Source organism: Vulpes vulpes, chromosome 8 (genome assembly GCF_048418805.1).
Source record: "Vulpes vulpes isolate BD-2025 chromosome 8, VulVul3, whole genome shotgun sequence".
Lineage (NCBI taxonomy): Eukaryota > Metazoa > Chordata > Mammalia > Carnivora > Canidae > Vulpes > Vulpes vulpes.
In genome coordinates, this window is record NC_132787.1 from 49,419,903 (window position 1) to 49,491,991 (window position 72,089).

Sequence of the window (72,089 nt, forward strand, 5' to 3'; positions counted from 1 at the left end):
GTGCGGAGGCCGAGCCCAGCAGCGAGGACCCGGCTGAAACCCGAGTCCACCTTGGCTTCAAGAGTTATTTTGAGTTCCCAGCGGCTTCCTGGGTCTTTCTCGCTGTCGGCGGGTGGCGGGATCCAGGGGGAGCGGGAGGTACCGACGGACGGCGGCGGCAGAGCTCTCCCACCACCAGCCACGGGGCCTCTCAGCAGGGGAGCCCCGCCCTGTGCAGGAAACCCGAGCGCACCTCACCCAGACCCCACAAGTGCGTGAACAGTCATGCCCCAGGCCGATTCCACCAGTCATATGTCCTAATACCCATCATCCTGCACCCACACACAACCCCTTACCCCTCCCCCTTGAAAAAGCCCCCTTGCCCCCACCCCCGTGGGTCACCCCCGTGACCTCCCGGCCGCCACTTCCTGGGGGCCTTGGAACCTCACCCCAGAGCGCAGCCATTAAAAGCTTGGCCACAGCAACTTCTTGCAAGATACATCTATGAAGGCAAGAGAAACAAAAGCAAAACTGAATTATTGGGACTTCATCAAGGTGAGAAGCTTCTGCACAGCAAAGGATACAGTCAACAAAACTAAAAGACAACCTACAGGATGGGAGAAGATATTTGCAAATGACGTATCAGATGAAGGGCTGGTTTCCAAGATCTATAAAGAACTTATTGAAGTCAACAGCAAAGAAACAAACAATCCAATCATGAAATGGGCAAAAGACATGAACAGAAATTTCTCCAAAGAAGACACAGACATGGCCACAAACACATGAGAAAATGCTCCACATCACTGGCCATCAGGGAAATACAAATCAAAAACACGATGAGATCCCACCTCACATCAGTGAGAATGGGGAAAATTAACAAGGCAGGAAACCACAAATGTTGGAGAGGATGTGGAGAAAGGGGAACCCTCCTGCACTGTTGGTGGGAATGTGAACTGGTGCAGCCACTCTGGAAAACTGTGTGGAGGTTCCTCAAAGAGTTAAAAATAGACCTGCCTTATGACCCAGCAATTGCACTGCTGGGGATTTACCCCAAAGATGCAGATGCAATGAAACGCCGGGACACCTGCACCCCGATGTTTCTAGCAGCAATGTCCACAATAGCCAAACTGTGGAAGGGGCCTCGGTGTCCATCGAAAGATGAATGGAAAGAAGATGTGGTCTATGTATCCAATGGAATATTCCTCAGCCATTAGAAACGACAAATACCCACCATTTGCTTCGACGTGGATGGAACTGGAGGGTATTATGCTGAGTGAAGTAAGTCAATCGGAGAAGGACACACATTCTATGGTCTCATTCATTTGGGGAATATAAAATATAGTGAAAGCGAATAAAGGGGAAGGGAGAGAAAATGTGTGGGAAATATCAGAAAGGGAGACAGAACATGAGAGACTCTAACTCTGGGAAATGAACTAGGGGTGGTAGAAAGGGAGGTGGGCGGGGGGTGAGGGTGACTGGGTGACGGGCACTGAGGGGGCCACTTGATGGGATGAGCACTGGGTGTTATGCTCTATGTTGGCAAATTGAACTCCAATACAATTTTTTTTAATTAAAAAAAAAAAAGCCTGTTTCACCAGCTTTTGCCTGGCCTCTCTATTCCATTTCACTTGGATTAAACCTGACACTTGGATTAAACCTGACACTCGCCAGCTTAGAAATGCTCCCCTTCAGTCATTCCCACAAATAGTACAGGTTCTTGAAGTGTTAGCTCCCAGTGTTGCTCCAGCCATGGTGTGCTGGTGAGAGGCTGGTGCGGGAAACAAGGGGAAGGCAGTGCTGTTTGGGCCTGAGAATAGCAACAGTGGCAACAACAACAACAACAACAATAATAATAATCCAATATCTGAGCTTGACCAGACCCTGAGTGTGCTGGGCTTTGCCTCACTCAGCCCTCACCACAACCTCTGAGGCGGCTGTCATCCCATTTTACACATCGTGAAAGGGAACACAGAGGACCCAGAAAGGGGACAGCATGGCAAAGGAGCCCCATTGGGATTAGCCTCGGTCTTCTGGACACCTGAGCCTGGGCCTTGATAAACCCCAGATTCCCGGGGCACGACCACTCATCTAAAGGTACTTGGGAAACCTGTCACTTCTGATTTTGTGTAGAGAGTTGTCTTAGTCCACGTGGGCTGCTGTAACACGGGACCACTGACTGGGGAGCTTGCAAACAGCAGAAATGATTTCTGTCACCTCTGGAGGCTGGGGGTCTGAGTTCAGGCACCATTGTGGTCAGGTCCCTGTGAGGTCCTTGGGCTCTCCTCCGGGTTGCAGACTATCAATCTATTGTATTCTCTCATGGTGAACAAGGGCTGCGGGCACTAATCCCCTTCCCTTTTTAAAAATTTTATTTATTTATTCATGAGAGACTCACAGAGAGAGAGAGGGAGACAGAGAGATGCAGAGACACAGGCCGAGGGAGAAGCAGGCTCCGTGCAAGGAACCCAGCGTGGGACCAGATCCCGGGTCTCCAGGATCCGGCCCTGGGCTGAAGGTGGCGCTAAACTGCTGAGCCACCTGGGCTGCCCCTCTAATCCCCTTCCTGAGGGCTCCACCCTTATGACCCAGTCACCCCCAAAGGCTCCACCTCATAACACCATCATATACAAGGTTAGGGTTTCCACATATGAATTTTGGGGGGACACAACATTCAGTTCCTAGGAAGTGTGTGTATCCAACAAGTAGCTGTTGCAGAGGTTCCTCATTGGGGTCCATGCTCCCTTCTCAGAGGGCTCATGGGCTTTTCTTATACATGATGGAATCAGACTTTAAAGATATGTTTTTCTGGCTAACCTTTCAAAGTGGTGTTTGACCCATTGACCCTTCTGGCTGAGCTAAAGCATTTGAATATAAATACATTTGCTAGGCCATGATGAATCTAAGTGTGGGGTGTGTGTGTGTGTGTGTGTGTGTGTGTGGCAGTTGGGGGTGGGGGTGCTGGTGGTGGTGGGGTGGGTTCTGAATAACCAGAGGGCCTGTTTGTAGATCCCCATGGGGCAAGGTATGCACATGGAAAGGAGATGCTTGCATCTCTAGTGAGTGGGTGATGGGGGGCAGATCCTGTCCAGCAAAGAGGATGGAGACTGGGAGAGCTGCTTCCTGGTCCATAAATGAGGGATTGGTCTAGACTGGGTTTCTCAGGGCCCTGTTGAGTTCCATGAGATGTTCTAAGGCTCTCCTCCCACCACCTAGGGCTTCCAGCCAGCAGCTGTTCCCAGCTTTTGTTAGGGGGGAAGGGAAGAGTCTCTGCTACTTAAAAAAGTAGGGGGATGGGCAAAGACCATGGCAGATCCCAAATGAGGTACATTCTCATAAAACCCGTTCAGCGCTCACAGCCTCCTCCTCAAGGTCATCTAAAACAAGGGAAGTCTGAGAAAGTGTCAGCCAGAAAGACACTAGGGAGACAGGATGACTAAAGGTGACGGGATATTCCCCCCTAAGATCCCAGAACAGAAAAAGGACTATGGGTAAAAACTAAGAAATAAAGTGTGGACATTAGTTAATGATAATATAACAAGATTGGTTCATTTATTGTGACAAATGCACTAATGGAAGATGCTAATAATAGAGGAAGCTAAGGACGGGGAAAATGGAAACTCTGTACTACCTTTGCTGCTTTTCTGTAAACCTAAATCCATTGTAAAATTTAAAGCTTTATTTAAAAAGAGGGAGGGCGCTGCTGTTGAGCTTCCCGACTGACTGACCGACTGACCAACAGACCGATGGATGCTGGCTTTCCCTGGGCAGTGTGTGCAGCAGGCCTGGGTGTGGGCTGGGGAGACAGGCAGCTCCTAGACATTCCGAGCACTGAATCCAGTGCTGTGGGCAGTGCCTGCTGCCCAGGGACTGCAGTGGCATATGATTTCGACTTGATCTTGTGGTCTTGCCTTTGGTGTCCAAGCAGAAAAGAAGCTACCCTACCTCAAGAATTGAGTGTGAGCATTCCATAATCCTAGATGTGATACACGCTTTCATCTCTTTTCTCTTTTCTTGCCACTGAACACCAACCAGCACCTCAAAAGCAATGTATCAGGGCCCCTGGGTGGCTGAGTGGTGGAGCGTCTGCCTTTGGCCCAGGGCGTGATCCTGGGGTCCTGAGATCGAATCCCACATCGGGCTCCCTGCAACGAACCTGCTTCTCCCTCTGCCTGTGTCTCTGCCTCTGTGTGTGTGTGTGTGTGTGTGTCTCTCATGAATAAATAAAAATCTTTAAAAACAAAACAACGTGTCAACACTGAGCTCATGCCCTCCCCCTACCTCCGCACCTGCTCCTCTTCCTGGGTCCTGAGAAGGGCACTTGCTCCCCACTCTTCTGGGGGGGGTGGGGGGTGGAGGGCAGTGAGTCCTCCTAGATGCCTTTCCCCTCCTCACCCTTGCACTGTCGTCATATCCGGAGCTGCCCAAGCCTGGTGTCACTAGTACCTGCACACCGGCCCCATCCTCACTCCTCGTCCGAGCTCAGCCTTGCCCTCCGGGCACCAGTCATTACAACCCTCTGAGGTCTGGGCGCTCAATTTTCCAAAACATTATGATGAAATCTTAGAGGCAAACCAAAGGTGCAGCTAGTAATGTGATGATCCCACTACCAAGTACAAGAAACAAAACCTTAAAGCACAAGTAAAGCTCTCTATGTACCATGTCTGACTCATTGCCTGCCCTTCCGACCCTTCCTTTCCTGCTCTCATATGTTTTGTCATTTGTCTTTGTGCCCACCCAATGCTAGTGTCTCTTGTGTGTCCAGATTTGTTCTTTTGCTGAGGACCCCAGTCAGGTTGGATGAGGGCCCACCCTACCCCTCACTTTAACATGATCACCTCTCTAAAGACTGTATTGCCATATACAATCCCATCCTGGGGGCCTGGGATTTTTCACAGGTGAATTTAGGGGGGATCACAGTTCCGCCTATAACAGTATCTGTTGTGTATTTCCGCCCACCTTGGCTACAGTATGTGCCCAATGTGGTGGTGGTTGGTCTAAAGATTTTTATTAATTTATTCATGAGAGACCCAGAGAGAGAGAGGCAGAGACACAGGCAGAGGGAGAAGCAGGCTCCCTGCAGGGAACCTGATGTGGGACTCGATCCCAGGACCCCAGGGTCATAACCTGAGCCAAAGGCAGATGGTCAACTACTGAACCACCCAAGGGCCCCACCAGTGAATTTTATTAAATAAATAGTTCCAAATTTTGTGCTTAATTATGTGAGGGGAGACCCCGGGTTCATAGTGCTGAGCAACCCAAACACATCCATGGCCCTCTGTAGGATTTTCTGGGGGGCAAGCAGGGCAATTTTTCTGAACGCCCCCTCCTCGAGAGCATCTCTGGATCAGCCTCTAGGTCTGCAGTTCCCAGTGTTTGTGAGGCTGCGACACATCGCGTGCCTTTGGTTTTGCTTCCCTCCCAGAGCTCTAAATGGAACTGTGCGCACAGGAAACTCATCCTAGGGGTGAGGCACCCCAAAGGGCTTCGGAGTTCACAGGGAAGAAAAACCACTTCACCTTTGCCCTGAAGGTTCATTTTAAAAATCAAATTGACTTTCAATTACCTTCGTTGAGACAGTTTCATGACACGCCCCTTGAGATAACATTTACAAATAGCATTGGGAATCCTTGCCCTAAGATGTCAAAACAATTGCTGGCACAAGTTGAAGGTGTGCACACAGGTTGCCAGAGACCAAAAGACAGCCTGGCCTTAAATGGGTGGCACGGAAGCTTCCAGAGTCTCTGCCTTTGGGATGCATTTGGCTGAGAAGCTAGAAAGAGGTGAGGGCCTCCCCTCAGCCGTGCTCACTTCATTGCCCCAATATCCGTCAGCCCTCTCTTTCTTAAACAACCAAGATGATTCCCAACAAAGGTAATTTTCTGCTTCTCTGGTTCAATTCAATTCATCTTTTTAAAAGCAATTAGTATCCCTTTAGAGTATTGCCCTTTAGAGTTCTTTTATGCCTGACTACTTGTGCCTTAGTTCAAAAGTTAAAGCTTCTCTCTATCCATTTAGGCGACTACAGTAAAATCTAATTAAAGTCCAGGCCAGACAAAAATGCATATTTTGGATTACACAGCTTCCTTAGCTTTGTAAGTATGTAAGTTTCCACCAGCGGGGGGGGGGGGGGGGGGGGGTATGAGGGGGGTGTCCCATTTTTATTTTAAGGCATTCCTGAGAAGGATGTATTTCCAATTAACTGATTATCGAAGGAATTGGAAACTAGCACAGCTACAGGAGTTAAATATGCATTAAGAAAAATTCCACTACTCATGTGAAACTAGTTGGGAGGCCCATATGTATCAGAAACACATTGTGTCACTTGTATTTTTCCTTTGTAAACCACACTTCTTGTTTACTCAAGTCCAGTAAGGCAATCTGGGCTCAACAACACGTTGACCCGATTAGACAGATCTTTTTATGATGTAGACGGCTTCAGAGACATTCCAGGTGTTACGGAAAAATAGCTGGCTCTGGTATGCTCCTGGTTTCCATGACAGAGACCAGCTGAAAGAGAGAGAATTTTAGAGTTCAAATAATCTTAGGATAAAGTCATCTATAATTTTGTAAGTCAATAAACTCTGCAGCAAAGGCAGGATCTGAATAGTTGCTCATTTTATTCCCAGTGCATTGGCCTTTCTTTCTTTCTTTCTTTCTTTCTTTCTTTCTTTCTTTCTTTCTTTCTTTCTTTCTTTCTTTCTTTTTTCTTTCTTTTAAGATTTTGTCTTTTTATTCATGAAAGACACAGAGACAGAAGCAGAGACATAGGCAGCACTCAACCCCTGAGCCACCCAGGTGCCCCGCCCCCCCAGCTTATTGGTCTTTCTGCTGGAGCCGTGGTTCTCGACCTTGCAGCACGCTGGGATCGTCAGCCAGTTAAATCAAGTAAGTAAATAAATAAATAAGAATAAAAACAAACAAACAAAGAATAAAAACAAAACCTTCCCCAGAGATAGAGAGATACTTGGTCTGGGCACTTGAAGTTTTAAACACTCCTTTTTCCCACTCTGAGTAGTGGAGGGAAGGAAAAAGGCAACAAGTGGCAAGGCACATGCTACATATCTGCAAGATATTTACCCTAATCCACTGGACCTCACCTTTTAATGGGATGAATTCTTGAATTTTTAAAGAGGCTCTTCTGGAAATTCAACCTTCCTTCTTTTTCGATTTACAACATATAGCATTCTTTTCTTCTTCAAGTAGAGAGGGCCTGGAACAGATTTCCACTTGGCTCCTGGGCTGGTGTATTCATTGGGTAAACAGAGGATGGTATGCAGAATTCTGGAGACTGTGGAAGCCAAAAGAATCATCTCATCTCCTGGGAATCAATTAGGGTTCCTGAATGGCAAACCTCTTGTGTGGGTTTTTTTTTCTTTTTGTTTTTGTTTTTAAATAAAAATCACAAAGCATTCCGAAGAGGCACACTCAGAATTACTCTGGAACTTTCCACTGAAGAGACAAGCGAGGGAGGCTCTGGGCCAGTTTGGCAGAATGTTGGGCAGCAGTTAGACGCAAAGCAATGAGGAGAGGAGATGGGGTGACCACCAAAATCCAATACCATGATGTAACCCATGGCAGGCACACACACACAAACATGATGTATTGATTTTGGCAATGGTTCCCCATTAATTTTTTATATCAGAAACCAGCCAAGTTGAAAAACCATTGGCAACCGAGGTCTAGAGCTGGATAGAGAGCTGGCAGGTCGTACATCTTGCTTTAATTCTGTTGCCTTGCACCTGTCCTGGTGGGGGGTGGGGGGTGGTCTAACACCCAGTTGAGAGGGATGATAGAGCCATGAAACTGAAGCCCCAGCTTCCAAACCTTTCTCAACAAATCCAAGTGAACATTCATCTGATGAAGTTGAAAGTTTTCTCTGTTCAACTGAGTGGTGAGAAATAAAAAGAAACTCCATCAACTTGCCCAACTGGTTCTGGGCTGGAAACCTGTCCTGCTCCTTTATGTAATATATAACCTGGATGCTAGTCTCAGCTCCACTCAGCTCTTTATTCACAGCAACACCCCCAACTCTGCCATCTTCCCAGATAGATTGGACCTTCGTTAACAAATCCTAAAGATTTTAGCCTGGCACATTTTTCGTCGGAGTCCAGGGCAAAGCAAATACTTTTAAAAGAAGCACTTGGTAGCAACAGAGAATTGGGAAGAGTGCCAAAGTGAATGACAATCATAGAAATAGTCAATTAACTGGTAACTTCCCGTTGTCTGCAGGCTGAACTAGGAAGAATGTAGAAGGAGGAAAAGCAGCTGCATCCCAATTAAACTCAGTAGCTCAGGTGCCCAGGAGGATTCTCACTTCTGGTTTACCCAAACAGATCTGCTTTCTTAGTGATCTTAGGGGACTGCTGTGCAGAAGCATGGGCTCTGCAGATTTCCTTCTTTATGGCTGTTGATAACTGAGCTAAAAAAAAATATATATATATTTATATATATATACATATATATGCAAATCAAGAGGATAGATGGGTCACAAGCCTCAGAAATCATGTTTTTCTTGGCTTGTGGGTAGAAGACAAAGGGAGACTGCTAGACCTTGAAGCGAGATTGAAGACGTGGTGGGCAGGCATAGCCCCACAGCTGGTGGAGAGAAAAAGGCAGAATCAACACCCACTTGAAAGCCTTTGGGGATCCAGCCGATCCTTCGACTAATGAATCTGGAGAATCCAGAATACCCTGTTATGAAATGGGCTCTGAAATAATAATTATGTAACCCTGATAGTTGGGTGCTTTGGTCAAGGCCCATGAAGTACTTCTGTGCCAGGTCTTATCACGTTTGATCTTTTCCATATGGAAAGAATTTTCCAACTTCAATTTCTGATCAAAAAATAGTTTTCATTTTAAAAATAGATATGTTTTTAAAGATTTTATTTATTTATTTGACAGAGACAGAGTAAGAAAGAGAGCACAAGCAGGAGGAGCAGGAGAGGGAGAAGCGGGTTTCCTGCTGAGCAGGAAGCCTGATGTGGGGCTTGATCTCAGGACGCTGGGATCGTGACCTGAGCCAAAGGCAGATGCACAATGGACTGAGCTGCCCAGGTTCCCCCAATGTATATTTTTAAAGATTTATTTATTTGAGAGAGAGTGTGAGGGGTGCAGAGGGCGAGGGAGTGAGAAACCCAAGCAGACTCGACACTCCGTGTTCAGCACAGAGCCTAAAGCAGGGCTCGATTTTGTGACCCTAAAATCTACGACTTGAGCTAAAACTAAGAGTCATACACTCAACCAACTGTGTCACCCAGGTGCCTCTAGTCTTCATTTTAAATCAATAAATACTTATTGAGGGTTTGTTCACTACTTAGAGCAGAGCTGTACTAGGGCAGATTCTTTCAGTCTGGTCCTGGACTAGTTGAGTCAGAATCCTCTGAGCTGCTTGTTTAAAAGATGCCCAATCTAGGATCAAAATCTCCTGAGTACCCCATTTTTAAAAATCAAAAGTTGTTTTTCATTTACTGTGAATATTTTTAAACATACGACATAAGAGAGAATGGCATGATGGACCCCATGTATCCATCACTCAGCTTCAATAATTTGTCAACATCTTGTTATTCTTGTTTCAGTTCTACCCATCTATACCAACTTTTTGGGAGGAGGTGAGGCTTAAATATTGTAAATGAATCCCAGACATCTTATCCTTTTTCTCATGGGCTCTTCAGTATGTTTCTGCAACAGATAAAGACTATTTTGTTTTGTTTTTTAACATAATCACAATGCCATCGTCACAGCCAACAACATTAACTTCTTGGAATCCAATCCCTAGTCCATGTTCGGCTTTCCATAATAGCCTCCAAAATATCTTTCTGCGTTTGATGTGTTTGCATTCAGTCCAAAAAGATTCACATGCTATGTTTGTGGTATGTCTCTTTCAACTCATGACAGCCTCTTTCCATTTTTGTAACATCCTTTATTTGCTGGGGAAACAGTATCATTTGTTCTGTAGAATTTCCCACATTCTAGAATTGACTAAGTGTATCCTCACAGTGCTGCTTTTAACACGTTCCCCCCTCTCCCATATTCTTCCTTAAGCTGATGGTTAGAGGCTTGATTAAATTAAATATTTTGAGTGGAAGAACTTCCTATCTAGCTATTCCACTTTTAGTTAAGATTGATCGGTGAGTTCAAGTGGTGTTCTCCTGACCCACCCATTATAACGTTCTCCATCAGCATTTCACGGAAGGGCTTCAGCAGACTATTGCCTCATTCTACTATTTCACTAGGGCTTACAAAATGGTGATTTTTAAGTTATATTTTTCTTCCCACATTTATTAGCTGTGATTCTTCTCTACAGAAGAAATTTCCTTCATAAACTATTTGGTTTAGAAATACAGTCTGTGGGGAAAAGTCAAGATAAAAACTTTATTCCTTCCCTTTATTAATCACATATATATGTATTAGCATGATCGACATCCTAGTATTCCCAAAAGATGACAATGAAGTTCCTTTCTGGGTGTGGGGAAAAAGAAGGCACATGTGATGGGCTCTAAATTTCTATGTATTTGATGGGTTTTATTTCACTGTAGTTGTGACTTTTTCTTTTTTTTTTTTCTTTTATTTACTTGTTTGTTTGTAGCAATTACTCTTTTTCATGTTCAGACTGTTCCATCTTTGGCCAATGGGAGCCATTCCAAGTTGGCTTCTGTGTTTTTTTTCGTTTGCTTTTTTGTCTCCATCATTCCCTTGCTTTGGGCAGAATGAGACACTCCAGGCTCATCTACCTCAGACCTGTAATGAGCCATTCCTCCAAGGAATCCTGATTCTGTTTAGTGGGAAAGGGTATTTAGAGATTACAGTCTGGGCTTTCAGGGTGCTCACTGCTGTTCAATCCTGGCATTTTTAGTGGACAGAGCTAGGAAATATGCATTCTTTAGAAAAAGTCAATTATGAATTAATACTAATGTTGGCTTTGTTTAGTGATATAGATTCCTTTCTCTTTATTTTTTGTATAACTATTACTGGTTTTTGACTTGTAGTTACCATTAGAGGTATATATGACCTCTTTTGCATATAGCAGTCTATCTTAAGTTGATGGTTGTTTAAGTTTGAATTTATTCCTTACTCCTCACCTCACGTTTTAGGTATTTGGTATCATGCTTTACTTCCTTTTATTTTGTGAGTCCCTTGAATGATTTTTACAGATTTACTTATTTTTATTGATTTTGTGCTTCCTACTTGTCTTATTCTTACTATTATAGTCTTTCAACTTACAGAGTCCATTTTAATATTTCTTGTAGGGCTGGTTTAGTGGTCATTTTTTTTTCTAGGAAACTATCTTTCCTTCTATTCTGAATGGTAGACTCGCTACATAGAATATTTTTGGCGGCAGACTTTTTTCCTTTTAGCACTTTGAATATATCATGCCACTTTATTATGGCCTTCAAAATTTCTGTTGAAAAATCCACTGACAGCATTATTGGGTTTTCCTTGTATGTAGCTGTTTTCTTTTCTCTTGCTGCTTTTAAAATTCTTTCTTTCTCACTGCTTTTTGTCATTTTAATTACTATGTGTCTTGGTGGGCACCTCCTTGGGTTCATTTTGTTGAGGTAACTCTTTGCCTTCTGGGTATGATTTTTTTTCCCTTTCCCAAATTTGGGAAGTTTTCAGCTATTATTTCTTCAAACAAACTTTCTTCTCCCTTTTTTCTCTCTTCTTCTTCTGGGATTTCTATAATGTGAATATTATTATACTTGATGGAATTACTGAGTTCCCTAAATCTATTCTCATTTTGCATAGTTGTTCTCTCCTCACAGTTGCCCAATTTGATTATTTTCCATTACTCTGCCTTCCAGTTTGCTGATTCATTCTTCTGTTTATTCTAGCCTGCTTTTTATTCTATCTAGTGTATTTTTTATTTCAGTTATTGTTGATTGTTTTTTTTTAATCTGTGTTGAGGATCTTAATGATGTACTCCATTCTTTTCTCAAGTCCAGTGAGTATCTTTTTGATCATTATTTTAAATTGTCTACTGTCTCTTACTGTGGTGTGGTCCTGTTCTTTCATTTGAGACTTATTCCTCTGTTTCTTCATTTTGCCTAACTCTCTGTCTGTTTCTGTGTTAGGAATGGTAGGTACCTTTCTTGTTCTTGAAAGCAGTGGGGAGGCGTGCACTTTAGCAAGGTGGCACTGGTCCTTTTCTACAAGTTATGTGCAGCTGCTGCCAAGACCAAGGCTGGTCTGGCTATTTTGCAAAAAGCATATGGGCAGGGGGAGCAATTTTAACAAGGTGTCCATGTCTTCCCTGAGAAGTGACCAGCCACTGTCACTGGGACCAAGTTCCTGGAAAATGGGAATCACAGTGTTGGCAAGGTTTATGACAGTCTTCTGGGGGAGGGGACCCACAGCACCAGAACTGAGGCAAGTGTGACTGGAAAGGGTGGATCTATCTAGTAAAGTGCAGGTGTATGTCTGGGGGGCTTGGTGTAAGCAAATTGTAGCAAGTTGTAGCAAGTGTCAGCTGCACGGGTTCCCACAAGTGGCTGTGTGTTCATGCTGGGGGGCAGTGGAGGGGAATGCTGTCTGCTAACTTCTTTGTTCCTTGAGAAGTCCCTCGGTGAACTCTGGTTAGTAAAGAACTCTACCTTTTGTAGGCCTCAGGCATTTTTTTCAAACTGCTGCTTCTATACTGTAGCTCCATGGGCTGGGCTGTTTGTCCTTTGTCTCTTTCAGAGTGGGGACTCAGCTTCCTGTCACCCTCCAGGCTCTCCTAGAGCCAAGCCGATTGATTTTGTAAGGTTTTTAGGCTTTATGTCCTGCTGGTTTTTAAGAACTCATGAAATTTGGCCCCTTTACTTTTCAAAGCCAAATGCTGTGGGGATTCATCTTCCCTGTGCAGGCTCCCTGGTGTGATAGTCTGTTTCTTGCTCTTCTCTGCACCTGCAACTCCATCCTTCCAGTAGCCAGTCCCACAGGCTTTAGCTCCCCACTGCATCTTTGACCTTTCTACCTTCTTTGATGTGGCATCTTCTCTCCTTTTAGTTGTGGAGTTTGTTCTACCAGTCTTTGGGTCATTTTCTGTATTATTTACACTGATGTGTTATGCGGTTGTATTCATGAGATGAAGTGAATTAGGGTCCTTCTACTCTGCCATCTTCCCAGACTTTCCTTGTTTTTGATAACCTTTGATAATTTTGAGGAGTACTGGCCGGGTATTATGTTGCATGTCTCTCAATTGGGATTTGTCTGATATTTTTCTCATTATGAGACTAGGGTTACATGTTTGGGGGAGGAAGACCTCAGAGGTAAAGTACTATTCTCATCACATCATATCAAGGGTACATACTATCAACATTCCTTAATCACTATGATGTTAACTTTGATCATCTGGCTTAGGTGGTGTATGTTAAGTTTCTCCATTATAAAATTCTTTTTGCCCTCTTTCCATACTGTACTCCTTGGAAGAAAGTTGGTATGCGAAGCCTTCATGTAAGGAGTGGGAATTATCCTTCATCTCCTAATGGGTAGATATTTACATAAATTACTTGGAATTCTTTTGCATGGGTGATTTATGTCTTCTCTCCTGGTTGATTGATTGGTTCAATCATTTCTTTGTATCAGTGTGAATGAATGCATAGAGATTTATTTCATACTTTGAGTTATAATTCAGTTCTACTTTATTTATTTATTTTTTGGTTCAAATTGGTTTCTTGTTTTTGTCATTGGGAACTCTTCAGCTGGCTTTTGTGTCTTTTGACATGACCTCACGATTTTTTTAAACTGCTTCCTTACTTTGTGGCATTATGAGATGCTCCAGGCTTATCTTGTATATTTCCTGCCCCAGTTCCAGTATTGGACATTTCTTTTGGGAGCCCTGGTTCCTTTTGTTAAAAAATGGTATTAGAAATCAGTATCTTGGTGTTCAGCATGCTTGTTACTATTGGGCTAGTCATTGCTTCTGGGCCCTTTCAGCTGACAGACCTAGAAATACATGCATGTGTACCAACCTGTGTATGTACACATATCTATAAATATTTTTCTGTGTAACCATATATATCTATATTGCTCAATATGCTATAGCTAATATTAAGATAACCATGAATTCATGCTAATGTCTCCAGCTCTCATTCATTATGACATACATCATTCTAGCTTCCTCCTCTTACTTGTCTACAATATCCCACTCCAACAGAGAGAAGCCTGGTTATCATCCATTCCCTTACTTGTTCAATTCTTGTGTATAACTATTTCAGTTTGTTTCTAATATTTACTTTTGGTTTAGTTTTGTTTTTGAATTATATGGATACTTGGTTCCAAAGTCAAAATTGTAAAGCAAGGTACATTCAGGCATATCTGTCTTCATCCCAGTTTCTTTCCCACTGGTTTCTCCCCTTCACAGATAATTTTAATTATTTTTCCATTTATTCTTCCATTGTTTTCTTTTGAAAAAATAAGCACATATAGAAATAGTCCTATTCCTATCTTTCTTAACACAAACTGTAGCACACTGTACACATTTTTCTTGTCTTTGCTTTGTTCACTTAACAATAGATCCTGGACATCATCCAAACCAGTCTGTAGCAATCCTTCTTCCCACCCAGGAATCTTTTATATGGAGGTACTACAGTTATCCAACCAGGCCTCTATTGATTGACACTGGGTTCTCCCCCCAGTCTTTTGCTTTAACAAAGAGTACTACAACGAAAAGCTTTGAACATACAGCAGTTCAGATTTTTGCCAGTGTATAGTTAGGATAGGTTCTCAAAAGTGGGATTATTGGGTCAAAAGGAATGTACATGTAATCTTGCTAGACTTGCCAAATTCCTGTCTATGAGAGTTTTATCTTTTCACATTTTCACTAGCAATGTATGAGAGATCCTATTTCCCTACAGCCTTGACATCAGAATATGTTATGCCACTTTTGGATTTTTGTCTATCTGAGAGGTGATAAATAGTAACTCAGTGACACTTTGCATGTCTCTTATTATAATGAGGTCCAGCATCTTTTCATATATTTAAGTGTCATTTACATTTCTTATTCTGTGAACTGTCTGTTGATATCTTTCTGTACTAAAGTTGGCGAACCACTGCCGTGGGGAATACAAGTATAGCATGGAACACAGACAGGCCTTACCCTTGAAGGAACTTCTAGGGGCTTACCCAAATGACATGCTCAACATGATAATAGGGAAACAAACAGCAAAGTTCAAATTTTAAAGTCCTTGACATGGACTAAATGTTTTGGGAGTTCAGAGAATAGAGATAACTGTGAAGTAATCAGGGAAAGCTTCACACAAGAGGAGGACTTTGAGCTGGTATTTGAAGATATCTGGGATGGCATAAGCAGAGGAGAGGAGGGTAGGGGGACATGCCAAAAATAGATTGAGAGCAAAGAATATATGTATGTGGAGAGAAGACACAGTATGTGTAGCTGTTTGGATTGGGAGCTCTGGAGTCAGACTGCTTGGGTTTTAATCACAGCTTCACCATTTATTAGTGGTTTCAGATTCTTCATCTGTAAAATGGGATAATAATAACACCTACTTCAAGAGGTTATTATGAGGCATAAATGATACAATGCTTAGTACAACTAGCATGTTATAAATATTGGCTGTTATTACAAAATACAAAGGAGCACCTGACTTAAGTCAAATGTTCTATTTGGAATTATGGGAAGTTTAGTTGAAAAATATATGTGAGACAGGTAATAGAGGACATCAAACTCTATGCTTATGTTTGGATTTCATCTAAAAGGCAAGAGAGGGGGATTGAAGGGAACTCTTAAAGCAAGAGAATGACAAAGCAAAAGGCTATTTCATCTGTGTATAATCACAGTGTTGAACAGGAAGGCTTCTTAAAATGTTATCAGAAAGAGACTATTTTGAACTTCTGCTGTGTCTTAAAAATGGGGCAGGTTCTTCTCTTGCTCACCCTTAGAGTTTCCTTAAATAATAATCACAGTTTTAATACAATAATTAACAGTGTGCAGGACCATGTAATAATCAACATTTCAAAGCTGATCCTCCTCCCATTTCCCAGCTAGGTCCTCCCATGGGAAGGAGAGGAGGGATGTGGGCTCTCCCTGGCTCATCTACTGCTTCCACCTCTCCTCACCCTTTTCACTAAGTGCCATTTCTGGCTTCTTTATGGTTGAGGGGGAATGGGAGATGACAGCTAGAGAAGGCACGAAAGTTCTCATTCAACTGGTACCTTTCTAATCGGGCTTCACTATTTAATAGGGGACCCATTTTAGGGCTCTTTCCTGGGCCTTTTTGTAGATTCTTGGAAGGCTTCATCGGAAGATTCAACAGCATTTCCTGTGACACAGGTGGTGCATTTCCCTCCAAACGACACTGTCCTCGGCCCCGGTTTCCTGGCAACCGTCTCTCCACAGACCTCCAGGTGGTCCTCTTGGGCAGAACTCAAAATGGCTCCAAGCCAGCTCTCATCTGCACATGAGCCACATGAGTTCCATAAGAAATATCCTCACATTTGTTGCCCCCGCACACTCTGTATGGGCAAGCTGCCAGTGCAGCCACTGCTTCTCCCTTGGCCATCAGAACAACTAGCCAGCCCTTCTTTACCTTTTAGATTTGCTAGTCTGCGATGCCCCCCTCACACTGGTATTACACATCAAGCTTACCAAATGATCCCCTAAAGCCCTCTGCCCCTGACCTGTGGTAAAAGGGGAGAAGCCCTCCTCCAACCCTTGGGAGGAATGAGATTCACAGCCAGGTCCTACATCATCCTTTGCACGAATCTCTTGATCTCCATTCTCAACTCACGTATTAGAGATGCAGACAAAAGGGTTTAAGGATCATCTCGGCTGCTAACTTTGAAATTCTTGCATGGTGGTGTTTTTAAGAGATAGCACCTATTATCTTCTTGCCTTAGGAAAACTGAGATAGAAGAATCTAATTTTAGAACCTATTATATATATTTTCCCAGGATAGTGCCTACATCTTGGTGGTTGGTAACTGGCATGTCAAGGAGATGGCTATAGCTGAAGTTGGCAGGATAGGCTAGTATGAGGTAGAAGGAAGACTAATTTGAATCTGTAGTGAATCCTGGGAATAAGGAAACAAAGGTTGGTAATTTAGGAACATTTAGCTCAGAGAAGAAAAAACGTAGACGGCCATAGTAATTCTCCTATACACAAGGTATAGAAAAGGACTGTCCTATAGGAAAGAGGAAAGACTTGATTCATTTTGTTGGAGGAGAAGAATTGGGATAAGAGAATACATTTATAGGGAAACAGATTTGGACTCTGTGCAAGACTTTTCAAATATCAGTGGCATGATAGCTTGTCCCTGCAGAGAGTTCCCAGTGTCATGAGTGTGCAAGAAGATATGTGATTCTGTCCACCCACATTTTCCCACTCCATGAAGTGACATCACTGTCCACCCAAGGCTGGAGCCCAAACCTAGGTGTCAGCCTCAATTCATCCCTTCCTCTTATCCCCACATCCCAGTCCATCCACAAGCCCTATCATTTCTGTCTCCAAAGTATTTTTGACATATCTTTGTCCACTGGTCTCCACACACACAGTTCTCACCCAGCCCAGGCCACATTATCTGGCAGCAGGACTCCTGAGACTGCCTCTGAACTGCCCTTCCTCTCCTGAGCCTGACAACCCATTCTCCATACAGTAAGTAAGGTAGCCAGCATGACCCCCTGAAAAAGCAAAACAGGACATCACTGCCTTGCTTAAAACCCTACTCTGGCTTCACCTCAAACTTAGGATGAAGCTCCAACTTCCCAGCCTGGCCTGAAAAGCCCTGAATATCCTGACCATAGCCACCTTTCAAGGCTCATCTTATATGGTTCTCCTCTTAGGCCACTGCACTAAGCCACACCAGTCTTTTCATGGTTTCCCAAACAAGGCAGGGTTCTTCCCAAGGGCCTTGATGCTGGTAAAGATGTGCCCTGCCTAGAACCCCTAGAACTCAATATGATTGTCTCCTTCTGGTCAGTTGGGTATAACTGAAATGTCATTATTTTGGGGGGACCCTGGGTGGCTCAGGGGTTGAGCATCTGCTTTTGGCTCAGGTCGTGATCCCAGGATCCTGGGGTCGAATCCTGCATCAGGCTCCCCACAGGGAGCCTGCCTCTCCCTCTGCCTGTGTCTCTGCCTCTCTCTGTGTGTCTCTCATGAATAAATAAATAAAATCCTTAAAAAAAAAAGAATGGGGTACAGAACACTTAGATGCTGAAGCTTAGTTTCCAAAAGGAGAAAGGTTTCCCACCAGAGCTGGGCCATCTGTGCTGCCAAGATCCTGGTTCTTGTCCCAAGGCGGGGCTCTCCTGCTCTTTTCACACATTCCAAACCTTCTCTTCTCTCTTCAGATCCCCTTTCCTGACCGCGCCTGTCTTGGCACAGGACAGTGCTTTTCACTTCACTGAGGTAAATGAAAGCCTCAGACTCTTCCCTTTGACTCTTTCTCTCTGCTTACACACAGCCAGCCTTACCCATGGCTTCAGTGGGCTGGGGCCTTGGTACCCATTTCCCCTTTCCACAACATTGCTACTACTGCCTCTGTCACTGTCTTCATTCAAGGCCACCAGTCTCCTCAATGGCAAGATGGAATAGGAATCAGTGAATTCATTAACAAATTAAAAATAAGATCAGTCTCCCCATCTCCCCAAAAACCCAACCTTTAAAAACTTAAATCAGACTGTATAACTGTCCTGCCTATAACATGCCACAGCTTCCATCTAGACTGGCGGGGGTGGCAGGGGGAGCCTCCTTATCATAGCTAGAGAGCTCCACATGCTTGGGTCCTGGCTCCATCTCCAGCCTCATGCCCCGCTCCACCCCCCCGACGCCCCCGCAACTTGCTGGGAATGCTCCAGCCACACCAGCCTTCCTGCTGCTCCTCCAACTCATCAAGCTTATTCCAACCTGAGGCCTTAGCACTTCAAGCTTCCTCTGCTTGGGGTGCTGACACCCACATCTCTTCTTTCATATTGCTGCTCATCTGTCCCCTTCTCAGAGGGCAGGGCCAGCCACATAATTTATAGGGTCCAGTATACCATGAAAATGCAGGGCAGGGCACCTTGTTCAAAAAGCAAGAAGAAAAGCTTTTTCCTTTCTCTTGTGGTCTTTCACAATCTGTCAAGGTTCATCTTATTTGCCATATGATGTCATGCTCCTTTGGGTACAAGGATACTTATGGGCTCATGGGGTAAGTGCAGACCTTCATAGGTGCCCCTCCCTGTGCCCACTCTGCTTCTCCCTGTGCCTGAGCCCAGGCCTCCACTAAGGTAGAGGGTGGCTGTGGTTGCTTGGGGTCTAGGGGAGCAGGCAGCCAAGAACCCAAGAGAGGTGGCAGGAGGTGGCCAGAGGTGGGAGGAGGTGGGAGGTGGTAGGAGCTAAGGCTTCAAGCCCCGCACACATATGCCCCATTGTCCCATGATATTTCATTTACAAATTACAGATGCAAATCTAACACTTTAACTCTTAAACAATTTAAGATGGCAACTGCAGAGAATTAAAGCCCAAGCACAGAGTCCCCTGTGCGGGGCTTGTGCAGCTGCCCCAGGCATACATCCATGAACCCAGCCCTGCAGAGGGGTCTTTCTTGACCACTATGTCCTGCCAGGCTCTCTTGTCCTCCTTCCTATCTTTCTTCATCACCTGAATCCTCTCCTGCTTCTTCCATCACTTTGGTCCACTTGGAGTTCTATTTGCTTATCATCTCTCTCTCCTGCTAGAATGCCAAGCTTCAGGAGGTCAGGGGCCCTGTCTGCCCAGCATGTAATAGATACTCATTAAATAGTTATCAGCGGAATGAATGAGAAGTTGCAGAATCAACTCGCACATGTGGCCTACTTTCAGGCACATGCAGCCTCACCTCATAAAACCATCATGCCTTTCTCACAATGTTCACCATCGCACCTTTTGCTGTATGTGAGCTAGAGGAGGGTGATGTTTAATTTTTCGGATCTCAGACATGTTGTCTCTCTGCCAGGTCCTCATTTTCATCTTTCAAAGGAAAGATTAGAACCTGAAGTACTTCTCCAGGTGAAGAAAGCATGCTAAGGACTATTCATATTCTGTTCTGTTTGTTAAGCATCAGCAGGACAAGCCAGGAAGAACAGTTTCTCTCTCCTGTTCTTATTCCATGGTGGCCACTGAGCCAGAGGTTCAGGGTCTGTGGAAATCCATCCATGGTCTCACAGCACATGATGCCTACAATTTGTACAGGATCAGAACTACTCATTCATGTTTCAGGCTCCGTGGTCTACTGGGAGCTTTTGGAGAGGAAGAGCAGACTACAGTCCCCTTCCTGACATGCCTTCTTCCTCACTTAGCTACCTCCTGGGTTCTCTGTGTAAACATCACCTTCCCTAAGCACTCAGACCTTCCAACGTTTTCCACAATCTCAGCCAATCACTTAGTCATGTGATGATTTGTGAAATGACTGTCCCCCTTGCCAGGCTATAAGCTCCATGCAAGAAAGTGGTATAGACTGAACATTGTGTCCCCTCAAAGTTCATCTGCTGAAGTTCTAACTCCCACTGCGATGGTGAAGGTGGTGAGGCCTTTGAGTAGGACGTAAGGGTGCAGCCCTCATGAATAGAATTGGTGCCCTTGCAAAAGAGACCCTAGAGTGCTCCCTCATCCAGTCAGCAGCATGAGAATGCAAAGAAAACATAGTTGTCTATGAGCCAGGAAGCTTGGCTCAGCACCCAATTTTCAACCTCCAGAATTATGAGAGGTAAATTTCTGTAGACTCTAAGCTACCCAATCCATGGTAGTTTTGTCATAGCAGCCTGAACAGACTCAGAAGGGATTGTGTGACTAATCGCAGTGCCCCCAGCACCTAGCCTTCTGCCTGGCAAAGAGTGGGCACTCGGTACATATTCGATAAATGAACCTGGACCCCCTCAAGCTTAGCAATGGTGTTTGACAGAAGCTCTATAGATGTTTGTTGAATTATACTGGAAAAATACGTTTTTATCTCACCAGTTATGACTTGCTTAGAATGAGCCATATTCCTCAGGTCATGATCCCAGGATCCTGGGATCCAGCCCCATGTCAGCAGGGAGTCTGCTTCTCCTTCTGGCCCTGTCCACACTCGTGCTTTCTCTCTCTCTCTCTTTCATGCTGTCTCTCAAATAAATAAATAAGATCTTAAAAAACAAAAAAAAAAAAGGAATGAGCCATTTCTCCTTGTAATCACAATAAAAGAGTGGCTCGCGGAGCCCATTCCCAAAGAATGATCTTTCCTGCCCGGAAGACCTGGCTGTTAAACCAAGTGGGCGCAAGAGACATGCATCTCCTCGGAAACACGCCAGCTCCGGGGGGCACTCAGGCCAGGGCACTTCTTCTCTTCTCTCCCTGCTGCTGGATCCCCCGCTTCTGCTTCCAGGCCAGCGGCTGGGGTGCTGGGTGTAGACTATTCTCTCAGGCCCAGCTTTGTGGCCCTCAAAATCGTCACACTCCAGCTTGGGGAAAAGTAAAAATAAAATCTTTAAAAAAGAGAGAGAGAGAGAGAGAGAGACATATCCAATTGCAATATGTAGTTCTTTTTTGGATCCTGATTCAAATTCTAAAATCGTGTGACGTTTGTGAGGTGCTACAAATACAAACACGGGCTGGATGGCCAATGCCCTTAAGAACTACAGGGTTTTGCAGGGATGGTATTTGCAGTTCTATTTCCAAAATAATGAGTCCTTCTCTTTAAGAGATTCAAACAAAATATTTAGAGGTAAGTAATCAGAGGCCGACTCCTGAGAGGAAAGCCGAATTCATTCCTTCGTGGTCAAAGACCCTAGAGGGGAGGATTCAGATGAGACTGAAGGTGCAAATTGTTTTGTGCCGAGGATGGATCATTCCTTGTCAGGGCAGAGGCGCTCCCAGTCTGTCTCTGGCCGGATCAAGGTGACCCTCGGCGAGGCTGGAAACTAATGCTCGGCCCCGGCGGCGGGGCTGTGTGCTGGGTCCCAGGGGAAGGTCCCCTTTACTTGGATCGATCGTCCTTTCTGCAGCTCTCGTACGTTTGAAGGTGTCGGTTCTCTATTTAGTAACAGTGGGACCGGGCAGGGGGAAGCAGCTCAGTCAGCAGCCACATCCTGGGCATGCGTTAATGCTCTTCTGACGTCTTGGGGAGTTTCCTTTGTGTGTGTCTTGCTGGTGCGGGCCGTGGCCGGGGGCGCGGGCAGGTCGCTGTCCGCGCGGGCCCAGCGCAGCCGCCGCCACCTGCCTTCCATCGCCTTCACCCTCCGCGCCTTCCCCAGTGGGACGGTAATCGCAGCGAGCCTTGCCGGGTGGCCCTGGGGCGAGACCACCTCTACCAAGTGTGACTTATGGCCTCGGGACCGTTAGCCACGTGGCAACGGGTTGGGCAGCACCCGAAGGGGACTCCGGTGTGCACGCCCCAGTGAAACAACTTACTCTCACGTTCCCATTTTTATCAAGGTGAAATGAATCACTCTCCTCATCAAATGCAGCTGTGTCCTGGTTGGGTTTTTAACCCCCCTAAGACATAGGACCAAGTTTCCTTTCCTCTAAAAGGCTCATTTAACAAGTTTCCTCTGGTTCAATATCTGGTGAATGGAGCCACAACCCAAAAGTTCAAGGACCTTGGAGGTGGTGGTTGGTGGCGAGAGAGACTGACTCTGAGCTCAAATCATCCTGTTGTGAGCAAGCACTGAAAGACCTTAGTAAACATCCTTGCTCCTGCTTCAGCTACTCCCCAGAGGTGACAGCCGAGACCGTAGACAATAAGGATGTAACACAGTTCGGGTTGGAACAGGATCTGAAATAAACAGCTCGAGGTGAAAGCAGACGGTGTTAAGTCCTACTTAGGAATCCAGTTCCTGCTGAAAGAACCCTCTTCCCTGCTGTAATGGCCTCAGCCGGCGACATGTCCTTGAAGACTTGGCTGGGATACCACTTCACTGAGACAAGGGACTGTCAGTCCTTCCACTATCGTACAATCCTCATTAGCACTCACCGTCTAGAAATGTACTTATTTGCTTTTACAATCTCTCTGCTTCTACCGGCCTTTGAGCTCTGGAGAGGAGCAGCCTCTTTCCTTACCGCCATGTCCTTAAAGCCTAACACAGTGGCTGGTACACAAGGTACTCCAATAAAGCCACGTGCTTCTCTGACGAGCAGGTAAGTACCTTGGAAGGGTTATCTTGGAGATTTAGTCTTCTTTTTATTTTTTCCTTGTTAAAAAAGTTTTATTATGGAGAATTTTGAAGATACACGTTAATAGGTAAGCTAGGATAATCACACCAATTCACACATCTTGGCGATGTGTGTGTTTTTTGTTTTTGTTTTTGTTTTTTTTTAAAACACCAGCTGGGGGATCCCTGGGTGGCGCAGCGGTTTGGCGCCTGCCTTTGACCCAGGGCGCGATCCTGGAGACCCCGGATCGAATCCCACGTCGGGCTCCCGGTGCATGGAGCCTGCTTCTCCCTCTGCCTGTGTCTCTGCCTCTCTCTCTCTCTCTCTGTGACTATCATAAATAAATAAAAATTAAAAAAAATTAAAAAAAAATAATAAAACACCAGCTGGTTTAAGTGTTGAGAGGAAATAAGACCACAAAAGGCAAACTAGAGTGTGTGGCACGAGAGCAGTTTACGGGGGGGGGGGGGGGGGGGGTTCTTGGAGGTGACATCACAGGACCAGAGGAGGTAAAAGAGGGTGCCAAGAGAACACCAGGGGAAGAGCCACCCGGGCAGAGGGAATGGCACATCCAAAGCCCTGGGGTAGTACCGGGCCTGGGGTGTGGGAGGAACAACCAGGAGGCCTCTGTGGCTGAAGGAAAGCCAGCGAGGTGCCCACGGGGGTGTGGACAGGAGGCAGGTCTGGCAAGGCCTTGTGGCCGCCACAGCTTTGTTTCTACCCTGAGAGCCATGGAGGTCCACAGGAGGACTGGGACCCTCCACCTGCTCTTGGACCAACTGTCCACTTAGCTTCTTCCCTACTCATGTTGAAGTACATACAGATACTATATGATTTCACCTCTAAATATTTTGTTTGAATCTCTAAAAGAGAAGGACTCATTATTTTGGAAATAGAACTGCAAATACCATCCCTGCAAAACCCTGTAGTTCTTAAGGGCATTGGCCATCCAGCCCGTGTTTGTATTTGTAGTACCTCACAAACGTCACACGTTTTTAGAATTTGAATCAGGATCCAAGTGGATCCTGCAATCCAATCAGGATCCAATTGGATCCTGCAATCCATATTGCAATTGGATATGTCTCTCTCTCTCTCTCTTTTAAAGATTTTATTTTTAAATAATCTCTACACCGCATGTGGGGCTTGAACTCATAACCCCGAGATCAAGAGTTGCATGCTCCACTGATGGAGCCAACCAAGTGCTCCAGATGATTGGTCTCTTATGTCTCATTTAATTTATAGGTTCCTGTACATTTTAAAATTTTTTTAACTCTTAATTTTGAGATAATTGGAGACTCACATGCAGTTGCAAAAAGTAATGCAGAGATATCCCTATTCCCCTCACCCACTTTCTCTCAATGTCAGTATCTTATGTGACTACAGTACAACATCACAACCAGGAAGTAGACATTGGTACTCTATACCAGCCTTACTCAGATTTCACGTTTTACACACACTCATTTGTGTGTGTGAGTGTATGTATGTATGTACTTGGTTCTATGCATTTTTATCATATGTGTAGATTTGTTATATTCACTACTAGAGTTAAGACACAATGGTTCTGTCACAAGGATTGCTTGTGCCACCCTCTCATGGGCACAGCCACATCTCTCCTTCCTCTTCTCCCTTCTCCCTAACCAAGGGCAACCATTCATCTCTTACCCTATCTTTATAATTTTGTCATTTCAAGAACGCCATATAAATAGAATCGTACCATAGGTAACCTTTTAAGATTAGCTGTCTTTCCACTCAGCCTAACTCCCTTAAAATACAGCCAAGTTGTGTGCATCCAGAGTTTGTACGTTTTTGTTGCTGAGTAGTGGTCCATGGAATGGATGTACCACAGTTTATTTAACCATCTGCTCAATGGAGGGCATCTGGGTTATTTTCAGGTTTTGTCGATTACAAACAAAGGAATCCTAGGTTTCTGGGTGAAGTTATTACTTCTCTAAGATAAATGCTCACAAGTGTAGGTTCTGGGTCTTTGGTAAGCACATGTTTTGTAAGAAACTGCCATACTCTTTTTCAAGTCAATACACCATTTTACATTCCCACCGGTGATGTAGGAGTGATCCAGCTTCTCTGCATCCTCTCCAGTATCTGGTATTATCATTTTTATTTAAAAGCCATTTGATAGTTATATGGTGATGTTTCATAGTTCTTCTTAAATCTTTAATCTCAGTAAAAAAGCCCATTTTGCCCTAGTACAAAAGCTTATTATGAAAAATGTAAGAAACAAGGCAATTATAAAATTATAAAAAAGGAAATAAAAATCACCCAAAATACTTCCACCCAGATAGAACTATAGTTAACATTGGTGTATGTCCATGTGGGTATTTTCTTTACAAGTATTTATCTGGCTATCTATATTTTACAAAACTGGAAACATATGACAAATAGAATTTTACACCTTAGTCTTTTTGATGACATTATATGAGAAATCTTTTCCTATGTATCCCATGGAATACTCTTTGAAAACATGTTTTTTTTATCTTTCTTGAGGTTTTTGGAAAAAACATGTTTTTAACAGCTATATGATATTCCATCATATGGAGATTATTTTTATTTTTACTTATTTTTAAGCTTCCGGGGTAATTACCACATACTGTTATATTAGTTTCAAGTGTACAATATTGTGATTCAACAATTCTACACATTACTCAGTGCTCATTTTGATAAGTGTCCTCATAGCCCCCTTCAGCTCTTTTACCCATCCCCTTACCCACCCCCCCTCTGGTAACCATCTGTTCTCTATAGTTAAGGTCTGGGTATTTTTTTGTCTCTTATATACTTTGTTCACTTTTGTTTCTTTCATTCCACATATGAGTGAAATTATATGGTATTTTTCTTTCTCTGGCTGGCTTATCTTATGTAGCATTATACCCTCAGATCATCCATATTATTGCAAATGGCAAGATTATTTCTTTTTTTATGGCTGAGTACCAGTCATAGTAATTGTATATATATATATACCACCTCTTCTTTTTTAAATTAAGTTTTTATTTTAATTCCAGTATAGTGAAAATACAGTGCTATATTAGTTTCAGGCGTACAATATAGTGATTCAATAATCCCATACTTTTACCCAGTGCTCATCATAAGTACATTCCTTAATTCCTATCGCCTATATCCTTACCCACCTCCGCACCTACCTCCCCTCCGGTAACCATAAGTTTGTTCTCTATAGGTAAGAGTCTGTTTCTTGGTTTTCCTCTTTCTCTCTTTTTTTCCCCCTTAGATTTCGCATAAGTGTGAAATCATATGGTACTTTTCTTTCCCTGACTAACTTTGCTTAACATTATACTCTTTATACTCTTATCCATGTTGTTGAGAATGGTAAGATTTCATTCTTTTTTTATGGCTGAATAATAGTCCTGTGTGTGTGTGGTGTGTGTGTGTATGTGTGTGTGTACCGTATATAATATATACCACATCTTCTTTATTCATCTATCAAAGAACACTTGAATTGCTTCCATAATCTGGCTATCATAAATAATGCTGCAATAAACGTAGGGATACATGTATCTTTTTGAATTAGTGTTTTCATATTCTTTGGATAAATACCCAGGAATGGAATTATGGGGGTCATACGGTAATTCTATTTTTAACTTTTTGAGGATCCTCCATACTGTTTTCCATGGTGTCTGCATGAGCTTGTATTCCCAACAGTGCACGAGGGTTCCATTTCTCCACTTCCTTGCCAACACTTGTTGTTTCTTGTGTTTTTTATTTTAGCCATTCTGACAGGTGTGAGGTGATATCTCATTACCATTTTGATTTGTATTTCCCTGATGATGAGTGATGTTGAGCATTTTTTCATGTGTCTTTTGGCAAGCTGTATGTCTTCTTAGAGAAATGTCTGTGCATGTCTTCTGTTCAATATTTAATTGGATTATTTGGGGTTTTTTGGTGTTGAGTTGTATAAGTTCTTTATAGATTTTGGATACTAACCCTTTATCTGATATGTCATTTGCAAATATCTTCTCCCGTTTAGCAGGTTATCTTTTTGTTTTGTTGGTGATTTCCTTTGCTGTGCAGAAGCTTTTGATTTTGATGTAGTCCTAGTAGTTTATTTTTGCTTTTGTTTCTCTTGCCTCAGGAGACACATGAAAATGTTGCCACACCTGATGTCAAAGACATTGCCGCCTGTGTTCTCTCTGAGGGTTTTTATGGTTTCAGGCCTCACCTTTAGATCTTTAATCCATTTTTAATTTATTTTTGTGTATGCTGTAAGAAAGTGGTCTGGGTTCATTGTTTTGCATGTAGCTCTCCAGTTTCCCTAACACCATTTATTGAAGAGACTGTCTTTTTCCCACTGCATATTTTTTTGCCTCCTATGTCAGAGATTTACTGAGCATATAATCATGGATTTATTTCTGGGATCTCTGTTATGTTCCATTGATGTGTCTATTTTTGGGTCAGTACCATGCTGTTTTGATGAGTAAAGTGTTATAGTATATCTTGAAATCTGGGATTATTATACCTTCAGCTTTGTTCTTTCTCAAGACTATTTTGGCTATTTGGGGTCTTTTGTGGCTCAATACAAATTTTAGGATTATTTGTGCTAGCTCTGTGAAAAATGCTCTTGGTATTTTGATAGTGATTGCATTAATTCTGTAGACTGCTTTGGGTAATATGAACATTTTAATGATATTTGTTCTCCTAATCCATGACCTTAGAATATCTTCTCATGGTTTGCATCATCTTCAATTTCTTTCATCAGTGTTTTCAGAGTACAAGTCTTTCACCTCCTTGGTTATGTTTCTTTCTAGGTATTTTGTTATTTGGGATGTAATTGTAGAAGGCACTATTTTCTTAATTTCTCTTTCTGCTACTTCATTATTAATGTATAAAAATAAATTGATTTCTGTATATTGGTTTTGTATCCTGCAACCTTACTGAATTCATTTATCACTTCTAGCAGTTTTTAGGTGGAGTCTTTAGGGTTTTCTATATAGAGTATTATGTCATCTGCAAATAGTGAAAGTTTCACTATTTCCTTATCAGTTTGGATGCATTTTATCTCTTTTTCTTGTCTGATTGCTAAAGCTAAGACTTCCAGTACTATGTTGAATAAAACTGAGAGTGGACATCCATGGCTTATTCCTGAACTTAGGGGAAAAGCTCTTGGTTTTTCACCACTGAATATGATGTTAGGTGTGGAATTTTCATAGATGCCTTTTATTACATTGAGGTATGTTCCCTTTAAACCTACTTTGTTGAGGGTTTTTTTTTTTTTTACAATGAATGGATGTTGTACTTTGTCAAATGCTTTTTCAGCATCTGTTGAAATGATCTTATGGTTTTTATCCTTTCTCTTATTCATGTATTGTGTCACATTAATTGACTTATATTGAACCACCCTAGCATCCAGTAATAAATTCCACTTGATTATGGTGAATGATGCTCTTAATGTATCATTGGATTCAGTTTGCTAATATTTTGTTGAGGATTTTTGCATTTATGTTCATCAGAGATATTGGCCTTTTTAAAAAAAATAGTGTAGTTTTTAAGATTTTATTTATTTATTCATGAGAGACACAGAGAGAGAGAGGGAGAGATATAGGCAGAGGGAGAAGCAGGCTTGCTGCAGGAAGCCCAATGTGGGACTTGATCCCAGAACTCCGGGATTATACCCTGAGCCAAAGGCAGATACTCAACTGCTGAGCCACCCAGGCATCGCTCTTTGTTTGGCCTCACAGAATGAATTTGCAAGTTTTCTTTCCTCTTATGTTTTTGGAATAGTGTGAAAAAGTGTGAAAAAAATGGTTATTGATTTTTTTCTTTAAGCTTTATTTACTTGAGAGAGAAGGAGAGAAAGTACATGAGTGGGATGGAGGGACAGAGTGAGAGGGAGAGAGAGAGTGCCAAGCCGACTCCTCACTGAGCAATTAAATTAAGTCCAACACAGGGCTTAATTCTCTAATCCCAGGATCATGACCTGAGTTGAAACCAAGAGTCGAGACTCTGAACCAACTGATCCAGCCAGACACCCCATAGTTTCTTTCTTTATTTTTTTTAAAGATTTTATTTATTTATTCATGATAGACACACACAGAGAGAGAGGCAGAGACGCAGAGAGAGAGAGAAGCAGGCTCCATGCAGGGAGCCCGATGTGGGACTCGATCCTGACTCCAGGATCACGCCCCGAGCCAAAGGCAGATGCTCAACCACTGAGCCACGCAGGTGTCCCAATTTCTTTCTTTAAATGTTTGGTAGAATTTATCTGTGAAGACTTCTAGTTCTGGACTTTGTTTATTGGAAGTTTATTGGAAGTTTTTTTTTTATTACTAATTCAATCTCACTGCTGGTAATCAGTCTGTTCAAATTTTCTATTTCTTTCTGATTGAGTTTTGATAGGTTATATTTTTGTAGGAATTTATCCATTTCTTCTAGGTTGTCCAATTTGTTGGCATATTTTCGTAATATTCTCTTATACCCTTTTATTTCCGTGGTGTCAATTGCTATTTCTCCTCTTTCATTTCTGATCTTGTTTATTTCATTTGAGTTTTTCTCATTTCTTTTCAATGAGTCTACCTAAAGGTTTATCAATTTTGTTATCTTTTCAAAGAACAAGCTCCTGGTTTCATTGATCTGTTTTGTTTTGCTTTTTTAGGTTCTATTTTGTTTATTTCTGCTCTAATCTTTATTTCCTTCCTTCTACTGGTTTTAGGCCATATATATATATATATATATATATATATATATATATATGTATGTATATATATATATATATATACACACACACACATATAATACATATATATCTATATGTGTATTAGCTCTTTTAGGTGTAATATATATGTGCATATATATATTAGCTCCTTTAGATGTAAGATTAGGTTGTTTATTATGGAGATAATTTTTTAAACTCTTATTTTTTTTAAACTCTTATTTTTGGACATTTATGTTATTTTCAAATTTTTGATATTATAAATATTTCTTTGAATGTCATCCTTACATATAGATTTTTATTGCATTTCTAATTATTTCTTTATAATAGATGCCTAAAAGAATTACTAGGACAAACTATGTAAACCATTTTTAAGAGTTTTGGTATATACATATGCATATCTGAAGTGTTTCCCAGAAAGATTACTTTTCATACTCACCAGAGTGCCTATCTCACTAGACCCTCAACTCCACGAAAATTCATGTTTTTATCTTCACTAAGTTAATAGAGGAAAAAATTATCTCATTGTTTAATTTGCATCTCCTTGGTAATAATGAAGTTGGAAAATGTTCATAAGTTCTATATGCTATCTGTATTTCTTCCTTAATTAATTGTCATCGTTTGTCCTTTGCCTGCTTTTCTCTTATGTTTGTATTTATCTTATTATTTGAAAAATATCTTTATATGTTAGGGATGGTAATCATTTCTTTTCAGTACTTGTTGAAAACTTCCCTTTTCTTTTTGACTGTGTTTTTTTCAGTCATTCCTTCATTCTGTAAACCTATATTGGATATATATTTTATAAACCAAAGAGTGTGCTAGTAATGGAATGTTTTTTAAAAATTGAATATCAGATTCCATGTCCTCAAGAAATTGAGAGTTTAGTGAAAAGCACACACATTCAAATGAATGTTTGCTCTATGCCAATTTGATAAGGATAGAGTTAAGGAAAATAATCCATGGATCTCTGGCTTCTTAGAGGAGGCAGTGTTTGAGTTGGACCTGCAATGGTGAGTAAGAACTGCCTAGGTGCAGAGACGGGACAGGTGATGCCAGGCAGAACAAGTGTGGATATAAAGACACTCATAGTCACAAAGGTACATGGTGTTTGCAGAATGGTGTGGTGTGACAGTGTCACTGGAGCACAGATAGAAGTGAGGTGATGAAAATGCATCTTGTTTCTGAAAACACAGAAACTAAAAAAATTGGGGCAACACAGTAAGTGATTCTACATCAATGACATAATCAGAGTCTGTTTTTCATCATCAGTTGTACAGTGGTGTAACAACTACAAGGAGACTAGTACCCAAGACCAACCCACTCTTGCATTCACCCCCACACCCCATCTTGGCCAAGGAGGACCAAGGCTGCAGAACCCCCCGAGGGATCATGCTAAAATCATGGCAACAGACTCTGCTGCAGAGTCTTCTGTTTCTCTTAGATGGTTAAGGATTTGGGACACATGGAAGTAAGAGAATGAGAAGGTGAAATGGTCTGGCTGTGGGTTGTTTCTCTATCCTTGTCCTTCCTCTTGACTTTCCATCTCATTTAAGTCAGGCTGACGAACCCAAAAGGTTGCTGATCTTCATAGATGTAGTGAATGGCAGGTATGCTCTCTCTGAGGTGATAGCCAGACTTCAGGAGCTGAGCTGTCACAGTCTTCACTCCATGAAGTATCCTGGAGACAGGACATCTGAAGTGTGTGGCATTGCATTACATAGCCTCCCTTGATTGATTTTTCTCTCCTTCCTGCTTACACCCTGTAACTTTAACAGGTGGGGTGATACTAGCGAAGTCAGCACTTGGTCTTCCCTCTGAAATTAATACTTTTATAAATCAAGCTGCAGCAGGTTCACATTTGGCAAAATTAGTTATGGCCCAACACTGAGGGTATATGCAAACTATAAAATGTACACCTATCTTTGCTTATCAGTTCATCTCCTTGTCCTCTATACCAAAAGATGCCAATGCCAATGGTGTTCATGATGTCATTGAAAAGAGTCAGGAAAGGAGAGGAGAGACCAGTGATTCCATGCTGCTTTCACTTGAGTGACTCCCACAAGCCAGGCACTACAATCCATAATCCATCCCAACATTCATATCCCACTGTCCTTACCACTTCCAGGACTCACCCAATTCACCATCCCTAATTTGAAGTCCATTTTTTTTTTGAAGTTTAATTTTTAAGGTGTTCTTTTGTGCTTTTTAGAAATCCAGGTAGCTATAACTGTAAATCTTGGTGATGTTTTCCTGCAGCAGTGGTCAGGCATTGATAGATTGGCCCATGAATGGGTGGAGAACCCAGTGATATTTACCTGATTCCAACATCTTTTGTATATGCATCTCTTGGGAGCCTGGAACTTGGTGTCTGTGCCAATGAAATAGGGGAATGGAGACACCTTTGTAATCTCTAAATTCCCCTATCCTGCACCCCTAGTCCTAACCATTTTAGGTACCTGTGGATCTCAGTGAGGACTTTTGGTTGGGATTTGTTGGGAACACAAGCTACCTCCCCAAAACCCTACAGGAATGCCAACTTGGGCTCTGTCACTTCAAAATAGTGAAGTGAAGAGGGCTTCAGTCATTTTGACAAAAGATACAGTCTGAAGAGCACATACCTGGCAGTCCCAGGCTTTTCCCTTTTATTGTGGGTTATGTTTTCAGAGAGCCTTCATTCTCAGGAATTTAATAACAGGATGTCAGTTGCAAGACAGTGGCATAGAAAGACAGCTGCATTGAGATCTGGGATTTAAAAAATAATCTAGGGCATGCACATGCACGTGTGTGTGTGTGTGTGTGTGTGTGTGTGTGTTCTACTTGACTTTCTCCTTGAAACAACCTTGGCTGAAACAGTCTCCTTCCTGGAATGCTGTTTCAGAGTAGGAATGAGCTCTTAGATTCTCCAGTGAAAACATGGAAAGTACATAGAGCAGCCCCAACAGTTTAGAATTGAAAACAATAATCTAGCATATTGGCATTTAAGAAGCTTCTGAAAAAAGCCAGTCTGGGCTGAAGGAAGAAGAGACATCGGGTGAAAGTAATTGTAAAAAGACAGAGAGGAACTATATGCCATACCAATTATATCAACACTTCATACCAATGACTTCAGTTTCTCCTCATAGTATCCTAGGAGGAAGGAATGATGCCCATCTCACAGAAGAAGAAGCAAGTTTCCATAAGTAAAGTAATTTGCTCAGCATCACACAGCTTGACAGTTGAGGCCACCCTGAGACTTGGCCTACGCCACGCCACCGCCTCTTTCCACTTACTCCTCTCCATTGTCTGTTTTCAACAACACCACTCCTAGAACTCTGATCTGAGGGAAGCCGATTTATGTGTATATGGCTCCTGGCTCTAGGCTCACTTTGAGTTCAGATTATCCTGCAGGGTGTGGGGTCAGAGAAGTGGAGACTCACTACAAATACTTGCATCCTTTTTTATTTTTCTTTGGATTTCCTCATTCTCCTGATGGAGACCAACTATTTCCTCTCCGTTTCTCTCAACAAAATTCTGAAAAGCTTGGAAACAGGGTGACATCATTTGTCTTTGCCCAGCTGCAATGTCTGAGTAATGTCAGGGAAAGTTACCTATCAAAGCCAAACCACCTTCATTTGCCCCCAGCTATTCTGGGACATATGATTTGTTACATCTTAACTTCAACCTGTGCTTCTTAAAAGAGAACTGACCTGTATTTATAATCTTCTTTTCATCTTCAAAGCACTCTACAGTATTAACTAATTAAACCTCAGCAACACCCTTGATTAACTCCTTTTTATAGATGTGGGAAAAGAGGCATGGAAATAATAAAAAATGCCCTTGGCCATGATGGAATCAGCATTCCAAGGTAGGATTAGAATTTGAAATGTCCCGTCTCCACCTCTCATAAAACCACCAGTCCCGTCTCCTACCTTGGTGCCTGAGTGGAAGGATATGATCTAGCCATCTCATTTCTTGCATTCCTTTGACAATAGAGCCTTCTCAAGAGTCTGTCCTTTCTCCAGTGCTCTTTACTATTCATTCTCTGTGGCATTATGCCATGAATTTATTCACTTCTTAAGTCAGAGGAGTTATGGGGAAAAAGTGAACAAAATGCCCAATTCTTATAGTTCCACTCAGCTCTCCTGCATCTCCCTTTGGAGTCTATTCTTAGACATACCATCCGTTCAGGAATCCAAGGTAAGCCAGCTTTATCTGGCAGCGTTCCCCAAAGAGTTCTTCTTTCCATATGTCCAGACAGAAAGCTAAGCAGTAATTCAAAGACAGAAAGGGGTCAGCAATAATCATTTTCCCAGCTACCAGGCAGAAACTCATTGTCGATTTCATCCTCAACACAATTTCCCAATCTTTATAATGTTGGAGGAATCACTTGAAATGTGAGATTTATGGGCAGCCGTGCCAGCTGGGTGAGATTCCTGCTGACAGGTATCAGACTGTTATTAGCAATCTGTGTTATAAATGAAAGGAGAAAGCCTGTCTCTGACGATGTACCAGAACCTTGCAAGGTTGGTAGGTGGAAGTGGGCATTAGACAACCTAAGCAAACAGACCACTTGGTGGAGACTTCATCACCTTTAAGGACCCCCTTCTCTAAGAATTGATTACTCTGCTGGATTGACGGCTTTGGTATAGTTCACATAGGATTGTCACTGAGACAATAAGGACCTTACATTAAAACCCAATCCTGATACTTGGTGGTGCTTGGAGGTTGTGTGACTGGCCTCCTGCAGCTCTCACCCACCCCACCCCACCCCACCCCATGCCCTGTCCTGCCTTCCGCCCCACCCCCACTCATTTAAATCATGGGATTTGGCACAGAAAATCCAGATTTCAGCTTTGGCTCTGCTACCTATTAGGTATGTGATACTAACTTTACTGACTTATTTTTTTCACTCGAAAATGGGATAATAATATTATTATTTACCTTGCATAACTAATAAATAATTTCTAAAAAATTTTTTCTCTATTTTCGCTATTAATGATAATAGCCAATACTTATTGAGCCCTTACCAGGTGCCAGACATGGTGTTTTGGGGACTTTTACATATAATTATTTCATTTATCTTCCCAAGAACCCAATGAGGTCAGCACTATAATTGTATCCATCTTACACATGAGAAAACTGAGACCTCAGATCACCCTTCTAATAAGTAATGTGACAAGGATCCAAACCCAGTCCAGCTAGACCTATGCTCTCGGCCATACCACACAATATTGTCTTTAATCTCCAGCTCCCTGCTGGGCACTTCTTTTGAGGGACCCCACAGTTCTCTCACACGTAACAAGTCTCAAACAAAAAAATCCACGATCTCCTGTCAAATTACAGCCCTTGCACTAACAATCCCATTTGTCAAAGTTACTGTTTGGGGGCTTGAAATTTCTGGGCCATCTATCTTTTCCTTTCTAGTAAGGAGTCACTCTAGCCATTCACTTCTGTCCCCAGATAGCTCTCTAATTCCTTTTGTCACGACCACGGGCAAGGCCTCCTTCCCTCAGAACTGGATTGTGAAAGAGCCTCTGAACTTGTTTTTCTGACTCGAGTCATACCATTGTCCAGCACATCACCCGCTAATTGATCCTAGCGTATCATTTTCCACACTTACTCCCTCGGCCAAGATCGTTCAGTTGCCTGCTGGACGGGGTCCATGCCCTTGAGCCTGCTGCTCCTGGGCCTTCAGAGCCTGGTCCCACCCCTCTGGCCCCTTCTTCCCCTTCCGGCCCTGAGCATGCCCTGTGCTTTCTTGCTTTTGTACCTTGGCTCATGTTTCTCTTTCCCTTTCGTCCTGAGTCTCCTTGCTCCCTACCCACTGAATGGCAGCTTCCCAAGACCCAAATCCAGTCCTTCCTTGACTTCCATTCTCAAACCGTGTTTCCTTTCTCCCAAGTCAGGAAGAGTGCACCACTCAGCAACCTCTGTTTAGACTCATCCACCGCTGGTTAGTGCTCCCCGTGTACACTTTATTGCACCTTTCGGGGGAGGGCGGTGGCTAGAGCTCACCCTGTACTTCACCTAGAGGAGGAAGCCTTTGCGTCAGGCAGCTCCCGGCTGGTGGCCTAGGTCACCACGTAAACAAGCATCACAAGCATCACCCTAGGGTATGGAATGGGCTGGACTCACGGATTCTGGATTCTGGGAGCTGGCGGGGTGGGGGTGGGGGGGTGGGGTGGGCACCGATTCTCCAGAGAAGCCAGGGCAGGCCTCACAGAGTGACCCGTGAGCTAACTCTTGAATCCAGGGTGAGTAGCAAACACAAGCCCCTCCAAGGAGAGAAGACAGAGGAAGCCTTTTGAGGAACAGGCAGCCCCACGTCCAGACCCCACGTGGCCCGGAGCGGGGAGGTGGGAGGCTCCCTGCGCCCAGGGGCCCCAGGCCAGGAGGCCGGAAGTAGGGAGCGGCCAGGTGGGAGGAGCTGGTGGTGGCAGGGAGCGAGGGGGAGCAGGAGCGCATCGGGGAGGGAGGGAGGAGGCCAGGGGAGGCTCTCGCTCACCAGGCGACACCATCTATGGGAACTGCAGAAAATTAACTCTGAGGGCAGCGCATGAATGAAGTCTAGCTGGAGACGCCTGGGGAAGAGATGCCAGGAGCTTTTAAGGGCCTGGGCAACGGCTGGGTGAGGGCCAGGGTGGTCAGATGATAAGAGGCAGCATAAGGAGGATGTGGCCGACCGTAGCATCTGGTGAGCAAGGAACTGAGAATGATGACTGAGGGGCTTTTGGTTTTTGGTTTTTAAAGATTTCATTTATTTATTCATAAATAATGTGAGAGATACAGAGAGGCAGAGACACAGGCAGAGGGAGAAGCAGGCTCCCCGCGGGAGCCCGATGCGGGACTCGATCCCGGGACCCCGGGATCACGCCCTGGGCGAAAAGCAGATGCTCCACGGGTGAGCCACCCAGGGGCCTCTGATGACTGAGGCTTTCCCTTGAGGGGCCCAATAAAGCAGGGAGACAGGAGGGCCGGTCGCTGTGGCTCTGGCTGCCGCTGTCATCCGGGCTGTTGGGTCCAGTAGGTACGACGTTTCATGTGACAGGTGCTTGTTGGGCACGGATAAGGAGAGGCGGAGTGGCAGGTAACTACCTCCAGTGCATCTCTCAGTGCCCTGCACCTGGTGGGTTCTCAGCAGGTGGCCACGTGGCCGTGGAGAAACTGAGCATAGAGCAGGCAGGAAGCAGGACATGAATGAGCCCATGCCCAAGGAGGACCGGGCCCCTACCCTCGGTGTGGAGGTCCCCGGTGTGTCCTGATGCCCCTAGGGACGACAGATAGCACAGAGCACATGCCAAGGGCCCTCAGGTAGGTCAGCCTGGGTGTCCTCTACACTGAGTCTGCTCTGATGTCATCCGAGGGCCTGTAGGCCTGGGGGGACTCAGACCCCTGCTCTTGGGTGTGACCCTGAGGACACAGCACCAGGCCGGTGAGGTTGCCCTCCAAAACGATGAATACTAGGGATTTCCAGGCCAAGATATGCAGACCTCACATGATTATTCTAAACAAGACATGTGTATTTAGTACATTTGGGTTTCTTTACCCCAAGAAGCATGAAATACGCCCCGACAAACCCTAACCGGCACCATTTGTACAAACTTTTTCTGATATCTCCTGAACAACATTCTCAATTAATCCCAGAAACCTGGGGTTGAGGAAAGGGAGAGGGCAGAAGGAGGGAGGGAGACAGTAGGAAGAAATAAAAATCCAACTGAGGGAACCTGGAGCCCTGGTCTGACCCCCCAGCAGGCCCAGCCCTCACAGCTCGGTCAGCAGCTGAGTGATGTCCTGTGACATGAACTTTAAATATTAGCGGATGTGTTTCAGCAGCACAGCCCAGAGCCATTCATTTCCTTGGCGTTTTTTCGTACTTCGTTGCTGCCAAGCATTCCCAGGACTTTCACAGTAATAGAAAATTGGCAGGACAAGATTTTAGGCCTGCGTGACTCTAGTTACAGACAGTGTCGGGCAATATTTATAAAGGTATAGACCCCATGCACACAGGTCCAACAGATGCTATTTGAAAGATGAGAACGCAGTTTGCTCACTTTCACTGTTTTTTTCTGTGGCTAGATTCTTTTTTTTTTTTAATAATAAATTTATTTTTATTGGTGTTCAATTTACCAACATACAGAATAACACCCAGTGCTCATCCCGTCAAGTGACCCCCTCAGTGCCCGTCACCCATTCACCCCCACCCCCTGCCCTCCTCCCCTTCCATCACCCCTAGTTCGTTTCCCAGAGTTAGGAGTCTTCATGTTCTGTCTCCCTTCCTGATATTTCCCACTCATTTCTTCTCCCTTCCCTTATATTCCCTTTCACTATTATTTATATTCCCCAAATGAATGAGAACATACACTGTTTGTCCTTCTCCGATTGACTTACTTCACTCAGCATAATACCCTCCAGTTCCATCCACGTTGAAGCAAATGGTGGGTGTTTGTCATTTCTAATGTGCGGCTAGATTCTAATCACCGTGGCAATAGTGTGCTCAAGGGGCACGTTTCCAACTGTGATGTAAATGGCATTCCGTGTGATGTATGCATTTACCCTCCACAGTGATGCAGAGAGGAAGAAATAACATATACTTAGAGTACGATGGGCACTTTATAAATTTTATTGAACTGATTACAAGTATGGGATGCAGTTTATCTGGAAATACCTGTTTTGCTTTGGAATATTATAAGGCTTCTCCTCTTAAAGCCAAGGTTTTTCTCTTAAAGCCAAGATGATACATAAGCTGCTGATAGATATCACCCTCTAACAGAATTCCTCTATTTTATAGATTAAAAATCTGATAAGTGATGCATAGTTAGTACTTTCTTGGTTGTGAGTGACATAAGATCTAATATAAAGTGACATAAGCAAAAATGGGATTTGTTGGCTTCTAGAAATGAAACCTCCATGGGGCAAGCATGGTTTCAGAGGTGTCTGGATTCAGATCTCTCTCTCTCTCTCTCTCTCTCTCTCTCTTTCTCTTTTTAGGATTTTATTTATTCATGAGAGACACACACACACAGAGACACAGGCAGAAGGAGAAGCAGGCTCTTTGCGGGGGGTCTAATGTGGGACTTGATCTCAGGACCCCAGGATCATGACCTGAACCAAAGGCAGATGCTTACCCACGAGCCCCTGGGTGCCCCTAGATTCAGACCTCAGGGGTGCACCTTACGTGGCTGCCTGCCATGAGGGCACATTGGGGAAAATGGCAGGGCACACCCCAACCCCAAAGTCTTATGGCATTTCACTGACTGTACCAGGGTCACATGACCATCCTTGCAGCTAGAAGGTACCTGTGGCTTAACCTAGGTCATGTGCCTGAGCCACGGAGCCAAGCGTGGGAGCCAGCGCATCACTCCAAGTACAAGGCCTGTGTGGAGAGGAGAGGCAGCTGCCTCGAGCACGGCTGAGGTGTGATGTGCAAAGCAGGGGGACTAAATCCTGAGTGGGGGTGGGGAAGGGGGAACAGTAAGTGGCCTTGCTACCATTTGTGTGTAGTCTTTGAATTAAAATTTTAAAATAGCCTGTGGACCCCCCTAGGTAAAACCTGCCCCCACTTGGAGGAGTTGTCCCTGGTAGAAAAAAACGTAATTAGACTTGGCAGTGGTTTGAGGAAAGGTGAAGGATGCCTTGTGTTTCCCCATTGGTGCCCCGGTCTCCTTCCTTACTACTGGCGTCACACTCAGACCCTCGCAGTGTCTTCTTCAGAACAAAGTATTTAACAAAGATTTCTTTCTGGTTCCTGTGAGGAGGTTAATGGAGCCTTAGCTTCCCCAGTGAATCCTGAAAAGTCTTATTTACTTCCCCACCTCGCTCACCCACCTTCCTGACAATTTTGGTGCTACCTTAACCTGAGAACACAGCTGCTTTCCCACATTGCTTGTGTTTCTTGTTTGAGACACTTGTCCTGTTGTTTATTTTTCATCTGGATGTCCGGCCAGAACCACATGCAAGTCAGACACTTTACTACCTCTCTGTTCCGAATACATTCTATTTCTTTTGCCTTTCATCATTATCATCATTATTTTGCATCCTTCGGACCCTTGGTGTTAATTTCCCACTTGCCTCCTGGTCATCAATAGAGATAATGCATCCATACCCCTCAACCATATCCCCGGATTTGACTCAACCACTCAATGACATCCATTTGTCAGCTGAAAATCAATGTTCCTCAAAAACTGTTGGAAATGCCTGTGTGACCATGCATGTTGACTGTCAGGGGCAAGAATCAGTGCTGCGACACACAGCGCGATGTCACAGTTACTCCCAGGAGCACAGCATGTCCTCCTGGCCAGCAAATCTCCCTCCTGCCATTCAGAAATTCTCACTTTGTTCAGTTAAGGTTCTGTCACCGTACTTTTTGAAAAATTACATGGACCCACTTCTATTCTCATTCATCCAGAATCAACTAGAATGGTTAAGTGAACTCCCTGGATTTGCCATTTATGAGTCACATTCTTTTGTCACCTAGTAAGATGCTTTATTCTCTCTTGCCTTGGCTAGAAACACAGAAAAGAGGACAAAAATGTCTGCCACCTTATTTATAAATTTTAATGTGTTGTATTAGTTATCTCTTGCCTTAACAAGCCATGCCAGCATCTAGTGGCTTGAAACAACCACCAATTTATTTGTTCATTGTTCTGCAAGTTGGCAATTAGGGCTGGTCTCAGCTGGTCTCTGCTAGTCTCTTCTGAGGCTTCTTTTGCCTGGGGCTGTTCATGTGGCTGCAATCAACGGGCATCTCAGGTAGGATCTGATAGTCTAAGAAGCACCACTCATATGTATGGAGGTTGTGCTGGCTGTGGGCTAAGTCACTGTCTCCAGCAGGCCAGCCTAGGTTTCCTCACATGGTACAGGGAGAGTTCCCAGCAGCAAGAGAGTCAAGCCTACCCTGCTTCAGTCATCTGCTTGTATCAAATTTGCTAATATTCCCTTGGCCAAGCAAGTCATATGACCAAATCCAGGGTCAGTATTGGAGGGTACCATCCAAAGGCCTGAGTGTGGGGAGGCAGGATCCTTCAAGGACCCTTACTGTAAAAATTTATCACATGAGTTAAACATCTAGATCATATCTTTAACTGAAAAACGAAGTTTACCTGGGAAAGTATCAGGGCCAACCAGGGCAAACCATTACCAGGAAGAAAATCTGTCAGAGATTTATAGATACAGAGCAGAGATATCAACCTCTTTTTTTTTTTTTAAGATTTATTTATTTATTTATTTATTTATTCATGAGAGACACACACAGAGAGGCAGAGACACAGGCAGAGGGAGAAGCAGGCTCTATACAGGGAGCCTGACGCAGAACTCAATCCCAGGACCCCGGGATCATGATCTGATCCTAAAGCAGATGCTCAACCACTGAGCCACTCAGATGCCCCAGATATCAACCTCCTATAAATCTGTTAGTACCAAAGGAGCGTTGTCTGTGCATTGAAGCACTACCCCAGTTGTAAAACCAAGCACACTTCAAAAATGAGTCTAGGCCTGTATCTGTAATCTGCTCAGATATTTGACCTGTGAATACATCTAAGGCCCTTCCAAAGAACTTGTATAGGAGAAGGAGAGGCATTTCCTGGTTAGGTGAGCCAGGTTGGTCATCCTGGTCCTGATAAGTAAGGAGGGAATAAGGTGACCAATAGTTAACACTTGCTAAGCTCCAAATTTCAGTCATTACGTGTGATTGATTGCCTTTAAACCTTGAACCACTGTGTGAGACGGGTAGCAATCTCATGTCCATTTATCAAAAGAAAAACAGTAGCTTACCGTCCCCAAGCTCAATAGGTTCAAACAGAAGAGTTGGGTCTTGAACCCCTGTCTGTTTCTAGAGCCTCAGTTATTTATGCTAAGTCCTGCTACTTGTTTCATCGCATGGGACAAACAGATGGGCTCCATGAAATGCTGTCTCTCCCAGGTCCCACCATCCAGACGTGTAGTCCTGTTGCAGGCTTCTCCTCCTTCGGTCAGTTTCCTTCCCTGGGACCTCACAGCCATTAATAGGAAATCCAGGAGGGCCTTTGGGATGACGATGTCTTCTACAGTTCTTACAACATAAGAATTGTTGATGATGGGATTGATTACTTCCTAACAGAGCTCTGGGACCTTTTTCAAGGTCCCCAAAATCTCTGACAGATTTTCTTCCTGGTAATGGTTTACCCTGGTTGGCCCTGATACTTTCCCAGGTAAACTTCATTTTTCAGTTAAAGATATGATCTAGATGTTTAACTCATGTGATTTAAATTTTAAATTACTCCTGCAGAGAGAACTTTCAGATTGCTGCAGCTCTTGCTTGAGAGAAGTCAAACCTATTTCTCATTTTGCCCAGCTCTAAGGCAATGTTATGTTTCTCAGCAAAATGGCTGATAAGCCCAGCATATCCAGTCTTCAGGGTATAAAAATCCTCTGTTTATACCAGTGCCTTCCCATCAAGCAGTGTAATTGAAGCTCAGAGATTTAGAATGACTGCCCTCCAACACATCTTCGTAATAGAGTTCTTCCAGTAATACCAGTAGGTAGTGATGATGATTACAATGTGATGAAGGGAAGGAATTCTGGAAGTAAGTCCATTTCTCCCACAAACGTTAAGAAAAAAACAACAACTCATAGGCATATAAGTGAATATAGTCCCCACACATCGGTGTTCAGTCCCAAGTCCCTGCCTCCACCTCCAGGAAACTTGGGTGATCCTCCAGCACACCTTGAGCATCAACCAGATGTTAAGTTAGGTTTTTTACAAATAAGGTCCCACTGATTTTTTGTCGTCATCCAGTCATGTGTGTTTTGGCAAAGAGGGGCAAAGAAGCGACAGCACGTTTCAGGCAAGTGTTCTTACATCTGTCCTCGCAGAAGGATTGATTGAATGGAAGAGAAGGCAGTGTTTAACTAATTTTGAGGAAGAATAAATGTGTTAGATGGTATTCAGTAAAGCACGATCTGCATAGCATGTAAATTGCACAGAATTGTAATGCAGAAAACCTTATGGTGAATGGGTTTAATTTATAGCATTTCTAGAGACTACAACATTCCATAAGAGTAATTGGAAGGTTTATTTTCCATTTGATAATTTATTTAAAAATGCAAATAGGCTAGGGCCTTTTTTTAAGTAAACCTCTTGACTCATAAATTGATTTAAAAAACATAATATGTTAATTTTTTTCTAATTCTATACTGAAGATGTACACACATCACCCAGATCCATTTGCAAGACCTCAGTTCATATTTCTGTATTTATAAAATTTGCTGTTCTCCAAAGTGGAAGACATCTTAGAAAAATTAATTATTTAATGAGTTGCAATATTCAGATTTGTGGTAGTTTGCTTAGAAATAGCATATAAATTTGGAGGCACATTGAAAATTTAACCATGGCTTGATGCAAATTAATATCCACATGGGCAATGTGCAGCCAGATAAAAAGAGGATGAAAAGAATGTCTTCAAAGAAGATGGGACATAGAGTCTTTTTCACCATGAAGCTTGTTGTTTTGATTCAGTGGCATAATGAAGGTACATGGTAGGAAGGAGGCCTAGATTCTGATGCCAAATCCAGCCTTTAAAGTGTTGCTCAGCACAGAAATGGGAAGAGGGTATCTGGGATTCTATTCAACTAAGATATGCAGGGCGTGGAATGTTTACCAGGTATCCTCAGATTATGTGCATGAGGCAGACACAGACGGTGGCCTCAAGAAATGAAGCATCCAGTGTAGGGGATAAACATCTACCAAATATAAGATAAGATCGTGCCATACGTTGGGCACTTGATAGCGGTGGTGGTTGTGCAGCATTGCGAATGTACTAAATGCCATTGAATTGCACACTTTACAATGGTCACTTTTATGTGATGTGAATTTTGCCTCAGTTTTTTAAAGCTGTTCTGGGAAGAGACACACAAGGAACAAGGAGGAACCCCACATCCTTGGGAATCTTTGCGCATCATCTTTGGAGCCAAGAAGGCTAATGCTTAGAAAGGAAGGAGCATTTGGGGGCCCAACACACTTGTGTGAGTATCTCAGCTATGTTTTGTTTGGCCAGTGCACATCTGGTATTTTGAAGTCTCTACCTTTCTCTAGCCATTCTAGATTAGGACACAAGTCCTGTGAAGACTGGAGAGGTGTTTGTCTACCTTGTGAGAGCTGGGAACCAAAATACCAGTATGCTGGGGCAGGGGGGTTGGGGAGGAGGACAGTAGATTCAAGACCACTATGCCCCAACTAACTGTGTGGCTGTAGGCAAGTTAATTAACCACTCTGAAATTCTGTTTCCTCACTAGCAAATTGAGGATCATAAAAACTATCTCACATGGTTTTGGAAAAGATTATTACCATAGGCAAAACGTCTGGCAGAGAGGAGACACTAATAAATGATAATAGTCTGCTGCCCTGGCCCACCTCCCAGCACCCTCACCTTGCTCCCCTGACTTGGCTAGAACTTCTCATCGTAGAAGTCATTTCCTACAATGTAGCAACAGCAGTGGCCTCATTAGGTCACAGTTACATTGGTATATAGCCTTGGCATGAGGGCCTTAGAAGGAATGGAGTCTGGGGCCAGAAATAAAGAAAGACCCTCTTTTTCTAAGCCCCCTTCCTTAGCACAATGAGGAATGTCGAGAGCATTACCACAGAACCAAAAAATATTGGAATTGACTCTTGAAGGTCATTTAATCTTACCTTCTCATTTTATAGATGAGGAGCTGGGGCCCTTGAGAAGAAGGGATAATCCTGTGAACCATACTTCCTTACCATCCCTCCAGTTGGTTCCTGTTAGAGAACATGCTGGATGTTCTCCATTTGTCCGTATAGATCCACTCACCATCCTTCCCCAGCCTCCTCCCTGGCCTGGAAGCTCACCTCCAGGTGTATGGATTATATCAACTGGCTCCCTTGCCCTTTGGTTTCCAATTGCATTTGACTGATGGGAAGCACCAGAAGTGGATCAAAGTGCAGGAGTCTGAAGTCAGAATATTGATAACCTGAGACCTCTTCCTACCAGGTGACCACAGGTTTTACGAGGCCCCCCACCAAATGGCTATGGCTTCTGCCCAGACCTCTCCAGTATGGCTAGCCTCTCTGGGTCTGCTCTATACCCTTTCCTTTGCCAACTCATGACTTGGGTTGGGAAGTAGTAGCAATTCTTGATGTTGCCACTCCTGGGTGTATCCTTATTAGTTTCCCAAACCCTGCTCACACTTTTGTGAATCATCCCGTTTTTAAGTTTTCCTCGGGTACACAGTTTGAAGATGTCACTTGCAGAGACCCTGACTAATATAAGAGTAAACTCCTTTTCCCTGCCAATGTATTTTCTTGCAGAAGGACCTCCTCTGGAGTAAGGGTCAGAAAGCCAAATCCAGCCCAAGAGCTGGGAATGATTTTTAACATTCTTTAAAATGGTTGAAAATAAATCAGATGAAAAATATTTTGTGACACATGAAAATTCAAGATTCGGGGTCCAAAAAAAGTTTTATTGAAACACAGCCATATTAATTTGTTTATGTATTGCCCGTGGCTACTTTCATACTCTCCTGGCAGAATCGAGGCATTGCAAGAGAAACCAAACACCCTGCAAAGTGTAAAATATTTACCCTCTGGCCCTGTAGAGGAAAAATGTGTGATCTCCGCACTACATATTGTTCCTGGCCTTTCTCTCAAACTCCTGGTTTACAGCTGAATCTCTTGGTTGGGTAGAGCCAATCCATTAAAGACTATAGGATTTCTTCCCCTTTTCTTGCTTCTCTCTCCGAAGGCCCAAGGTGCAGAGGCTGGGAGAGTGAGAATAGAAGAGTCTTGAGAGTTTGAGAAAGCTCTTCTGGTAGCAGATTTAAAACCACATTCTCTGATGGGCTCCCTCTGGTTTGACCTGCATGTCCATCTCTCAATTGGTTCTGAACTCAGGAGGGAAGAGGGTATGATTTCTTGACTCCCAGAAATCCCTTTCTCCCTTAACTTAGCTTAGCGCCTTAGTTTGAACACCCATCATCTCCCACAGGATCACTAACACATCCTTCTATCTGGCCTCCTTGCCTCTAGCATCAGCTTCTTCCAATCCATACAGCCAATGTGATCTTTCTAAAATACAAATCTGACCTTATACCTTCTTCAGCGTGAAGACTGACTTCATACCTCTCTATACCCACACCCCCAGATAGTACCTTCCCACACTAACTCTAGGCCTTGGCATGTGACTTGCTTTGGGCCAAGGGGATAATAACAACCTTGATACAAGCAGAGACTTGAAAAAGTACTTGCATGTTACCTCCTCTCTTGGACCCCTGCTAGTGTCACAAGAGCATGCCCACACTAGCCTGCTGGAGGACATGGGAAACACATGTACAAAAGCCTAGTTGTCCTAGGCAGGGCCATCTTTAGATGAGACAGGCCCCAGCCAACCTGCCAGTTCCCTGTGAATGCATAGTGAGCCCAGCCCAGACCAGTGGAACCACCTCACCGGTGAATAGACTTGTGTAAAACAATCAAAAGTTGTTTTAAGTCTCTAAGCTTTGGGGTGCTTTGTTATTCAGCAGTAGCTAACTGATACATCTATTTAAAACACTTCAATGCCTCTAATCACCTCTGCAACAGAGCCGGGATTCCTTAATTTAATAACACATAAGGGGATCCCTGGGTGGCGCAGTGGTTTAGCGCCTGCCTTTGGCCCAGGGCGCGATCCTGGAGACCCAGGATCGAATCCCACGTCGGGCTCCCGGTGCATGGGCCTGCTTCTCCCTCTGCCTGTGTCTTTGCCTCTCTCTCTCTCTCTCTGTGTGACTATCATAAATAAAAAAAAAAATTAAAAAAAAAAAAATAACACATAAGACCTCATACCATCTCCCTGAGTTCCACTGAGGTTAACTGACTCACTCTTATGCTGTGCAGCTATAACTAATAAAAGTTGGTTCCCAACACCCTTGCTGGCCTCACCACCAATATCTTGAACTCTGTGCCATGCTCTCTCTTTCCTGATAAGTTCCTATTTGCTCTGTTCTGGTTGCACCCCAAGCTGAGCAACCCTAACTTCCCTCTTTGTGACTTATACTTGCCCCTTAGTGCTCTCAAAACCTTGAGTCATGACCCACTGGTCAGAAGTTGAGAGAATCATGACTAGCATTTTTAAAGGGGGAGTAGGAAAGATGTTGGGACAGGATAAATTGTGCATAATAAGAGTATATTTTCAGTGTCTATGTATTGGTTTGTTATGTAAAAACCATATTTTTTCTATGAGACATAGGCAAAAAAAAGTGTGAAAATGTGCTGTATTAAAACCAATCTTCTTCTGACCACTCTGAGTGAATCCTGGCCCAAACCCATCTGGTCCTCACACTATCCCAGGACTTGAATCCTTCCCCAAGGACTTGCCCATTCTGTCTTGACCTTGTTCACCTCCCCACATCCACTGCCCCCACTCTTTGGTATGTCCCCCACCCATGCTTTTGCAATTTGGTATTTCCTCCACCAACAACCATCTTCCTTTCCTTAGTTTTCTAGAAAGTTTTGATTTTTTAGGGGGTGTTATAAATACATCCTGCATCACTGAATGTTCAGTGTGCACATTATTCCAGGTGCTCACCTCCAGAGAGCATCTCCTTCCCCTTCCCTGCCTCCAGTTCGTTCCACTTCCACACCAGACTTTCTGATACGTCACCGCTTAGGAGCACTCTTTCTAGAACCTAACTTCTGTTTCCCACATTTCCACTGGAGAATGGTCTGTGCTTCTACCTGCCTCCGGAGCCCCCACCTGTCCCTGGAGCCCAGGCGTGTAGCTGTTACAACCCTTGGCGAACGCTGCCTCATAGTTGATGGGCCCATGTATGTACTTCCCATACAAGGTCAGAGCTCCTTGAGACTGAGGCCAGAGTCCTGTTGACCTTTGGATCACCAGCACCCACAGCAGGCCTTTGGCATCAGAGCGAGGTGGCACCCAGGTCAAGTTGCAACTGTCCCCTGAGTGTAGTTTGGGGTGCACCACTGTGCTGGCGGCATGTGAGAGGGGGCCGCTGGGTGTCTGGGGGCCAAGGAGACAAGTTGGAGGCAAGCCCCCATTGTGCTGGAGGGAAGCAGGAAAGCCCAAACCAGGCGACTGAGGGCGGGGATAACCCCACGCTGTGTCTTCAGGAGGGCTTTGTGTGCCACCACACATGAGACAAAGAAAAGGGTCTGGGAAGGAAGCAGAGGTAAGGAGAAGCTGGTGAAAGGCCCGAAACCCTCAGGGCCAGGGGAAGGGGGCCCCTTCTTGGACCATCAAGGGGGAGGATGGAGATCAGAGCCGAAGCTGCCAGTGACCCAAGGATGGGTGGCCCGGGAGCGGGGACAAAGATGAAGCACATTCGTTCCTCGCGGCGTCCATGAAGGCACAGAAGGCCCAACTGCTGAGGCCCCCGGTCGCCCCTTCTGGGGGTGCTTGTAGACACGGTCAGCCGCTAGCACAGGGCCTGGCACATTCGGAGGACAAAACCCCTGAAGAGGAAGCAGTGAATCATTTGTATGGCGCTCGCTCTCTCTCTCTCTCTCTCTCTCTCTCTCTCTCCCTTTTGAAAGCAACCAAATCATTTTGGCCTGTAAGAATAGCACATCCCGAAATAGCCGGGTGCTGACCTGGCCCCGGGAGACAGGGGGTGGGAAGGACAAGGGGCCATAGGGTGGGGGGGGCAGGGATGTGTCCCCCATCCAGGCCATATTCCCACCAATTTCAAGGAGAAACTTCTCTACGTGAGGGTTTCTCAGACAGCAGCTCACCCGGTCAGGTCCGGAGGAGAAAGAGAGCAGGTGAGACCTGGGGCAGGAAGGGTGCAAGCGGGTTTGGACCCAGACTTCGCAGGGAAGTGAGTCTGGGGGCACCTGTCCTCAGGGTGGCAGCGGAGCCAGCCTCCTGCTTCTCTAATGGCTCATCATCCACTTGGGAAATGCGGGAATTTGAACCAGATGAGGAGTCAGTGAGCTCTGTGAGCTACAGCACCCAAACCCCAGGAGCGTCAGGAACCAGCAACAAGAAGAAGATCCGTGGAGCATCTTCTGAGAAGCAGGCTGAGCGGACCAGGGGCAGGTGGGTCCCTCCCCGCTCAAATCCCCCAATGGCTCCCCTGAGACAGGTCCCCCTACCACTATGAGGCACCGTAATAAAATTAGGGTAGGACGTAGTGGGGAGAGGGGTGCCTGGGGGCTCAGCCTTGGGCTCAGGTCGGACCCCAGGGGCCTGGGATCCAGTCCCCCACCGGCTCCCTGCTCAGTGTGGCGTCTGCTTCACCCTCTGCCTCTGCATGCTGCTCTCCCTGCTGTGTTCTCTCTCTCTCTCTGTCAAATAAATAAATTCTTTAAAAAAATAAAAATAAAAAATAAAATAAAATAAAGCTCAAGTAATAAGCGTGCTGTAAACAGCACAGGACTATTAGAGGACAGTGATTGAAAATCTTTATTTTAAGACAGCACCTACTAAGAGATCTTTAGATTCTGAGTCATAGTGTGTGTGCCCTGAACAGTTTGATATGTAAAATCAAACGGGAGTTATATTGCTACATGAACAAGTTGTATTGCTAGAGGAAGTATGTAGAAGCGGGTACCAGTGCTCTGCAGGCTGTACTTGACTGTTCCTCACTCTGCTGTTGGTCCCTATCCAGTTAGTTAGCCATCCAGGTAAGCTAGGCCCTTACTTTTGTTAATCTGACCAGTCCTGACCTCAGACAGGAGGCATTTCGGGAGCTACAATCCAGCTTCATGGAGCAAACCATCAGGTCATCTGACTTTAAGTCCAGCCTTGGCCTTGGCCCTCACTTGGATGACTAGCATTCTCTATTATTTAAAACACCCAGCATCTCCTCAGCTTGCTAATGAGTTTCTACCTTAAGAACTCTCTGCCTGAGACATTGTTTAGATCACCTGCCTGGTACTTTAGCTTTTGTAGGTCTGGAGTCCAATAAGCCCTACTCACTGCCTTCTGTCCCAACCCCAAACAGGCATGGAGTGCAAGGCATCACAGTTCTCAGCAACCAGGCAGGGAATCAGTAAGGAGGTAAAACCAAGCAACAGCTACCAGACACTCCCTCACCAGGGTGAGAAGGGCCTGGACAGAGGACCAAGGGGAGTATGTAGCCTCTTAGCCTCATTTCAGAAATCACAGGGAATGCAGTGGGAAGAGCAATGTAGAGGAAGTAGATAGAGAGGTGGCCATTCTTTACTCACATACAACCAGTACCCCAGAAAGCAGGCTGGGGTCTCCAAGAGAAGACCTAGTCCCAGAGAGGAGGCCTGGCAGCAGCTATACAAAGTCTCAATCACTTGGATTCTTGTCCTAGGAAGAAAAGCTAAAATCCGTGCGTTTGCACACCAAGACCTGTAAATCAGGAAATGTCTCATGGAGAAGATACCGGAAAGATCTATGAGGCTAAGTAGGGGGGGCAGTCGTCTCATAGACTCTCCCCTGCTCCCAATCTTGCCCTTCTCCGGTTGGCCTTGTCTCTCATATCCAGACCTGCTTTTCTCAAATATAGTTTTTGTGAGGTCACTCTCTGGTCAGGCTCTTGGTCAAATGCTTGGTTATAACTAGGTATTTGTATCTTCAGCTGTCCAATCTAGCAGCCATCACAAAGCCTTCCAGGACAGGATAGCATGGTGCCACCGAAGCCAAGGTCCAGGGTACTGCAGAGCGGTTTACGGGATGAAAACTGAAAATTGAAAATAGTTTTATTTTGTGCCTGGAAGGCTGTTGGAGACTTTTAAGTGAAGCTTTATTTATTTATTTATTTATTTATTTTTTTAAGTGAAGCTTTTTTTAAAGAAAAAAATTATTTATTTGTTTGACAGAGAAAGAGAGAGGGAGAGAGAGTTCACGTGCACAAGCAGGAGGAGCAGCAGAGGAAGAGGGAGAAACAAGTTCCCCCTGAGCACGGAGTCTGATGCAGGGCTCAACCCCAGGACCCTGAGATCATGACCTGAGCCAAAGGCAGACGCTTACCTGACTGAGCCACCCAGGAGCCCCTAAGTGAAGCATTTTTATAGTAGTTTTGAGAATGGATGACAAATTATGAGATGCTGATAGAAAGAGAGGAGGGGCAGGGTTTTGATTAGCTGAAGAGTAAAGAATGAATGCTTAGTGTGTGATGGAGTTACATGTGACTAATATTTTTCACACCCTAATTTATCTATCCAATACTTATTCACTTATTTTACACATATTTGTGGAGTATCTCCTATGTGCCAGGCTCCATTCAAGGTAGAGAGGACACAATGGTAAATAAGACATAGATGGTTCTACCTTTAGGCAATTACAAAGGAATGATGAGTGTGACATATAGCTTGCTACAGGAGCACATGCAAAGGACATCTAACCTTGGCCCTGGGGTCCCCTATGTCTCCCCTGCCATTGGTCTCTCTAGCCAGAGTTTCTTCCCATTTCCCTCCATGCGTCCCACATATTCCTGACTTCAGGTATGGGATTATATTCTCACCGAGCCTACTGAAGGTCTATCAGTTCTTTAAGGTCTATCTTGTGTCTCAAATCTCGTCTGAGACTTCTAGTGAAAGTGGCATGTGAGTTAACACTTTTCAGTCCATACCCTGTCCCAGGGCTCCGAACGCATTACAGTAGGAGACAAAAATATTTTAAAGGAAACCCAAATACAAATGGCCATGCTCAAAAACTAAATAAAATTTTTTATTGACCAAACATAATACTATAAGGCTGAAGCAATTGGCTGCTAAGTGTGAAAGTAGGCACAGGTGGTGAATTATTAATATCCAGCATGATGACATGGACCCAATGTATCCTGTGAGAGGCTGGGAACAGAGCCAGTTTTACCAAGTGAATCCAGTGCTTTTGTGGAGACTTTGCCACCCGTGAGAGGAAGATGAAGAAAGGATTTGTTGGACCCTTACCTGGAATGTGGAGGCTATGAAGCTGAGCATCTTGAAAGGTTGGAAATAAAGGATCTTACTTTGAAGCAAGAACAGGAGTCAAGCAGCCCCCGTGTGTTGGTAACAAAATCTTTTCAATGGGATAAGCACTTCTGAACTGCTAGGAAGAAGGACGGATGGAAGGAAGCCAGGGAGGAACGAAGGAAAAAAAGAAATCTACACTGGGACCTAAGGGGCCTGGAAACAGGAACCACAACATTGTCAGAGCCTGGGGGAATAAAGAGAAAGAAACAACAAAACCTCCTAACCACGATGAGCCTTCAAACTGAAATTCCAAAACACATGGAGAAAACTCAGACAAAAGATATAAATAATTAGGAGATAAACTGACTCCAGGTGAAATGGAATGGAAATAAGAGATTAATATGAAAATGTCTTCTAAAAGGTATGTTTAAAATCCTCAAAGAGATGAAGAGAAGAAAAGCATTCATTAAAAACAACAACAACAACAACAACAAGAAATGCTGAAACAAAACAACTAGATGAGAAGGAACAGGTAACTATTGGAAATCCTGGGAATAATAAATGCATTCCTTGAAATAAAAATCAGAATGAATGGGGCAAACCCTAGATTGGACATAGATGAACAGATGATTAAAGAACTAGAGAATACTATTGAGAAACTCACCAGAACACAGCATGGGATGATAAAGAGATTAAAACCATGAGATGCCAAGGAAAACCAAGAAATAGACTCTTAACTCCAGAGAACACGCTGATGGTTACCAGAGGGGAGGGGGTGAGAGTCGGGTGAAACAGATGATGGGGAGTGAGAAGGGCACTTGTGATGGGCACCAGGTGTTGTTTGGAAATGTGGAATCACTATCTTGACCATATTGTACACCTGAAACTAATGTCACACTGTATGTTAATTAGCCATAATTTAAATTAAAACTCCCCCCCCAAAAAACCCCAAAATCCTATGAGATGCCAGTTAGAAAACACAGTAGATGGAAAGATTCCAGCACGGCCCTCAGAAGAATTCTAGAAAAAGAGAATAGAGAGTGGGAGATGAGACATATTTGTGGAGACTATAGCTGAGAATCTTCTGGACTTGAAAACAGATAAAGGCCTACCACTAATGCTGAAAGGAATAGATTTTTTTGAAACATCTTCTGAGCCCTAGCTCCTTACCAGCTCTATGGCCTCATCTCTTACTGCTTTCTTCCACTGGCCTTGCTCATCTGTGAACAAACAAGCCCACTCCAACCTTAGAGCCTCTGAAATGCTTTGCCCCCAAGATAATCTGTATGGCTCCTTCTCTCATTGGCCTTAGATTTCCCTTCAAATGTTACCGTGTCAGAGAGACCTTCCCTGATAGAACCAAATAGACATTTGCTTAGGAAATGAATGACTGAGTGGGTAGGTGGATGAATACAGCCCTTTCTCTATTGCCACCTGACCCACCCACAGGTATGTGGTACTTAGTACAATGCTGGGTCCAGTTTAGTTTTGATTAAAAATATCCAGGTAAAGCCCTATGTCCCCAAGTCTGACATCACTGTGTGTGCATATGAATTAATATTTAATGACAGATATGTTTGATCTATTTTTGCCTAAAAGTTTCATATTTTTTTAATAGAGCAATTAAATCATGGAATTACAAAGTTTAAAGGGGGTTTAGAGCTCGGCTGAAACTTCCATATTTTATGTGTGAAACAATGGTGGCCAAGAGAGATGAAATGGACTGTCAAGCAATTTAACAGAACCAGAACTAGAAATCAGCCCCTTGAGTCATAATCCAGTGTCCTTTTTACCATGCTACATGTCTGCTTTATCCTCCCTGCATCCAGAGAAACTGGGTCATATATAATCCTATTCCTCAACAAACATCTTAATCTCTATGAACACATGTGTTGTTTCCAGGTAACAATAGATTACCCCTACCTGCTTTGGAGAAGTTGGGGCTTCCAGGTGCCACTTCATTAAAAATGTAATTTTAATGTGTTTTTATTTCTACAGCTTCTTGTCATTAACAGCCTATAATTAAAATAATTAGGAAAAGAATATTGCCTGTTAATCAGTCTACATTTCAATAAAACATTTTAAAATTCACAGTCCAAAGCTGTTACCTTATTATTTAAGCATGAGTTCTATTATATAAATTGTCACCACAGCACAGCCAACCAGTTATTTATAGAAAAAAATCTGTTAGCTTTTCCTTGGTAAACCAATGTCACTCTATGCTGAAGTTATTGAAGAAATTATAGGGAGATGGAAGATGGGTGGGTTGGCATCCCCCCAGTGTAACTGGGCTCTGGAAGATTTCCAAAGCCTCTTTTGGATGGAGTGTACGTCAGGAGGGTTGAGAAGAAACACAGTTTTGCAGCAGCAGTGAGAATTCATGGTGCTAAATTTTGGGTGTCATGCATACATATATATACACACAGACATATGTATGTGATGATAGTGATGAAAAGATTTTTTAAGCTGCTATAATTCAGGAAGGCTTGATTCCAATGGTACAACTGGGTAAGAGACACTAAAAAGCAATGATAATTATAATTGCTATAACCGATTTCTCATTGTATGTATTCTGTTCTCTATTTACTGTTAGCCTACACCTTTAGTCCTCCAGAGGCCTTGTGCTAGAGCATTTTTGTGGGACTACTCTACTTGCATTGCTCACAGAGGTGAGCTTTGCATGACCTAGCAGGGTCTGGGCTGGAAGGCTGCTAGAGTTCACTCGGAGGGTTCAGAACTGATGCTATATATTTGTTATGAAGTAAAGAGACCCTCATGAGACCCTGCTAACCCCACTAAACACACTCTTCCCTGGGATCCCATGAGCCATGAGCTTCTTTCCAGAAGCAAGATGCAATTAATAAAAATTAAATTCCATGTCTTAAGAGATAAATAATGATATTTTTGAACAACCAGCATGAGACGAACATCCCAGTTGGGATTTTAAGACATTTTAAATAAATTATAAATCTTTCTGTAGTTTTGGATGAGGAGATTTATGACAAATTTGTGGAGTTGGTGGAGATATAAAGGAAAATATGGAACATTTGACATCTTTCTGTGGCTGATAGGCTCTAGATATACACCCCTACACCTCCTATTCTCCACATCCTTGTTGAGCCCATTCCCTTTGAGTGTTAGCAGGACCTGTGACTTGCTTCTAAGCAACAGAATAGGCAAAGGTGGTGGACTGTCACTATTGTGATTACATTATATTTATATAAGATTATATTATATTATTATATAAGATTGTAACTTCCATCTCACTGGCAGACTTTCAGTGGCTTTGATCAAGTATGCTACCACAGGAGAGGCCCACGTAGCAGGAAACTAAGGACAGCCTCTGGTTGATAGAGGACCTCAGGAATTGAGGCCCTCAGTCCAACAACCTGTGAGTAATGAATGCTTCTAGCATCTATGTGAGCTCGGATGCAGACCCTTCCCCAGTCAAGCCCCAGCTGCAACGCCAGCCCTGGCTGATGCCCTGATTGCAATCTTATTGGAAACTTTGAAGTGGTTGATCCAGCTAAGTCATGGCCAGATTCCTGACTCACAGATAATATATGTGTTGTTTTCAAACACTAAGTTTGTAGTAATTTGTTCAATAGCAATAGACAACTAGTGCATGCCTCAATGATAGAAGAATGGTGGGGGAGGGCATTTTACATTCTGAAGAAAGAAGATGTAGAAAATTGAAAAGAGTCTGGGCATAGATACCAGAGGGGCCTGGATTTGAGTTCCTGCTGTACCATTAGCATCTATGTGACCTGGAATTATTTCCATGTCTTCTCTAAACCTCAGTTTCTATATCTCTAATATGAAGAAAATATTTTCTACCTCATGGCGCTATTTATGGGAGTAAACCAGATATAATCTGTGTGTGTGTGTGTGTGTGTGTGTGTGTGTGTGTGTGTGTTATCTGGCAGATGAAATGTTTAGTATGTGCTACTTATTGCCATAGACTGCCTCTACTGGAACAGTTACGACATGATACAGTGAGCCAGGTTGGTTTTGCTAGTTTTTTTTGCTCCCTCTGGTTGGGACTTTATGTTTCAGAGAGGCTAAGTGGCCTTCCATTCAGTCCTGAAAAGGTTTTACTCTCATGGGTATTGTAAATGTTTTCTTCTCAGTATGTGACATGATTATCTAATTCCTTTTTGTCTGAAGCAAAACTAGGGAGATATGGGAATTATGGGGCATTAAGAATCCTTTTTCAAATAAAGAAACAGATGACATTCCCTCAGTGACATGAATATCTGACCCCAGCTCTGGTACATGAGGTGGCTCTGCATGCAGGAGAGACTTCATTAGCTGGCTAAGAGCACTGAGCTGTCAGTCACAAATTTCCAGCAGCCTTTTGCTTTCTTCATTGGCATTAACATATTAGAAATTGAGAAATTTTTATCCTCTACTCAAATGGTGTGAATAAATGCAATAGTGAAATACTTCAATCTGCAATGCAAAGATTTCTTAGACTCTGCTCGGGCTATACCTTATCTATGAAAAAGTAACTGTAATTTTGTTTGAGCGCCCTATCTTGGTGACTTACAATCAGTGGAACTTGATACCTAAAAGTAGTCCATTTGGGAAACCCAGGAAAGAAGAGATCTGCTCTGTAACCACGTAGTGGATATCTGGACTATAGGAGGGCTGGGTTGGCCCTTATCAAGTTGAACCCATCCTTTGCCCACATGGAGAATTACAATAAGGTGCTCTTTTCCATGTTTCTCCCCTACTGCCCTCCCCCAAACTTGTCTTTCCTTTTCTTAACAACAAAATAAAACAGAACAAAAATGTATCCCTGCCCTCAGTCTGTGTATGAACTGATTAGTTGAAAGACCTGGATTCAAATCTTGGCTCCGTTGTTTAATTTTGTGCTCTTGGGCAAATCACTTCGTCTCTCAAGGACTTGTTTTCCTTATACTAAAATGGAGAGCGCAGCTAGAGTCTCCAAGGATTAGTGTGAAGTTGCAATGAGGTAGGACATGTGAAAAGGCCAAAACCAAGCATCGTTTTCTGCGTACACATGCAAGGGTGCAGAATCAGTTTCAGGAAAAACATTTTAATGCTTCTCTTTTCCTCTATCTGCTCCATTTCTCTCCTGTCCAAGCAATAAGCCATCTAGGACAGTGTTCAGAAATGTCCCCTTTGAGCCAAGCACATTGTAATTCAAAAGATTGCCTTATGATGCCTATTAATGGAGATAATAAACCTAATGTTTCATTGAGCACTGGCTATCGGCAAGTGCTTCACATATATTCATTCGCTCAATCCTCACTAACTCCAGGAAAAACTGAAGCCTGGAGAGGTTATATAACTTGCTAAGGGCTGTGCAGCTCAGTGGAGTTAGGAATCAAACACAGTTATCTGCATTCAGAGTCCACATGACAACCGCCCATGAGGCACTGCCATGTATCTTCTGCAGAAGCTTGTTTATTGGTTACTACTAATCCTCTAAAGCAGTGACCAAGGAAACGGGGAGCAAAAAGTCTTGCAAGTGGGTCATGCAACTGCATGTACAACTGCAGCTGGAAGTGCACTCATTCACGCCTTGGTTCCCAGAGACACATGTGCTGACTTTGGGGAAAGGAGCCCTAGGTATTGATCCCTGGTGGGCACATGCAGTAAATGTAATGCTGAGCTCTTTGCTCTTGTGTCCTGACTGGAACCTTCCAAGGTGAGTGCGTTCTTAGTAGAAAGTGATAACTTTAACTCCCATTTATTATAAATATATTCTTATGAGAAATAGTTTACCAACTATAAAAGAAACCATTTAAATGGCAGCGCTGCTGACTAACTGTCCCTCCACCGGCTTCTGAAAAATTACATGACCCACGTGAGCAGCCTCGTCAATAAGCAGCTTTAATATAGTTTTTATTTTCTTATTTTCCTTGCGAATTGCTGTGATCCATGAGCCTTCCAAAACCTAATCTATCCTAAGCATCAGCAATAAATCATAAATATTTATAGCGTTTAATCATGAAGCAGCCAAAGAACTAAAGAAATGTTACATTATTCAGCAGTTCATTAAGCACCCAGCTTGCTTATAACCCAATGCTGAGGTCTGTGAGTGGTGCCTTCTGCCACCAGTCATCTTCCCTCTCTTCTGCAGGAAAAAAAAAAATCGCAAATGCTCACATATGCTTACGTTGTAGCAGGTGTAGACGGAAGTCAATTAGACCACACCGTCTCTGATGTCTTAGAAATATATAATTTAACAGAACATACCAATGTATCCTCCCTGCCATCCTGTTACAGAGGGAAGAAGGGAATGGGGGGGTGGGGTGGAGGTAGGGGAGGTAGGGAGGAAGACAAACAATTACTGAGCCCTCCTGCCAGCTAGGCAATAATAGTCGGAACATCACATTTACATTATTAATGATTCTATTTGACTTCAATTCCCACATTCCCTTTGTCTTATTATTCCTGAAGAGAAAATACCAGATATATTACTCAGTATACGAGAAGAGCAAAGAATAAGATCCATTCAAATGTGGAGTGGGGGCTCCCTTGGGAGAAAAGAGCCTCATCACTGGCGGTGTTCAAGCAGAGGTGGAGTGCCCCACTGTTGGGGGTTTTGAAGAGGGGATTTCCTATCAGAAAAGATGACCAGGATCGCTTCCATAGCAAAGATACAAACCTCCTTTTCCTTCTCAACAAGAGAGGCTGGACCACTGCTTTTCCACCCTCCGTTGACAATAGGAGGGGCCAGGGGACCCAGTTCTGGCTTGAGATGTTTGCATAAGGGGAGGGGTTGGGGGAGGCTTCTGAGATAAGGTTTTCTGAGAGAAAGACTCACCGGAACTCTCATACACTGCTGGTGAGAACGTAAAATGGTGCAGCCACTTTGAAAACAGTGTGGCAGTTTCTCAAAAAGCTAAGACACCAGGGGGCCTGAGTGGCTCAGTGGGTTAAGCATCTGCCTGTGGCTCAAGTCATGATCCCAGAGTCCTGAGATGGAGCCTGGCATCAGACTCCCTGCTCAGGGGGGAGTCTTCTTCTCCCTCTCCCCCTCACCCCCACTTGTGCTCTCTCTCAAATAAATAAATAAAATCTTCAATTTATATAAATCTTTATATAAATAAAATATTTTATTTATATAAAATAAAAACACAGAGTTACCATGTGTTTACATAAAAATGTGTACACAAATATTCATAACATTATTCATAATAGCTCAAAGTGGAAACAACCCAAATGTCTATTTAACCCTGTGTTATATCCATACAGTGGAATATTATTCAGTGATTTTTTTTTAAAAAAATGGAGTAGTGATTCTTCCCTTCGGTGGATGAACCTTGTAAAAATTATGCTCAGTGAAAGAAACCAGGCACAAAAGGCCACATGCCGTATAGTCCCACTTATATGAAATGTCCAGAAGAGGCACAGAGAAAGAAAGGGCACAGTGGTGGCCAGAGGCCAGGGGAAGGAGGTGGAGGGTATGTGGATCAGCTGCTAATGGTACAGGGTTTTTTTTTGAAATGATGGAAAGGTTCTGACTTAGATAGTGGTGATGATTGCACAATCTTCCGAATATATGAAAAACCACTGTTTTAAACACTTTAAAGGGATAAAGTTTAAAGGGGTAAAGTTTATGGCATGTGAATTAAACATCTTTCAAAAAAGAAACAGAGGGGTGCCTGGGTGTATCAGTTGGTTAAGTGTCCGACTCTTGATTTCGGCTCAGGTCATGATCTCAGGGTTATGAGATCGAGCCCTGCATTGGGCCCCTTGCTCACCAGGGAGTCTGCTTGAGATTCTCTCTCTCCTTCTGCCCTCCCAAACTGCTTATGCACATGCTCTCTCTGAAAAAAAGAAAGAAAGAAAGAAAGAAAGAAAGAAAGAAAGAAAGAAAGAAAGGAAGGAAGGAAGAAATGGGAAGGGAAGAGAAGAGAAAGAAAGAGAAAGAGAGAAAAAGAAAAAAAGAAAGACTCAGCTGTTGCCCTCTTGCCTGTGGTCCTTTCCCCCATCCCTCTCTTCCATCCTGGAATGAAAATGGTAAGCCTGATGTGCAGCAGCTACATGATGATAATGAAGACAAAGGCCATTTGCTGAAGAGGATGAAGAGAAGGGGTCAGGGCCCAGTGAAGGCCCTATTGGTTTAAGCCACTGTGTCAAGTTCGCTGCTGCTGGTAGCTGAACGCAACCCTTCCAATTAATAGACCTCCCAACTTTAAGATTTCATGAAATGCCAATTACGATTAAAACAAAAAGGAATTGAGTTATGAAAGGTGATGTGTAGAGAGATGTAGAAAAATAGTTCTTCGTGAGGTGCTGTTTAAAGAGGATTTCCCGTTTTATAGAGACATTTTGTACTTGTGCTACAACAAGGGTTTCAGTTTATGATGGTACGTTGCAACACAGAGTAATGGAATGTGAAATATGCATTTAAAGCATTTCTAGAAAAATAAAATAAAATAAAATAAAGCATTTTTAGGAAAATACAATAAAAATAAATAATTGCCAGTGTAACCATTCCATGAAGACATGCTATGTAGTCAAAGACAGTCTAGTTATGGATTGTTTCCAAAGTGCCTGTGAAGAAACTCATAACGGTGGATCCTTGTCATATCACTCAATGAGACAGAGGACATTTAAAAACTACAACTTGTTAAGCAATAAATAGCCATCATCTGAGTAGAAGAGGAGCTATTATGAGTGAAGACCGTATAAAATATGTTGACATTTAGAGTTTTCTCTGAGATATTAGCAGGTTCCTCTGCCATTTTAAACCAAACTTTCCAAAATCTATGCCCATAAATTCTACTTTCACAGATTTTTATTGAATGGACAGCTATATTAGCATCCCCCTATGACTTATTTTCTGCCCTGTCCTAATGTTATAAAATTCTGGGGTTCTCAATTTTAAAACCACTGACCAAATGAATGCATTGTGTTTAGGTTTGCTTACCGGCTCTAACAAAGTTTAATTCCTGTGCATGACTATTCTCAAAAATAATTCATGAGAAAGAAAGGTAGTCCCAAAATCTTTCACTCATCAGGTGTTTTAAACTACCAAAGATTTTGTTCAAAGACTGAAAAAATTGAATTAATCACATAATTGCTTGAGTGAATAACAGACAAGAATACCATGAATTCAAACAATGCAGATGAATCAAACAAGATGAATTCAAACAACACAGGCCAAGACAGTTTTTTTTTTCAGTTTTAAAGATTCCATTTATTTGAAGAGACGGAGAGAGGGAGAGAGAGAGTGAAGGGGAGGGGCAGAGGGAGAAGCAGGCTCCCCGCTGAGCAGGGAACCCAGCATGGGACTCGATCCCAGGACCCAGGGCCATGACCTTAGCCCAAGGCAGATGTAGATCTGCAGATGGCAGATCTTAGCCAAGGCAGATTTTATTTTATTTTATTTTTCTAGAAATGCTAACCTACTAAGCCACCCAGACCCCCCAGAAGATGTTTTTTCTTAATTAAAAATTGGGGAAGAGACACAAAGAGACAGAATATGATTATCTGGGTAATATCACCCAAATTATGCTTCTGAAGACCCCAGCTTAGTGTTTGTCTTTATGGAAGTAGAGATGGCTCACAATTTGGAAAACTGCACTGTTCCTCACAGGTCATATCTGAGTAATATGTTTTTCAGCTATGCTCATTTGGCTTTAAATTCACTAGGTATGTCACCCCTGGGTGCAGAAAGAACAGACAAGCATGTGTGTGAAACCCCACTGAAAAATCTAAAAGACTATAGGAATTTAAGGAAGTATTATGGTGATGGTGTTAGAAGTGATATTTTATATCTAATTATTCTGTTAATCATTCATTCTTTCTGTCCCTGTGTGTGTATCAGCTCCCAAACCACTCTCTTCTGTAAGCTCTTTGGATAGATGCTCAGTGGAAAGACCACATTGGATTTAAAACTGTGCAACTGTGGACAATAACTTTCCAGGGACTAAAAATAATTTCTAAACCCCCCCCCCACGATTTCTATATCTCTACCATCTCTTCCTGTTGAAATGATGTCAGCTCATATTAAACCGCAGCTTATTGTTTAAAGGCTGTGTGCATGGTGTGTTGACAGGGGTCCTCCAAGGGTGGACGAGGAAATCATCATCTCCGGTGCCAACTGTTTCCATTAAGCTCTCACTGGCTTTCAGAGCAGGTCCAAACAAGAGAAATACTGTGTCACAGACAAAGAGCGGGGAGGAGGAAAAGGTAGCTCACCATGTGTGGGGACATCCAAGAGCATGCTTCCTAAGTATAGGTAGAAGCCATATGGAATTCCTCCAAAGCCTGAGAGATTTTTTTAGGGAGGAGAAGAGAAAATGAATATGTTTAGCTCTAAAGGAGCCTGTGCTGATGAAAATAATCACAATAATTAGTCATTGCATCAAAAATATATTGTGGAGTTTCTCAGCTGGAACAATTACTATTCTCCACCCCACTGACCTTTTAAGAAGCCTCATCTTGTAGTTAAATTTCATGTTCATCCCCCACACCATAACCCCGACTCCTTTCAAGGGATCAGTTGTGACGCATGTTTCTGCGCTAAGATAGGCTTATAAATACACACAGATGTGCTAACAGGAAAGTCACTAGAGTCACGTTCAAATGCTACAGCTACCTTAAAATAGCAGTGTGTTTCTCTTGCATACTCTTTAATGAATCTGATGTGGTTTCCTTTTATTTGTTTGTTTATTTAAGCGTGATTTGTTTTTCGCTTTTCTAAGAAGCCCTGAAGGCCTCTCGAGGAACTCAGTGTGTGTTCCACATTCTCATCTGCAAAGCTGGTGACTTCCATTTGGTGGTAGGGGTCAAGATCTGACCCCTGAGGAACTTGGGGATAGATACCTGTCCCCTCCCCTTGGTGTCCTCCAGGGCTCACACAGCCCACTCAAGTCAACCTGAGTGATCTTAAGAGGAAGCAGAAGACCAATTCCTCTTCTTCTGGGGACTTGACGTCCCTCAGGCAGAAAGGTCTCTTGAGAGTGATGGTAACAAAATCCACCGTAATAATGGCTATTTTAATGACAAGTCAAATTTTAAGATCTTAAAGAATTACCCTAATATTAAGACTGTTAAGATGCAGAGCCACATTAAGAGAACAGAAGTGTTAGGAATTTCCGAAAGGGATGAATCTTTAGAAGGGGAAAAAAAAATCACCTTTGGCTGATCCATGTGACTTCCATGTTGTTTTTTTTTCATTAATGACGGGATATTACTGTTTGGGGGCTTGTCATGAAAAAAAAAAAGATTTTTTTCTCCCCCTTGTTAAATACTACAGAATTAGTCAACTCTATTTCCCTGACAGGGCTATTAGGGAACATCTAAAGCTTATAGGATCACAATTTGGAAAGTGATTTCCTAATATGCTAACTTCAAAGGAACTTTGAAATCTCAGACTGTAAGATCCAGCCCAATGTCAATCCACCAAAGCACCATTTAGTGGCCTACTCGGGCTTTGTTTTGATAGGTCTTTAATAAGCAATCGAGCACTGAAGGCAGCATTCTGAGCAGCACATTCTTATGCTACTTCCCCCATGTTTCTCTCTATGAAGGTGTCATGCTTTCTAACACCCAGAGTCCAGTGAACCTCCTGCTTCTATCTACATCTGCCAGCCTATCTCACGCGTAGTTCACTTTCCTGCTCCCTTAGGATTGCAGCATGGAGATCCAGACCTTCCCTTCAGGCCAAGGACTCTAGCCCCAAACCATGCAGTGTGACTGCTTCATCTCTTTTATTATTATTATTTGACCTCTCAATAGAAGGAAGAATGGCAGGACAGGCAGCAACACAAAACAGCTGCTACAGATCCCACTTTCAATATGTAGGCTGCTGGGATGGCATGAATGATTAGACCAACTTCAAAGGGAGCCCCCCCCCGCCCTGCCCCCATCACCTCGCTGAAGAACCATGAGTGATGGCGCAGTTGTGGCTTCTCCATGGTCATGCCCATCTGGGCCACATACTCTTTGAAAGTTTGTGTGCATGCACGAGGCTTCAGGTGTTGCTTGTGGGGGGGTTGGTGTGAGAGGGAGAGATAAAGGTCTCTCTGTGTCTTGCCTATCCTGCGCAAAAGAGCATTTCTCTAGGAGATCAGCTCATACATATGTAAAATCTCCTAACTGGAAAATATCATCCATTAAATTGCTCAAGGTCCTTTCTACAAAAACCTCTAAGACAAATTATTTTCAGAGCTTGGTGTCAGAAAAGGTTTGTCTCTCCTGAATAATTGGCCTGTTTGCGTCTACTAGAAAAATAGAGGTTACATAACTCATCATATTTTCCTCTTTGCCTTGGTTACTAGGAAACTAAATTTTGCATGCAAATACTGTTGCTTTCTTCTTCCATGTTTTTGTGAAAATACAATTTTCACCTCCCTTTTCTCTCCCTACCTGTATTCCTCCTAAATCTGATAGACCTGAATGCTCTTCAAAAACCAAACTTTGCAGAGTTTATAAACAGTCAACTGAGAATAACAGTAACCACTCACATGAAATGTTCTAGAATATTTGTTCTATGTAGGTATGCAGTACAGACTTCTTACTTTTTCAAATTCCTACCCTATGCCCTCCCCACCTCCTACTCTAGACCCCCCTTTTTAAAAACTGGAAGAAATCAGAAGGGAAAGTGACACTTTCATTGGGTCACAGGATTCAGAGAAGTTCCTTTGAAGGAAACTCTGAGGGAACCATTTGATGATAAAGGGGTGCTTGCTTTTCTGCCTTCTTTTCTGCAATTGAATTTTCACATCTGTCTCATTAAAAATTTACAAGTTACAGCTGATTTTTCTGCATTTAAAGTTGAGCCCTACTTCTCGAAATGGGGCATTTGTGGGCTGCTCATAAGTATCATGTCCATAAATCCTTGGTTATGAGGGACTTTCTAAATTTCAAATATTCTGATTGTTTCTCATGAAAAAAGTCCCAGAAATTCCAGTAAATTTGGTATCAACAATGTATCTCACAAAATGTCTCTTATACTTGGTCGCAGGACAAAAATCCCAGGTCAAATCATACATCCTGATTTGGAGTTCAGAGAACGTGGCTGCCAGAACCCCCAAATTTTAAAAGAGGTATAATTAGAGGAATTTGTTATTGCAATCTGTTGTAAGAGAATGGTCTGGCCTGTTGCAGAATCTCCTACGCTCGTGATGAAATCTGGGCATTTATAATTACTGACACCTAATATTTTCTTACGAAGACCATTACTGATAATGACCACATTCTTCCCCAGACAGAGAATTTCCAAGGAAGTCTGGGATCCTATATAAGACATGACATTTTATGATAATAATCATCTCTGAGCCATCCATTCATAATTAGTCCATTCACCACTACGATGTTCACATAATTTGTTCCAGTAATACACACTATATATATATTACTATTTCCATTTTAGAGATGGAAAAAGCGGAGGTTCTGAGATGGTCAGTGGCTTGTCCCAGGCTGTCTGGTATGGTTTGACAACTCCTTCACCAATGCTCTGCCTCTCCCATGTACGAAGGTATAAGGTGGCACTGTATTATCACTTGCTATGCAGCCTATAAAAGGTTTGCCAGATTAATCTGCCTCAAGCGCTGCACAAGCCCTGAGTAAGCATGGGTGTGTATGCGTAAATGAACAGTCACATACCAAGTAGTTATTAGACTAGATATGTTTGAAGAAGGGTGCTCTAGCAAGAATTTGTAAAGCTAAGTTCCAGAAGTAAAGCCTTTTATGCAACAATCCTATTAACATTCTACAAAACTGTTTAAAATCAATGAGATCACCATAGCACATCGCTACTAAGCATACAGAGGAAACGAATACTCTTGCAATGGTGACGACTGCCCAAATGAAGGGGCCAGAAAGTTTCTGAGCCAAAGTGAACATTGCTTTAGGGTTTTCATACGATCATGAATCTATCTCTACAAAGAACACAAAACAGCAGGTTTTGGAAAATTTTTAAAAAGATTTTATGTATTTATTCATGAGAGACGCACACAGAGAGAGAGGCAGAGACACAGGCAGAGGGACAAACAGACTCCATCCGGGAGCCCGACATGGGACTCGATCCCACGTCTCCAGGATCATGCCCTGGGCCAATGGCGGCGCTAAACCACTGAGCCACCCAGGCTGCCCAGGTTTGGGAATTTTTGTTGTTTGAATTATCTGAATGATTACCTCTAAGTTAGTTTTTGTGTATGTATGTTAGATGAAGAACTGAAAATGATTTCAGGAATTTATATTTTGGGACCCCTGGGTGGTTCAGTGGTTGAGTATCTGCCTCGGGCTTGGGTCATGACCCTGGGGTCCAGGGACTGAGTCCCCCACTGGGCTCCCTGCATGGAGCCTGCTTCTCCCTCTGCCTTGTGTCTCTGCCTCTCTCTGTGTGTCTCTCATGAATAAATAAATAAAACCTTTATTTTCTGAAAAAAGGAATTTATATTTTAAAAATAAGCTGTTCCTCAGGGGCACCAGGGTGACTCAGCCCGTTCAGCATCTGCTTTGGGCTCAGGTCATGATCTCGGGGTCCTGGGATTGAGCCCTGTGTTGGGCTCCCTGCTCAGCAGGAAGTCTGCCTCTCCCTTTCCCTATACCCACCCCCAGCCCTGCTTGTGCTCTCTCTTTCTCAAATAAATAAATAAATAAATAAATAAATAAATAAATAAATAAAATCTTTAAAAAAAAAATCTATTCCTCAAACATTCCTAATGATAAAATTAAAAAAAAATTTTTAAGTACAGTTGACACACAACATTGCATTAGTTTCAGGGATACAACATGGTGACTCATGTCTCTATGCATTGTGCTGTGCTCACCGCAAGTGTAGGTGCCATCTGTCACCACACAACGCTACTGCAGGGCCATTGACTATATTCCTGATGCTGCGTCTTTTGTCCCCGTGAGTTATCCACTCCATAACTTGAGGCCTGTGTCTCCCACTCCTTTTCACCCACTTTGCCCATCTCCTATCCCTCTTAAGAGAAGTCCACCTGATGTCTTTGTTGGTGGAGGCAAAGGGAAGAGGAAACTGTGCTTTTGAGAGCACCAGCAGCATTGGCTTTGGCTCACCGTAAGCCCCCAAAAGTATCAATACTGCTCATCCTTGGCCCCTGTTCTCTTATCCATTTCAGGATCTTGAACTTATTGTTATGTAAGAAACTTTCCCCTTTCTTCAAAAGGTTGCTTTGAAGAATTTCTGGTTTAGTTCAGCTCTGTTGTTCTTTCGATGTTCTTTTCCTTGTGTGATAAAATGAAGATTGTTTGCATTTCAAATTCCAGAGGTTTACATGGTAGAGATGAAACTCTGGCTGGGGTGTTTTTCTTTGTTTGTTTTGTTTTTTGAATAATTAAGATTGGTTTATATCTTGGACAAACATTCTTCTCATTCATTAAAAGAAATGGAGTTGACTCTTCAGGCCCGGAATTCCTGCAGTTCTCCAAAGGTCTGACCTATTAACATCTTCAGAAACTGGAGAACTGGATTAGCCCCTCCTGGCTGGTAAGTCACTTGTTTCCATTACTCTTGGCCTAGGTGTATTCCCAGGAGCAAGGTTCCAGCTTCAAACATTTGGTCCTTAATCCCACGTATCATTTCCTAAAATTATCAAGATGACTTTATTAAGCAACTAGTGAGCTACCTTGTGGATATTGCCAATGGTATAGACCTTTTCCTCTAGAGGGAAAAATTAGTTTTACCATTGGGAGTTTGGGACAGTCTTTTATTCTTTCATAAAGTTAGTGTGGGTTTTTTTTAGTTTTTTTTTAAAGATTTTATTTATTTATTCATAGACACAGAGAGAGAGGGGCAGAGACACAGACAGAGGGGGAAGCAGGCTCCACACAGGGAGCCCGATGTGGGACTCTATCCCGGATCTCCAGGATCACACCCCAGGCTGCAGGCGACGCCAAACCGCTGTGCCACCGGGGCTGCCCAGTTTTGGGGATTTTTAATTGCTGTTGTTGTTTATTTTTATTTTTTTAAATAGGCTCCACGTGGGGCTTGAACTCAAGACCCTGGGATCAAGACCTGAGCTGAGATCAAGAGTCCATCATTTAACCAACTGAGCCACCCAGCTGCCTCAAAGTTCTGATGGGTTCATACTTGACTTCCCAAATAAGAGTATATTTTAAGGAAACTGCTGAGTGTGTATACTCAGGTATAGAAAGAAATATTTGAGAGGTAGAAAACAAGCTTCATGCCCATGTACACATGAGGAGTTTATGAACTCTGTGGGACAAAGATGCCATAAACGTGTTAAGTGGACAATCACATACGGTTGATAGATACTCTGGAAAGGAGGAAGCACATGTGGAGTCCTCTGGAACAGGGGTCAGTAAACTTTTTCTGTGAAGAGTTAGACAGTAACTATTTTAGGGTTTGCAGGCCATATGGGTTTTATTGCACTACTCAGCTCTGCTGTTTTAGTACAAAAAGCAGCCATTGACAATAATGAGTGTGATTGTGTTACAATAAAACTTTATTTATTAAAAAAAACAGGTGCTGGGTCAGATTTGGTCAGATTTGCTGATCTCTGCTTTAGACTAAACTCCTCCTAATGCAGAAATGACTTTTGCAGCTCCCAGAGCATTCTATGCACGGTTATAATACCTAGAGGTTTTCCTTATACAAAGATGCACTGCATCCCCCTGAAACTCCCACCCACTGTTACCACCACCATGTCTGACCTGGACCACGCAGTAGCCTCCTGATTGGTCTCTCTGGGCTTCTAAACGTGCCCTTCCTACGACCTAGTCTCCACCCAGCAGCCACTGGAATAATTCTTATAAAATGTGAGTCAAACCATGTCATGCCCTAGCTCAAGGAGCTCTGATGGTTTCCCATAGCATTTGAACAAGTCACTACAGCCTTGGCCTATAGGCTCTCTCTCTATATATAAGGCTCTCCAACCTCATTTTCTACTACTCACTGATCTCTGATGATAACCAGCCTCTCAATATTTTTCAAATACACTACATACATATACACTATATACAGCTCAGGGCCTTTGCACTTGTTTTTATTTCTGCGTGGTATTTCTTCTCCCACACATCTGCCCGTCTTGCTCCTTCCTTTCATTCAGGTCTCTGTTCAAATGTCACCATCTGAGAGAGGCCTTCTCCCACTGCTTTATCCATCATGCTCCATGCTTTCTTTTCTTTTTAACTCTGCGTTATTTTATTTCAGAGCACCTAGCACTATCTAACATCGTATTATAAATACGTGTGTGTAGTTCCTTTTATCATCTGCTTCCCCACTGCATGCCAGTTTTACATTAGACTGAATTTATGAGCCTTGCTCACTGTTCTATCTCCAGTGCTTAGACCAGTGACTGTATATATCAGGTTCTCACTAAGTATCTGTTGAATGCATGATGCATGTAGCTTTGCCCTCTGCAGTTTCCAAAAATACATATGATCCACATATTCCCATGACAACCTTTCTGCACACAAAGTCCAGCTCTACATTTCCCCTAAATCTCCCAGTGTCCAAGGCCATGTAGCTTTGACACCTGTCACATTTTGCATTATCCCTTAGGCCTATGCTTCTGAAGGTTTGACCTTGGCTCTGCGTGCACTTGCCCATCAGATCACATAAATCTGCCCCTGGCCGCTCTGGGTACCTACTTTCCCAGGTCCGCTTGATTTTGGGGAAACTTATTTCCTGAAGTTTGCCCAGGCACTTGTAAAAGGGAATCAAGCACCTACTGTGTGGACATTTGCCATTCCTTTTGGCTACTCAGCATCTGTGTTTGAGGACTCCCCAACCCTATGAGATAGAGTTGTCTATATGTCACAGAAACTACAATTTTCAAGTGCTCACTTTTCCAGACATTCTTACCTTAGAGCAAGATGCTGTCATGTGATCTAGGCTTTGCCAATCAGATACTTTCATGCCAAACTTAAAGCAAAAACCAGTGAGGCTAAAAAGCAGTGGCTGCCACTAATCCATTCTGGTGACACTGTGACAAGGGCAGCCACAACAACCTGTTTTAAACTCAGAGATTCTAGTGCCCCCCAGAACTTACCTTCTAAGTCACTGGATCATTTGCTTGTATATTATGTTTATTGTTTATTGTGCTCCACAAGGGCAGGGATCATTGTGTTGTTCATTTATGTGCCCCAAGCATCTAGAACAGGGCCTGGTGTATAGTAGGACCTCAATAAATTTTTATGAGGGAATGCACACTGAAATGACATTCTTTAATCTATCAGACTGACAGAAACTAAGTCTGATAACTCAAGGTTTATCAGTGAAAGTATGGGAAATAAACATTTGCATATTGTTGGTGAAATTATAAATTGCCTCTAACATCTTTTAGATCTAAAATTTTATACAGTTCCGCATCTAGGAATTTATTCCACCAAAGTTTACCAAGATCTTAATTCAAAGATGTTCATTGAAGCATTATTTGCAATAGCAGAATATTGAAAATAACCTAATAGTTACATATAAATATTTTTATATATAGTTATATATAAATGTATATATAAACATAAATATAAAGTGATATTTACAGATTTTGTTACAAAATAAACACAGTTAAGGTATCACACATTAAGAGAAAAAATAGGGACACCTGGGTGGCTCAGCAGTTGAGTGTCTGCCTTTGGCTCAGGGTGTGATCCCAGGGTCTTGGGATCCAGTTCCACATTAGGCTCTCCGCAGGGAGCCTGCTTCTCTCTCTCTCTGTCTCTCATGAATAAATTTAAAAAAATCTTTTAAAAAAGAGAGAGAAAAAATATTTTTAAAAAGAGAAAAAATCTATATCGACTGCTAGATATAATGTATAGAATGATTACAATTACATTAAAAAATAGTCCTAGAAAAAAAATACTACAAAAAAATGTTACTAGTGAGGGGCTGGACTTTTCCCTCCACTGGTTTTCTATTTTTTCCAGGTTTTCTGTAACAAATGTTTCTTATAGAACTGTTCTATAAAGAAGGAAATGATGCACCTTTGTTATGATTTGTTCATAGTCAACTTATGCTAATATTAAATTGATCTACCAGTTCAATTTATTTTTGTTTTTAAGATTTTATTTATTTACGTGAGAGAAAAAGAAAGCACAAGCAGGGGGTGGGGCAGAGGGAGAAGCAGGCTTTCAGCAGGGACCCTGATGCAGGGCTCCATCCCAGGACCCCGAGATCATGAGCCAAAGGCAGATGCTCAACCACTGAGCCACCCAGGTACCCAACCAGTTTAATTTCTAAATTAAATGCTCACTGGCCATTTCTTAAAATTGACTACAGCATTTTGCCAAGGACCAATCATCAAACCTTTTGATTTTTATTATCCAAAGATACTAATTTGCTTATTACCAAGTACCACTAATTTTGTCTTCCAAGTATTTATTGACATCACCCCCCTTTTCTTACCTCCTGCCCCCACTATTGGCCCTGGCTAAAGCTTTTATCCTGACCATTCTCTCAACTTCATTCTTTCTTCCTCCCATTTTATCCTGCACTCTGCCTTGAGAGTAATCTTCTTACCACACTGACCCTACCACATGATTCATTTGCTTAAGCCTCTCTAAGGCTTTTATGGCTCAAGAGCTATAAGAGTTCATGTTCCTTGGTGAGCTTGCAAGGTCCTCCAGACTTGACCCCTGTCTATATGTCCCCATTTCAGTTCCAGCTCTAAGAATACATAAGTCATCATCATTCTCTGAGGTCACACTGCCACTTTACACCTCTTTTGTTCACACCATTGCTTCTGTCTGGAACCCTCTTCATCTGCTAATACTCCACCTTCCTCAAGTGTCAGTTCTGATATTAGCTCCTCCAAGAAGATTTCTCTGACCCACCCAGCTGAGTAGCCCCACTCCTGGTGTGCGTGCACACACACACACACACACACACACAACTGCTTCTAGGTCAACAGATCAGTAACATTTGTATGTTTCTAAAGGGCTTTCATATATACTAATACCTGTAACCCTCATAATAACCCTGTGAAATAGGCAAGAAATACATAATCCCTATCATATGGATAAGAAATGCAAGATTCAAAGAAAATGCACTTAGCCATGGTGACACAGTGCATAGGGTGGAGTCAAGACTGGTCCCTAGGTGTTCAGACCCCTAATGCAGGGCTCTCTTTTCTCTCAACCTCACTTCCTGAGCTGCTAAGATTAAAGAGGTATACACGAAGAGGCTGAGCAACTAGCAGGGAGGAGGATCCAGCTGACGGAGAAGCTTGAGAGCTACTTTAGGGAGTTCTTTTGGCTAGGTAACTACCATTTACTGAGTACCCACTCCATTCCAGATTTAGTGCTGGGCATTTCATGCAAATTGCCTTGCATAGTGGTTAAGAGCCAGGTTCCAGAGCTCAATACCTGGTTTGAATCCCAGCCCTGCTACTTCATCCAATTCTCAAAACATTCCCATTCTATATAGGAAAATAATGGTGGTCCATATAGGTTAAGTTGCCCGAGACCACGCAGCCTGTAAATGGTAGAGACAGTTCAGATCCAAGCCTGTCTGATGCCCTTCCTACTACATAGAAGACCCACATGGCTAAGTGAAGAGCTTGGGCTTTGTGGTCATAAAGTCATTAATCCAC

At 43.1% G+C, this 72,089-nt stretch overlaps 1 long non-coding RNA gene across 1 annotated transcript; it reads left to right on the forward strand.

Annotated features, from left to right (window-relative positions):
- Positions 1 to 5,601: 5,601 nt before the first annotated feature.
- Positions 5,602 to 43,707, forward strand: LOC140599831 (uncharacterized). The gene is made up of 4 exons (XR_012002819.1): positions 5,602 to 5,850; positions 5,995 to 6,071; positions 6,722 to 6,864; positions 43,575 to 43,707. It is a non-coding gene; the product is annotated as an uncharacterized lncRNA (long non-coding RNA).
- The last annotated feature ends 28,382 nt before the right edge of the window (positions 43,708 to 72,089 follow it).